Source organism: Oncorhynchus clarkii, chromosome 7, assembly GCF_045791955.1.
Source record: "Oncorhynchus clarkii lewisi isolate Uvic-CL-2024 chromosome 7, UVic_Ocla_1.0, whole genome shotgun sequence".
In the NCBI taxonomy this organism is placed as follows: Eukaryota; Metazoa; Chordata; class Actinopteri; order Salmoniformes; family Salmonidae; genus Oncorhynchus; species Oncorhynchus clarkii.
The window spans coordinates 5467060-5539148 of record NC_092153.1 but is presented as its reverse complement, the minus strand read 5'-3'; the positions used below and the strand labels follow the sequence as shown (position 1 = coordinate 5539148).

At 45.8% G+C, this 72089-nt stretch overlaps 1 protein-coding gene across 2 annotated transcripts; it reads left to right on the top strand.

The window, feature by feature from the left end:
- Positions 1-45453: 45453 nt before the first annotated feature.
- On the top strand, positions 45454-70022 carry LOC139412760 (receptor activity-modifying protein 1-like). 2 transcript variants are annotated; one of them, XM_071159448.1, is made up of 3 exons: positions 45454-45767; positions 48711-48891; positions 67217-70022. In XM_071159448.1, the coding sequence occupies exons 1-3, from the start codon at positions 45713-45715 to the stop codon at positions 67470-67472; spliced, it is 492 nt and encodes a 163-aa protein (XP_071015549.1). In that variant the 5' UTR covers positions 45454-45712; the 3' UTR covers positions 67473-70022. The 2 variants fall into 2 exon arrangements, with proteins under 2 accessions (XP_071015549.1, XP_071015550.1); XM_071159449.1 differs by having other exon boundaries at positions 45485-45767; positions 48714-48891; positions 67217-68546.
- Positions 70023-72089: the final 2067 nt, after the last annotated feature.

The window sequence follows — 72089 nt, the reverse complement described above, 5'->3', positions numbered from 1 at the left end:
TCTCTCTATCCTCCACTCTGTTTCTCTCTCTATCCTTCACTCTGTTTCTCTCTCTATCCTCCACTCTGTTTCTCTCTCTATCCTTCACTCTGTTTCTCTCTCTATCCTTCACTCTGTTTCTCTCTCTATCCTCCACTCTGTTTCTCTCTCTATCCTCCACTCTGTTTCTCTCTCTCTCCTCCACTCTGTTTCTCTCTATCCTCCACTCTGTTTCTCTCTCTCTTCTCCACTCTGTTTCTCTCTCTCTCTCTTCTCCACTCTCTCCTCCACTCTGTTTCTCTCTCTATCCTCCACTCTGTTTCTCTCTATCCTCCACTCTGTTTCTCTCTCTATCCTCCACTCTGTTTCCCTCTCTATCCTCCACTCTGTTTCCCTCTCTCTCCTCCACCCTGTTTCCCTCTCTCTCCTCCACTCTGTTTCTCTCTCTATCCTCCACTCTGTTTCTCTCTCTATCCTCCACTCTGTTTCTCTCTCTATCCTCCACTCTGTTTCTCTCTCTCCTCCACTCTGTTTTTCTCTCTATCCTCCACTCTGTTTCTCTCTCTCTCCTCCACTCTGTTTCTCTCTCTATCCTCCACTCTGTTTCTCTCTCTATCCTTCACTCTGTTTCTCTCTCTATCCTCCACTCTGTTTCTCTCTCTGTCCTCCACTCTGTTTCTCTTCCCCCCCCTTTTCCTCTTGTCTCCTCCTGTTCTACAATCTTCGGTGCCAGAGTATAAAACAGTGACATTTAACAACAAAAAATAAACATTTTATAAGCGCAAGCGAAGGTCACCTGAAGTCGTACAAATGTCTTCCCCTGTGCTGAAGTGAGAGAATGCTTGGTGTGGTAGTGATGATGAGCAGCTTTCAGCCAAACTGTCTTGGAGTTGAACAGCCAACAGTCTCCTCCTGTGGAAACCAGACCTACACCCTGATGGCGCACGCTGTGGGAGTACAGGCTTGCTATAGCCTAGCTAGCTGACACTGTGGGAGTACAGGCTTGCTATAGCCTAGCTAGCTGACACTGTGGGAGTACAGGCTTGCTATAGCCTAGCTTAGCTAGCTGACACTGTGGGAGTACAGGCTTTCTATAGCCTAGCTTAGCTAGCTGACACTGTGGGAGTACAGGCTTGCTATAGCCTAGCTTAGCTAAGTGAAACTGTGGGAGTACAGGCTTGCTATAGTCTAGCTAGCTGACGCGTGGGAGTACAGGCTTGCTATAGCCTAGCTAGCTGACACTGTGGGAGTACAGGCTTGCTATAGCCTAGCTAGCTGACACTGTGGGAGTACAGGCTTGTACATCAACTGGAAGAGTGAAGGTCCAGGATAGAGATGTAGACAACACGAAGGTCCAGGATAGAGATGTAGACAACACAAAGGTCCAGGATAGAGATGTAGAGAACATGAAGGTCAACACAAAGGTCCAGGATAGAGATGTAGACAACACGGAGGTCCAGGATAGAGATGTAGACAACACGAAGGTCTGGGATAGAGATGTAGACTAAACGAAGGTCCAGGATAGAGATGTAAACAACACGAAGGTCCAGGATAGAGATTTAGACAAAATGAAGGGCCAGGATAGAGATGTAGACAACACGAAGGTCCAGGATAGAGATGTAGACAACATGAAGGTCCTGGATAGAGATGTAGACAACATGAAGGTCCAGGATAGAGATGTAGGCAACACGAAGGTCCAGGATAGAGATGTGGACAACATAAAGGTCCAGGATAGAGATGTAAACATGAAGATCCAGGATAGAGATGTAAACATGAACATCCAGGATAGAGATGTAGACAACATGAAGGTCAACACAAAGGTCCAGGATAGAGATGTAGACTAAACGAAGGTCCAGGATAGAGATGTAAACAACACGAAGGTCCAGGATAGAGATTTAGACAAAATGAAGGTCCAGGATAGAGATTTAGACAACACGAAGGTTCAGGATAGAGATGTAGACAACACGAAGGTCCAGGATAGAGATGTAGACAACACGAAGGTACAGGATAGAGATGTAGACAACACGAAGGTCCAGGATAGAGATGTAGACAACACGAAGGTCCAGGATAGAGATGTAGACAACATGAAGGTCCTGGATAGAGATGTAGACAACATGAAGGTCCAGGATAGAGATGTAGACAATACGAAGGTCCAGGATAGAGATGTGGACAACACGAAGGTCCAGGATAGAGATGTAAACATGAAGATCCAGGTTAGAGACAAGCATTTCACTACACTCGCATTAACATCTGCTAACCATGTGTATGTGACAAAAAAATTTTGATTTGATTTGATTTATAGAGATGTAAACATGAACATCCAGGATAGAGATGTAGACAACATGAAGGTCCATGATAGAGATGTAGACAACATGAAGGTCCAGGATAGAGATGTAGACAACACAAAGGTCAACACAAAGGTCCAGGATAGAGATGTAGACAACACGGAGGTCCAGGATAGAGATGTAGACAACATAAAGGTCTAGGATAGAGATGTAGACTAAACAAAGGTCCAGGATAGAGATGTAAACAACACGAAGGTCCAGGATAGAGATGTAGACAACACGAAGGTCTAGGATAGAGATTTAGACAAAATGAAGGTCCAGGATAGAGATTTAGACAACATGAAGGTCCAGGATAGAGATGTAGACAACACGAAGGTCCAGGATAGAGATGTAGACAACATGAAGGTCCAGGATAGAGATGTAGACAACACGAAGGTCCAGGATAGAGATGTAGACAACACGAAGGTACAGGATAGAGATGTAGACAACACGAAGGTCCAGGATAGAGATGTAGACAACATGAAGGTCCAGGATAGAGATGTAGACAACATGAAGGTCCAGGATAGAGATGTAGACAACACGAAGGTCCAGGATAGCGATGTGGACAACACGAAGGTCCAGGATAGAGATGTAAACATGAAGATCCAGGATAGAGATGTAAACATGAAGGTCCAGGATAGAGATGTAGACAACATGAAGGTCAACACAAAGGTCCAGGATAGAGATGTAGACAACACGAAGGTACAGGATAGAGATGTAGACAACACAAAGGTCCAGGATAGAGATGTAGACAACACGAAGGTCCAGGATAGAGATGTAGACAACATGAAGGTCCAGGATAGAGATTTAGACAACATGAAGGTCCAGGATAGAGATGTAGACAACACGAAGGTCCAGGATAGAGATGTAGACAACATGAAGGTCCAGGATAGAGATGTAGACAACACGAAGGTCCAGGATAGAGATGTAGACAACACGAAGGTACAGGATAGAGATGTAGACAACACGAAGGTCCAGGATAGAGATGTAGACAACATGAAGGTCCAGGATAGAGATGTAGACAACATGAAGGTCCAGGATAGAGATGTAGACAACACGAAGGTCCAGGACAGCGATGTGGACAACACGAAGGTCCAGGATAGAGATGTAAACATGAAGATCCAGGATAGAGATGTAAACATGAAGGTCCAGGATAGAGATGTAGACAACATGAAGGTCCAGGATAGAGATGTAGACAACATGAAGGTCAACACAAAGGTCCAGGATAGAGATGTAGACAACACGAAGGTACAGGATAGAGATGTAGACAACACGAAGGTCCAGGATAGAGATGTAGACAACACGAAGGTCCAGGATAGAGATGTAGACAACATGAAGGTCCTGGATAGAGATGTAGACAACATGAAGGTCCAGGATAGAGATGTAGACAACACGAAGGTCCAGGATAGAGATGTAGACAACACGAAGGTCCAGGATAGAGATGTAAACATGAAGGTCCAGGATAGAGATGTAGACAACATGAAGGTCCAGGATAGAGATGTAGACAACATGAAGGTCAACACAAAGGTCCAGGATAGAGATGTAGACAAAACAAAGGTCCAGGATAGAGATGTAGACAACACGAAGGTCCAGGATAGAGATGTGGACAACACGAAGGTCCAGGATAGAGATGTAGACAACACGAAGGTCCAGGATAGAGATGTAGACAACACAAATGTCCAGGATAGAGCTGTAGACAACATTAAGGTCCACAATAGAGATGTATACAACATGAAGGCCCAGGATAGAGATGTAGACAACATTAAGGTCCACAATAGAGATGTATACAACATGAAGGCCCAGGATAGAGATGTAGAGAACATGAAGCTCCAGGATAGAGATGTAGACAACACGAAGGTCCAGGATAGAGATGTAGACAACACAAATGTCCAGGATAGAGCTGTAGACAACATGAAGGTCCACAATAGAGATGTAGACAACATGAAGGCACAGGATAGAGATGTAGAGAACATGAAGCTCCAGGATAGAGATGTAGACAACAAACACGTGTAAAATGAGAGACACATGTTCTATAGGAGGAGAGGCGGGGGCGATAGAGACAGAGATATATAGGGGTGTGTATGAGGAAGAGCAGGCTGTCCCAGGTGATTCCTCCAACAGCCAGGCTCCTCTGTGAGGCTGATGAATGGAGCCTAACAGTGCTGGGGACACTTTCATTTAGCACAGCAGAGGTCCACTGCTGCCCTCTTAGCAGACATCGGACTCACACACCACACATACTCACTCGTAATGACTACCTCACTCAAAAACACACATTACAAACTACATTAATCTACATAAGGAGAGGGGAGGGGCCAGGAAACTACAGTAATCTACATAAGGAGACGGGAGGGGCCAGGAAACTACAGTAATCTACATAAAGAGAGGGGAGGGGCCAGGAAACTACAGTAAGCTACATAAGGAGAGGGGAGGGGCCAGGAAACTACAGTAATCTACATAAAGAGAGGGGAGGGGCCAGGAAACTACAGTAAGCTACATAAGGAGAGGGGAGGGGCCAGGAAAGCACAGAGCTTTGACAAATTACAGTTCAGCACTATGATCATCCAGGAAATTGTATTTACAAAGTGTAACGGTTTTCTTCTGTTGAAGGAGAGGAGGACCAAAATGCAGCGTGGTTAGTTTTCAAAATGTTTAATATAGACGATAAATGAGAACACTACAAAATACAAAACAACAAATGTCAAAACCGAAACAGTCCTATCTGGTGCAATGACACAAAGACAGAAGACAACCACCCACTGCCTAAATATGGTTCCCAATCAGAGACAACGATAGACAGTTGCCTCTAATTGAGAACCAATCTTGGCAACCATAGACATACAAACTACCTAGAAAGGAAACAGCCCCATAAAAATATAAAAAAAACCTAGACCAGACAAAACACATAAATCCCCCATGTCACACCCTGACCTAACCAAAAATAATAAAGAAAACAAAGATAACTAAGGCCAGGGCGTGACACAAAGGTTGACATTTTAGAGACGGAAGTGATTTTAATTCTGTGGCACATAATGGATGCGTCCCAAATGGTAGCCTATTTCCTACACAGTACACTATGTTAGAGCCCTATGTGCCCTAGTCAAAATGTGGGCACTAGGGAATAGGGTGCTTTTTCCTACACAGTGCACTACGTTAGAGCCCTATGTGCCCTGGTCAAAATGTGGGCACTAGGGAATAGGGTGCTATTTCCTACACAGTGCACTACGTTAGAGCCCTATGTGCCCTGGCCAAAATGTGGGCACTAGGGAATAGGGTGCTATTTCCTACACAGTGCACTATGTTAGAGCCCTATGTGCCCTGGTCAAAATGTGGGCACTAGGGAATAGGGTGCTATTTGGGTTGCAACCGATGTGTTTTCCTTGATCGACTGGGGTGTCGTGACGTTGTATTAGTTAATGTGACGACTGTTGTTCATCGAATGATTAAAGTTTCTAATTGTGTGATTAACTGAATCAAGCAATTATTAACTCATTAACCTGGGACACCATGGGAAAACTCGTTTTTATTGAGTTTCTATTTCCCAAATTAACTCAAAGAATATCAGAATATCGATTTTACAACAGCCGCTAATTAACCAGTTACCTCTTACAATCTCGTTCTGAACGTCGTATAGCCCGTGAATCTGCACAGACCCGGGTCTCACCAATGAGTTCCTACCACACCAATCTTAGTTGAGTCTTTATTTACTAAAAAGTTAAAATGATGATAAAAGATACAGACAATAGACAAAACACATTATAGGCTATTGATTAGAACTATGGCGCGTGTTACCCAAAATGGGGATTTCAAAGAGAGAGAGAAAAAAGAAAGTACACGAGAGAAATATACATTTGGGTGAATCTTTCAGCTATGCTATTCTAACCCTTGCCCCAAACTGCCGCTCTTATGGGTCAGAATATAATGATGTAATTACGTGGGGATGATCTCCGAGGATTCTCTGCGTGGACTGTCCGAGCTGCTCGATGACGCACTACTCCGGCACACCTCTCTGACCGTCCTCCCGATGTCAGTGTCCTTTTGGCTTAGGAGTCTGTTCCCTCACCCTTTGCTCTGGAAGGGGTCAGGGGCTCTGTAGCTCAGAGCTCACAGCATGGAGGCGGAGGCTAGGTGGTTCAACTTGAATTCACCCCCGTAGACATAGCTACTCATCCGTAGCTTGGGTAGAAAAGGATTTTGTTGTCCTCAAACTTGCGTTGCGTTCTGGGTTCGTTGACTTTTTAGATCTTGCTGCAGGTGAGGTCACGTAGTCCTGCTGTAAATTCTATACTCACAGGTTTTATACCCTTGGGTCAGAAGTGGGCGTAACTGCTTTTAGGGCAATTCTCTGGGCGTACCAAGTTAATGAGGCAAGGTCTTTTATTCAAATCCAATTTTAGACAACTAACTAAACATTTCATCTTCCCCAAAACATTATCTTTGATTTGGATATTTTCCATACAACGTACGATGTATAAACATCAACCATCTACTAGGAAAACTAGGAAAACTCTTCACGTTACAGTGTTTTCAGAATATGGTCATCTATTAACCTTTAATAACAAAACAAAAGTGACATACATTTTCATATTCCATATATTATCATGACCACCATTGTGGCTGACGGAAACCATTGTTCCAACGTCCCTTTATTTAATGTTTAATGTTCTGAGGCTGGTTCTCCAATCTGTAGGGTTGTGGTTTCCTGTAACCTGACCTGGTCAGGACAGTCATGACAGGGGGCATAATGATATTTGTTTAACATGGTATTTGACTGCTAAATTAAAGCTGGTGTGTGATTCAGCTGTGCTGAGAGAGAGAGAGAGAGAGAGAGAGAGAGAGAGAGAGAGAGAGAGAGAGGGAGAGGGAGAGGGAGAGGGAGAGAGAGAGGGAGAGAGAGAGAGGGGGAGGGAGGGGAGGGGAGAGGGAGAGAGAAGAGAGCGAGAGATAGAGACAGAGAAATACAGAGAGAGAGAGAAAGAGAGAGAAAGATGCACACACAGATACACTTTTTAGCATGTCCATATTATGGCATCCCCCTGTATAATGCAGGGCCCTCCATATTATGGCATCCTCCTGTATAACGCAGGGCCCTCCATATTATGGCATCCCCCTGTATAACGCAGGGCCCTCCATATTATGGCATCCCCCTGTATAACGCAGGGCCCTCCATATTATGGCGTCCCCCTGTATAACGCAGGGCCCTCCATATTATGGCATCCCCCTGTATAACGCAGGTCCCTCCATATTATGGCATCCTCCTGTATAACGCAGGGCCCTCCATATTATGGCGTCCCCCTGTATAACGCAGGGCCCTCCATATTATGGCATCCCCATGTATAACGCAGGGCCCTCCATATTATGGCGTCCCCCTGTATAACGCAGGGCCCTCCATATTATGGCGTCCCCCTGTATAACGCAGGGCCCTCCATATTATGGCGTCCCCCTGTATAACGCAGGGCCCTCCATATTATGGCGTCCCCCTGTATAACGCAGGGCCCTCCATATTATGGCATCCCCCTGTATAACGCAGGGCCCTCCATATTATGGCATCCCCCTGTATAACGCAGGGCCCTCCATATTATGGCGTCCCCCTGTATAACGCAGGGCCCTCCATATTATGGCATCCCCCTGTATAACGCAGGGCCCTCCATATTATGGCATCCCCCTGTATAACGCAGGGCCCTCCATATTATGGCATCCCCCTGTATAACGCAGGGCCCTCCATATTATGGCATCCCCCTGTATAACGCAGGGCCCTCCATATTATGGCATCCCCCTGTATAACGCAGGGCCCCAGTCAATACTAACGTGTTGTGATGCAAATGAACTGGGCTCAACACTGCTTTTAATTGGACCTTTTGATCTCTGGCTAATCCCACTAATTGGCAGACTACTTTGCTGGACAGAATGTGTGTATGTGTGTCTGAAAAGAGTGTGTACTTGCTTGTGAGTGTTTGTTTGTGTGTGTGTGTGTGTGTGTGTGTGTGTGTGTGTGTGTGTGTGTGTGTGTGTGTGTGTGTGTGTGTGTGTGTGTGTGTGTGTGTGTGTGTGTGCGTGCGTGCGTGCGTGTGTGAACATAGTGTGTACTTGTTTGTGAGTGTTGTGTGTGTGTGTGTGTGAACATAGTGTGACCTTGTTTGTGAGTGTTTGTGTGTGTGTGTGTGCGTGCGTGTGTTTGTGTGCGTGCGTGTGTGTGTGTGTGTGAACATAGTTTGTGTGTATGTGGAGGAGTGTGTCTCCCTGACTAAGTATCCCCCGAGCCTCCAGCCGTCTGGCGTTTCACGGGAGTCCATAACAGGAAACTCTCTGGCAGTCATCCTCCACGGCAGGATATTGAACAGGTGCGCTGATAATAATGTTACATAAAAAACACAGATGCTCCCAGATTCACACAAACAGAAACACACAAGATAAATATCTGGATTACTGGGTTTAATGGTTGAAACTGACTAGGGACCAGTGGAGGCTGCTGAGGGGAGGACGGCTCATAATAATGGCTGAAACGGTATCATGTGGTTTCCATGTGGTTGATACCATTCCACTGACTCCATTCCAGCCATTATTATGAGCCGTCCTCCCCTCAGCAGCCTCCACTGCTAGGGACGGTGTGTGTGTGTGTGTGTGTGTGTGTGTGTGTGTGTGTGTGTGTGTGTGTGCGTGCGTGCGTGTGTGTGTGATGGTGCCTGCCAGCCGGCCTTCATTCAGACTTCTGTCTTCATACCAGTATGGGTTGTTAAATTAGGGACGTCCCGCTGTCTCCTTTATGCCAGCCTCCTCTGGATGGCATTACCAAGCTCCTGATTACAGCAGCCCTCCCACTGATAACAGCCTCATTAGTATGACATACCCCTTTAACTCTCTCTCTCTCTCTCTCTCTTACTATCTCTCATTCTCTCTCTCATTCTCTCTCTCTCCCTCTCTCTCTCTCTCCCTCTCTCCCTCTCTCTCTCTCTCTCTCTCTCTCTCTCTCTCTCTCTCTTACTATCTCTCTCTCTCTCTCTCTCTCTCTCTCTCTCTCTCTCTCTTACTATCTCTCATTCTCTCTCTCTCTCTCTCTCTCTCTCTCTCTCTCTCTCTCTCTCTCTCTCTCTCTCTCTCTCTCTCTCTCTCTCTCTCTCTCTCTCTCTCTCTCTCTCTCTCTCTCTCTCTCTCTCTCTCTCTCTCTCTCTCTCTCTCTCTCTCTCTCTCTCTCTCTCTCTCTCTCTCTCTCTCTCTCTCCTCCCCTCGCTCTGTTTCTTACTATCTACTTCCTCCCCCTCCTGTTCAGAGTCAGGGAGAGCAGAGTGATCACAGTGGTTTCTCTATCTAGGGTGGTACAGTATATAGACCTACTGTACATTTAGTACAGTTAATGGTTCCTAAAGGTCTGACAGCAGAGGCAACCTGCAGCCATGTTTCTGAAGTCACTCACATCAGCTTTCAACTTCTTCTCTGCCTGTCCAATCATTCAAAAGAAAAGGGGAGGGGGAGAAAAGACAGGGAAGAAACTGACACAGAGGGGTCGATACCCATCAGTAGGGAGAGATGGAGAGGGAGAGGAAGAGAAGGAGAGATGGAGAGGAAGAGAGGGAGAGGAAGAGAGGGAGAGATGGAGAGGAAGAGAGGGAGAGGAAGAGAGGAAGAGAGGGAGAGATGGAGAGATGGAGAGGAAGAGAGGGAGAGCTGGAAAGGAAGAGAGGGAGAGCTGGAGAGGAAGAGAGGGAGAGATGGAGAGGAAGAGAGGGAGAGATTGAGAGGAAGAGAGGGAGAGGAAGAGAGGAAGAGAGGGAGAGATGGAGAGGAAGAGAGGGAGAGATGGGGAGGAAGAGAGGGAGAGATGGAGAGGAAGAGAGGGAGAGATGGAGAGGAAGAGGGGAGAGATGGAGAGGAAGAGAGGAAGAGAGGGAGAGCTGGAGAGGAAGAGAGGGAGAGGAAGAGAGGAAGAGAGGGAGAGCTGGAGAGGAAGAGAGGAAGAGAGGGAGAGCTGGAGAGGAAGAGAGAGAGAGGAAGAGAGGGAGAGATGGAGAGGAAGAGAGGGAGAGCTGGAGAGGAAGAGAGGGAGAGATGGAGAGGAAGAGAGGGAGAGATGGAGAGGAAGAGAGGAAGAGAGGGAGAGATGGAGAGGAAGAGAGGGAGAGATGGAGAGGAAGAGGGGAGAGATGGAGAGGAAGAGAGGAAGAGAGGGAGAGCTGGAGAGGAAGAGAGGGAGAGGAAGAGAGGAAGAGAGGGAGAGATGGAGAGGAAGAGAGGGAGAGCTGGAGAGGAAGAGAGGGAGAGATGGAGAGGAAGAGAGGGAGAGGAAAAGAGGAAGAGAGGGAGAGATGGAGAGGAAGAGAGGGAGAGGAAAAGAGGAAGAGAGGGAGAGATGGAGAGGAAGAGAGGGAGAGCTGGAGAGGAAGAGAGGGAGAGATGGAGAGGAAGAGAGGGAGAGGAAGAGAGGAAGAGAGGGAGAGGAAAAGAGGAAGAGAGGGAGAGATGGAGAGGAAGAGAGGGAGAGCTGGAGAGGAAGAGAGGGAGAGATGGAGAGGAAGAGAGGGAGAGGAAGAGAGGAAGAGAGGGAGAGATGGAGAGGAAGAGAGGGAGAACTGGAGAGGAAGAGAGGGAGAGATTGAGAGGAAGAGAGGGAGAGCTGGAGAGGAAGAGAGGAAGAGAGGGAGAGCTGGAGAGGAAGAGAGGGAGAGCTGGAGAGGAAGAGAGGGAGAGCTGGAGAGGAAGAGAGGGAGAGCTGGAGAGGAAGAGAGGGAGAGATGGAGAGGAAGAGAGGGAGAGGAAAAGAGGAAGAGAGGGAGAGATGGAGAGGAAGAGAGTGAGAGATGGAGAGGAAGAGAGGGAGAGCTGGAGAGGAAGAGAGGGAGAGCTGGAGAGGAAGAGAGGGAGAGGAAGAGAGGAAGAGAGGGAGAGATGGAGAGGAAGAGAGGGAGAGATGGAGAGGAAGAGAGGGAGAGATGGAGAGGAAGAGAGGGAGAGGACAGAGGGAGAGATGGAGAGGAAGAGATGGAGAGGAAGAGTTTAGAGACCACCATAGGCGGGCTAACCACGTGCTGTCAATGACCGATTAAAACCAATTGGAGGTCTTTACCCAGCACGTCAAAGGAACCCCCATTGGGTGGAATCTATGGATGGCTGTTAGAATGGAGGAAGCACACCTAGTGTGGACTTTACCGGCCTCATTTCAGCCTTCAATACAGTTCATGTCTAACCATCACTCTGGGTTCCTTCAAGAGTCAGCTAGGAAACCAGTGGCAGAAAAATACTTAAGAATCTCCTTAAGAAACACCATAAGAAGTTCATAAGATAGTTACAGTAAGACGTTCATAAGATAGTTACAGTAAGAAGTTCATAAGATAGTTACAGTAAGAAGTTCATAAGATAGTTACAGTAAGACGTTCATAAGATAGTTACAGTAAGAAGTTAATAAGATAGTTACAGTAAGAAGTTCATAAGATAGTTACAGTAAGAAGTTCATAAGATAGTTACAGTAAGAAGTTCATAAGATAGTTACTGTAAGAAGTTCATAAGATAGTTACAGTAAGACGTTCATAAGATAGTTACAGTAAGAAGTTAATAAGATAGTTACAGTAAGACGTTCATAAGATAGTTACAGTAAGAAGTTCATAAGATAGTTACAGTAAGAAGTTCATAAGATAGTTACAGTAAGAAGTTCATAAGATAGTTACTGTAAGAAGTTCATAAGATAGTTACAGTAAGACAGTAAGACAGTAAGACAGTAAGATAGTTACAGTAAGAAGTTCATAAGATAGTTACAGTAAGAAGTTCAGAAGATAGTTACAGTAAGAAGTTCATAAGATAGTTACAGTAAGAGGTTCATAAGATAGTTACAGTAACAAGTTCAGAAGATAATTACGGTAAGTGTAACTCCTATAACGAGGCCCCAGCGTTTTCCTGACCAAGTCATTTATTTAAGGAAGTCCTTGCTTTACCTTTGACTCCCTATCATTATTAAAAATAGTAGTTGTTCTAGCCGGTTGCCTGGTCAAAAATCAAGAGTGATTTGTTCTACTGTAGCCTACTGTATGTCAAACCTGAGCTGGCCAGAAGGATGTCACCTGTATCATTCAGATTGAGCAGAGTGTGTGTCTGTGAAAGTGTGTATGAGTTGTGAGTCATTATCCTTACTGAGAAGTACACTTGGTCTACCTAGAGTTCCACAGTCAAAAGTAGAAGGTGAATATTACTGTAGGCTGGTTATACTAACAGGTCAATATGCACCTTCTCATGTAGATGTCCATTCATTACATCCAGTACCTATCACAACCACAATATAACCATTGTTACTGGAATGAAAAGGAATATTCATCCAGACAAAGTTGCTGAATTCGGCGACTAAACTCACAGGTTTGGGGTTTTAATCAAAGTGCACAATCATTTTTCAGTGGTAAATCTTAGTCTTAACTCTTTAAAACTAGTGTTCGCCTTAAAAACACTGTCTTCTATATGCTATTATTTTTACATATTCATTTGTGTCTGCTTTAATATAGGTCAGTGCCTTGATCTGTTGTGTTTGTTTGTGGGGGAGTAAGAATCACCTGGGCCTTCCCCCCCCAGTCCCTCCAACACCCCCCCGGCGGCCGGTAGGGTGGTGGTGTTGTTCTCATTAAGTAAATGAGAGAAATAGAGAAGCAGATGGTGTTGGAGAGAAAAGACAGATAAGAAACACTTCCTGTTCCACTCCTCTGAATACCCTGGAGGACCTGCAGCTGTCTCTATGACTCACTGTCTCTCTCTCTCTCAGACACTGTGTAGAGTTGATTGGTCTGTCAGACACTGTGTAGAGTTGATTGGTCTGTCAGACACTGTGTAGAGTTGATTGGTCTGTCAGACACTGTGTAGAATTGATTGGTCTGTCAGACACTGTGTAGAGTTGATTGGTCTGCCAGACACTGTGTAGAGTTGATTGGTCTGTCAGACACTGTGTAGAGTTGATTGGTCTGTCAGACACTGTGTAGAATTGATTGGTCTGTCAGACACTGTGTAGAATTGATTGGTCTGCCAGACACTGTGTAGAGTTGATTGGTCTGTCAGACACTGTGTAGAGTTGATTGGTCTGCCAGACACTGTGTAGAGTTGATTGGTCTGTCAGACACTGTGTAGAGTTAGATATCCTGCTTTTTCTTTCATGTTTCCTGTTCTTGGTGTTTCCTTCTTCCTATGCATGATTAAGGTTATCATTATTTTTATTTACTTGTTGTGGTAGAATGAACTATATTGTTGGCTTTGGCGGGGATGGCGAGCCACATGGGGACGCCGTCCCTGTCACTTCGGCACGGCTTTAGGTGTGTTACTGAGGCTACTGTCACTGTGGAGGAGTTCGGTTATGAGAATGTTGCTTATTCGTCACGGATGAATAAAACGATGCTGGTTTTTCTTATAGAAGAGTGTATTGTAGATCGGATGGTTGAGCATGGTGTACTTCTTAAAGAAGAGTGTCTTGTTGATCGTGTGGTTGAGCACGGTGTACTTCTTAAAGAAGAGTGTCTGGTTGATCGTATATTTGAGCATGGTGTACTTCTTAAAGAAGTGTGTCTTGTAGATCGGATGGTTGAGCATGGTGTACTTCTTAAAGAAGAGTGTCTTGTTGATCGGATGGTTGAGCATGGTGTACTTCTTAAAGAAGAGTGTCTGGTTGATCGTATGGTTGAGCATGGTGTACTTCTTAAAGAAGTGTGTCTTGTAGATCGGATGGTTGAGCATGGTGTACTTCTTAAAGAAGAGTGTCTTGTTGATCGGATGGTTGAGCATGGTGTACTTCTTAAAGAAGAGTGTCTGGTTGATCGTATGGTTGAGCATGGTGTACTTCTTATAGAAATGTTTATTCAAGTTACGCCACTTTTTTTCTCCGTCAACAAGGGTAACGATTTCAAATGTACCGCCATTTATTCCCAATGAGCTAATGTTGTTGAGGAACAAGTTGCCCACGTTGAGGGCACGGAGTTGCAACTTGTACCAGAGGGGAATGTTATGCAGCAGAAAAATATGGTTGTAGAAGGTAAGGATGTATCTGAAGAGTCATGTCCTCAGACTGGTGAGGAGTTGCCCAGAACAAGTGCTGGGGTACAGGGGGGGGCTTCATGTGGAGCTAGTCTCCCAGGTAGTGGAGGAGATGCCCACTACGAGTAATGGGGTACAGGAGGGGGTTCATGTGGAGCTAGTCTCCCAGGTAGTGGAGGAGATGCCCACTACGAGTAATGGGGTACAGGGGGGTTCATGTGGAGCTAATCTCCCAGGTAGTGGAGGAGATGCCCACTACGAGTAATGGGGTACAGGAGGGGGTTCATGTGGAGCTAATCTCCCAGGTAGTGGAGGAGATGCACACTACGAGTAATGGGGTACAGGAGGGGGTTCATGTGGAGCTAATCTCCCAGGTAGTGGAGGAGATGCCCACTATGAGTAATGGGGTACAGGGGGGGTTCATGTGGAGCTAATCTTCCAGGTAGTGGAGGAGATGCCTGGTACGAGTGATGGGGCGTTAGTGTGGAGTGTTGAGAGGGATGTGGTAGAAGGGAGTCAGGGGTCTGTGGCCTCAGTTGAGGAGGATCAGGAGAAGGATATGGATATCTCTATTGATAAGATAGCAGCTGGTGACGACTCAATTTACGATCTAGAGGAGGTAAATGCGTTCCTGGATCAGACTTTTGGGAAATCTGTCAAATTGGCAGATTTTTTTGATGTTTATAAGTTTGTGAGGTCAGCTGTGATGTTACAGAATATGGTGGGGTTAGACCAGCTGTGATGTTACAGAAGACGATGGGGTTAGACCAGCTGTGATGTTACAGAAGACAGGGGGGTTAGACCAGCTGAGTGAGAAGAAGTGTTGTTGCTTGAGGAAATGTGTTACTGTTATCACTGCAGCCAAAGGTAGTGGGAAACGTGGTCAGGTTCAGAGAAAAATAAAACAATGATTATGATCATGCCTCATAGGGTGTTTCTTTCTCTTTGTCTGGTTTCTCTGTGGTTTCTTCTGCTTTTCCTTTCTCTTTTCTACATGGAGGTACCAAGGGTCGGTTCTCTCAATATGAATGGGGGAAGGGACAGAAATAAGAGGGCTTGGGTATTAGAAGTAATAAAACAGAAAAGGCTTAATGTAGTTTTTCTACAGGAAACACATAGTGATGAGGTTAATGAGGTTGACTGGGGTATGTGGTGGGAGGGGCAGCATATGCTCAGTCATGGTACTAATTTCAGTGCTGGGGTGGCAATCTTGTTTTCCTCAGGCTGACACGGAACCCAAACCGGCGGAGCCATCGTGTATACATGTATTTTATCCCCCTACACCAAACGGGATCACGACACGCAGGTTACAATATCAAAACAAACTCTGAACCAATGACTTTAATTTGGGGACAGGTCGAAAAGCATTAAACATGTATGGCAATTCAGCTAGTTAGCTTGCACTTGCTAGCTAATTTGTCCTATTTAGCTAGTTTGCTGTTGCTAGCTAATTTGTCCTGGGATATAAACACTGAGTTGTTGTTTTAACTGAACTGCGCAAGGTCCTCTACTCTGACAAATGAATCCACATATAAAACGGCCAACCGAATCGTTTCTAGTCATCTCTCCTCCCAGGCTTTTTCATCTTTGAATTTATATGGTGATTGGCATCTACACTTTTTCCACGACAACCAGCAAACTTTTTGTCATTCAATCATCCACGTGGGTATAACCAATAAGGAAATGGCATGTGGGTACCTGCTTCTATAAACCAATGAGGAGATGGGAGAGGCAGAACTAGCAGCACGATCTGCGTCAGAAATAGGAACAACTTCTATTTTATCCCTTGGCGTAGCAGAAGCTCGTTGATGTGAGCGAGCAGTGTGGGGCAATAACTGTATAACAGAGATTGTATTGTATTTTGCGACGCTCACGCACACAACATGTCCAGTCTAGTCAGCATGTCCAGTCTAGTCAACATGTCCAGTCTAATCAGCATGTCCAGTCTAGTCAGCATGTCCAGTCTAGTCAGCATGTTCAGTCTGGTCAGCATGTCCAGTCTAGTCAGCATGTCCAGTCTAATCAGCATGTCCAGTCTGGTCAGCATGTCCAGTCTAGTCAGCATGTCCAGTCTCGTCAGCATGTCCAGTCTGGTCAGCATGTCCAGTCTGGTCAGCATGTCCAGTCTGGTCAGCATGTCCAGTCTAGTCAGCATGTCCAGTCTCGTCAGCATGTCCAGTCTGGTCAGCATGTCCAGTCTGGTCAGCATGTCCAGTCTAGTCAGCATGTCCAGTCTAGTCAGCATGTCCAGTCTGGTCTGCATGTCCAGTCTAATCAGCATGTCCAGTCTGGTCAGCATGTCCAGTCTAGTCAGCATGTCCAGTCTAGTCAGCATGTCCAGTCTGGTCTGCATGTCCAGTCTAATCAGCATGTCCAGTCTGGTCAGCATGTCCAGTCTAGTCAGCATGTCCAGTCTCGTCAGCATGTCCAGTCTCGTCAGCATGTCCAGTCTCGTCAGCATGTCCAGTCTAGTCAGCATGTCCAGTCTAGTCAGCATGTCCAGTCTAATCAGCATGTCCAGTCTGGTCAGCATGTCCAGTCTAGTCAGCATGTCCAGTCTCGTCAGCATGTCCAGTCTAGTCAGCATGTCCAGTCTGGTCAACATGTCCAGTCTAGTCAACATGTCCAGTCTGGTCAGCATGTCAGGGGTGACTGTGGTATCTACTACAGAGATGGTCAACGGTCAAGGTGATTGTTATGTTTTTTTAATGTTTATGCTCCTAATGAGGGTACAGAGGGTATTGCTGTATTTGATCAAATAAAGGAAACCTTAAGACAGTGTGACCAAGAGGGGTGTATGGTTTTAGGGGGGGACTGGAAGTGTACAGTAGACTTTACTGTTGATCGTACTGCTGAAGAACCTCACCTGCGGTCAGCCACTTGGCTGTCTGGTCTGTGGCTTTCTGATGTGTGGAGAGTAAGGAATGCACAAGTTAGGCAGTACACATTGCTAAACGTTAATGAAGGTCATGTCAGTGCAGCAAGGTTAGACAGGTTGTATGTATCTGATCACTACTGTAGTAGGGTTGGAAGGTTAGACAGGTTGTATGTATCTGATCACTACTGTAGTAGGGTTGGAAGGTTAGACAGGTTGTATGTATCTGATCACTACTGTAGTAGGGTTGGAAGGTTAGACAGGTTGTATGTATCTGATCACTACTGTAGTAGGGTTGGAAGGTTAGACAGGTTGTATGTATCTGATCACTACTGTAGTAGGGATGGAAGGTTAGACAGGTTGTTTGTATCTGATCACTACTGTAGTAGGGATGGAAGGTGTGATATTACTCCTGTGGGTTTCTCTGATCATCATAATGTGTCTGTTGATATTCACTTGTCCATGAAGGTCGTCACTTTACTGGTATTTTAATGTTAAGTTGTTACATGATGTCATGTTTTGTGAAAGGTTTTTTATTGTTTTGGGAAAAATTGAGGGGTATAAAAAGGGAATATTGAGTCCTTGAGACAACGGTGGGAGGTTGGGAAGAAACAAATACGATGGTTTTGTCAACAGTATACTGCTCTGTCTCGTATTGAAGTTAAAGAGACTATCAGGGCCCTTGAACAGGACATCAAATCTATTGAATTGAAGTTGCTCACTCAGAATGACCCCGGACTAGTCATGAACTTACATGACGAGAGACATGAACTGAGGTCGTTTCTGCATGAAAGAGTGAAGGGTGCCTTGATTAGGTCTCGTTTCGCTTCCCTCAAGGATATGGATGCTCCTAGCGCTTTAAAAAAAACCTAGGACAGTCGACATTGCAACGTAAACAGATGGTCTGCCTTCGTCTCCCTGATGGGAAGGTGACCACGGATGACAGTGAAATGCGCCAACATGCCGTGGATTTCTACTCTGCCCTCTATAAGGCGGAGGATTGTGATTCTCTGTGTACTGAACAGCTGTTACATGGACTTCCTCAATTGGGTCCTGAGCAGAGAGCTGCTTTGAACTCTGACGTTACCCTGCAGGAGATGTCCACAGCAGGTATGCAGCTCATGGTGTTCATACTTGCGTACTATTGTTTGTACAGATGAACGTGGTAAATTCAGGTGTTTGGAAATTGCTCCCAAGGATGAACCAGACTTGTGGAGGTCTACATTTTTTAACTATAGTTTGTTAACAAGACATTTGTGAAGTGGTTGAAAAACGAGTTTTAATGACTCCAACCTAAGTGTATGTAAACTTCCAACTTCAACTGTATTTTACGGCAGGCAGCAATGTAGTGCGCTGCCAACCCACAGCTCTCTGCGTCCTCCCCCAACAGGACGGGTAGCCTATCCTCATCAGAGAGGTCTTTCAAACCTTGAATAAGGGTTTCAAATTTGGGGAAATGACACTCTCTAATTGTTTTATATGTTTTACATTTTGTCAGGAAATGCAGCTCCGTCTCAGGTTCTGCTGTGGTGCAGTGGTTGTACAGCCTTTCCTCTACAGGGAGCCAGGTTCTGCTGTTGTGCAGTGGTTGCACAGCCTTTCCTCTACAGGGAGCCAGGTTCTGCTGTTGTGCAGTGGTTGCACAGCCTTTCCTCTACAGGGAGCCAGGTTCTGCTGTGGTGCAGTGGTTGCACAGCCTTTCCTCTACAGGGAGCCAGGTTCTGCTGTGGTGCAGTGGTTGCACAGCCTTTCCTCTACAGGGAGCCAGGTTCTGCTGTTGTGCAGTGGTTGCACAGCCTTTCCTCTACAGGGAGCCAGGTTCTGCTGTTGTGCAGTGGTTGCACAGCCTTTCCTCTACAGGGAGCCAGGTTCTGCTGTGGTGCAGTGGTTGCACAGCCTTTCCTCTACAGGGAGCCAGGTTCTGCTGTTGTGCAGTGGTTGCACAGCCTTTCCTCTACAGGGAGACAGGTTCTGCTGTTGTGCAGTGGTTGCACAGCCTTTCCTCTACAGGGAGCCAGGTTTTCCTGTGTCTACCCTTCTCCATGGCAAGGCTGTGCTCACTAAGCCTCTCTCTCTCATTAGTGTACGATGTTTCAAGTGCTGACATGGTTAGAAAGGGTATTTACATTCACTGATACTATTCACTGATACTATTCATTTCTCTCTCTCTCTCTCTCTCTCTCTCTCTCTCTCTCTCTCTCTCTCTGACTCACAGTATATACACGTTCAGACACACACAGAGACACACACACGCCAGAGGATGTGTGTGAGACATTGTCAGACTGATGGGCACAGGCAGCTATGCCAGCCGGGCTCCAGTACACCAGGATGTTCCAGGCTACCCTGGCACACAGCAGCATTACATCTGACCCCATTACTGAGGAGGAGGAGGAGGAGGGATGATTGAAGACGAATGCAGAGGGGTGGGGGGGGGGGGGGGGGGGGGGGGGTGCTGTGACAGAGATAGGGGCCGAGAGACAGGGGGAGGGGGGGGGGGGGGGGGTGACATAGATAGAGACCAAGAGACAGAGAGAGAGGGGGGTGAGGTGACAGAGAGAGGGGGGGAGAGGTAGAGACAGAGAGAGAGAGGGGGGTGAGGTAGAGACAGAGAGAGAGGGGGTTGAGGTAGAGACAGAGAGAGAGGGGGGGGTGAGGTAGAGAGAGAGAGGGGGGGTGAGGTAGAGACAGAGAGAGAGGGGGGTGAGGTAGAGAGAGAGAGAGAGAGGGGTGAGGTAGAGAGAGAGAGAGAGAGAGAGGGGGGGATTGGGGGGGAGAAGGGAGAGAGCGGGGGAGAAGGGAGAGAGGGGGGAGAAGGGAGAGAGGGGATAAGGGAGAGAGGGGGATAAGGGAGAGAGGGGGGGAGAAGGGAGAGAGGGGGGAGAAGGGAGAGAGGGGGACCGTGGTGAGGAGGCGATGAGACATAGAGACACAGAGATGAGAGAGGGGGTTGAGGTAGAGACAGAGAGAGAGGGGGTTGAGGTAGAGACAGAGAGAGAGGGGGGGGTGAGGTAGAGACAGAGAGACAGAGAGAGGGGGGGTGAGGTATAAACAGAGATGAGAGGGGGGGTGAGGTAGAGACAGAGAGAGAGGGGGTTGAGGTAGAGACAGAGAGAGGGGGGTGAGGTAGAGACAGAGAGACAGAGAGAGCGGGGTGAGGTAGAGACAGAGAGGGGGGGGTGAGGTAGAGAGAGAGGGGGGGGGGATAAGGGAAAGAGGGGGGGAGAAGGGAGAGAGGGGGATAAGGGAGAGAGGGGGGGAGAAGGGAGAGAGGGGGGACCGTGGTGAGGAGGCGATGAGACATAGAGACACAGAGATGAGAGGAGCAGTTGAACTATTAGCTCCTGTCTTTTCCTCATCATGCCATCATTACTTCATTGGTGTCCATATCATCACCTGTGTAGAAAGAGCTGGATGGATGAGCGCTGTTTAACTGTCTAGGACCACAACAGCACGCCAGAGAACACCATGCCTACCAGACATCAGTCAACTCCAAACACATGGCATGCCCATCAGCTGGCACAGTTATATTGTGAGAGGGAAATAATAACATACGTGTCCTGCATCACTGTGGATCACTAGGACAGTCACAGACATTAGTTGACACCCACCCCGTGGGGGGCTGGTGTGATTAATTGGGTGCTGATGGCTGGTAATAGTTCTACTGTAGTCACACTCTGAACAGGCTGACCCTGTCCTCCCTCTGTAAACACACACACACACTCTACGTCTATCCCTCTCTCTCATTCTCTCTCTCTCTCTCCCCCCTATCTCTCCCTCTATCCATCTCTCTCTCCTTACAAATGATCCAACATCAGCAGCCTAGTTTCACCTTGCCAGGAGGGATGATATGTGTGTGTGTGTGTGTGTGTGTGTGTGTGTGTGTGTGTGTGTGTGTGTGTGTGTGTGTGTGTGTGTGTGTGTGTGTGTGTGTGTGTGTGTGTGTGTGTGTGTGTGCAACCAGTAGGTACCTATTCCCCTAACCGTCTACATATGACCAGACATAAATCAGTTCTACAGTAGATGACAATGTGGGTGATGTGTCCTCAGGCCAACACAGCCACTGGGCCAGTGGTACTGTACATTGAACCAGTGTGGTCATTTATACACCACAACTGCCTAAAGGATATATATGGAACATACTGCTAACAATAGGAGCACCATAAAAGCCTTTCTCTCTCTGTCTCTATACCAGTCTGTCTCTCTCTCTCTTTCCCTCTCTTTCCCTCTCTCTCTCCCTCTCTCTCCCTCTCTCTCTCTCTTTCCCTCTCTCTCTCTCTCCCTCAGTCTCGCTCCATCTCTCTCTCAACATCAGATAGTCCTGTGTTCAGATCCAACTCTCCATTTCTAACTCACTAAGTACTCTGCAGCAGACCACCGCTGGTAATTGCTCCTTAGAGTGTTCCCACACACACGCACACACGCACGCACGCACACACACACACACACATCTAGGCACACACTCAAACACACACCTACACACATACACCTAGACACACACACAAAACGTAGCAGACAGTCACCTTGCAGTCCAGTAGAAATATGGCTGCTCCTTTTCAGGGTTTAATGTTACATAAAACTCTAAGCGAAAATATAGTCTGGGGGAAGAGGGGGAAGGAGGGAAGGAGTGGGGAGGAGGAGGGGAGGAGGGGGAAGAAGGGGGGAGGAAGGGGAAGGAGGGAAGGAGTGGGGAGGAGGAGGGGAGGAGGGAAGGAGTGGGGAGGAGGAGGGGAGGAGGGGGAAGAAGGGGAGGAGTGGGGAGGAGGAGGGGATGAGGGAAGGAGTGGGGAGGAGGGGGGAGGAGGGGGAAGAAGGGAATGAGTGGGGAGGAGGAGGGGAGGAGGGGGAAGAAGGGGGGAGGAAGGGGAAGGAGGGAAGGTGTGGGGAGGAGGAGGGGAGGAGGGAAGAAGTGGGGAGGAGGAGGGGAGGAGGGAAGGAGTGGGGTGGAGGAGGGGAGGAGGGAAGGAGTGGGGAGGAGGAGGGGAGGAGGGGGAAGAAGGGGGGAGGAATGGGAAGGAGGGGGAGGAAGGGGAAGGAGGGGAGGAGGGGGGGCATTAGGGGGAAGGAGGGGAAGAGGGGGGGGTAAAGAGGGGGAGGAGGGGAGGAGGGGGTAAAGAGGGGGGAGGAGGAGGAGGGGAGGAGGGGGTAAGGAGGGGAGGAGGTGGTGTGTGATGTGGTATAGTATGGTATGGTATGGTGTGGTATGGTGTGTTGGGTTGGGTAGGGTTGGGTTGTGGTGTGGTGTGGTGTGGTATGGTATGGTGTAATGTGGTGTAGTATGGTGTGGTATGGTGTGGTATGGTATGGTGTGGTGTGGTGTGGTGTGGTGTGGTATGGTATGGTGTGTTGTGATATGATGTGGTGTGTTGTGGTGTGGTGTGGTGTGGTGTAGTATGGTATGGTATGGTATGGTGTGGTGTGGTATGGTATGGTATGGTGTGGTGTGGTGTGGTATGGTGTGGTGTGGTGTAGTGTGGTGTGGTATGGTATGGTGTGTTGTGATATGATGTGGTATGGTATGGTGTGGTGTGGTGTGGTGTGGTGTGGTGTGGTATGGTGTGTTGGGTTGTGGTGTGGTGTGGTATGGTATGGTGTGGTATGGTGTGGTATGGTGTGTTGGGTTGTGGTGTAGTGTGGTGTGGTATGGTATGGTGTGTTATGGTATGGTATGGTGTGGTATGGTATGGTGTGGTATGGTGTTGTATGTTATGGTATGGTGTGGTGTGGTGTGGTATGGTGTGGTATGTTATGGTATTGTATGGTGTGGTATGGTATGGTGTGTTGGGTTGTGCCGTGGTGTGCCGTGGTGTGGTATGGTGTGGTATGGTGTGTTATGGTATGGTGTGGTATGTTATGGTATGGTATGTTGTGGTATGGTGTGGTATGGTGTGGTATGGTATGGTATGGTGTGGTAGGGTGTGGTGTGGTATGTTATGGTATGGTGTGGTATGGTATGGTGTGGTATGGTATGGTGTGGTATATTATGGTATGGTGTGTTGGGTTGTGGTGTGGTATGGTGTGGTATGGTGTGTTGGGTTGTGGTGTGGTGTAGTATGGTGTGTTGGGTTGTGGTGTGGTGTAGTATGGTGTGTTGGGTTGTGGTGTGGTGTGGTATGGTGGGTTGTGGTGTGGTGTGGTGTGGTGTGGTATGGTAGGGTGTGGTGTGGTGTGGTAGGGTGTGGTGTGGTGTGGTATGGTGTGGTAGGGTGTGGTGTGGTGTGGTAGGGTGTGGTGTGGTAGGGTGTGGTATGGTGTGGTAGGGTGTGGTGTAGTATGGTGTGGTGGGTTGTGGTGTGGTGTGGTATGGTGTGGTAGGGTGTGGTGTGGTGTAGTATGGTGTGGTGGGTTGTGGTGTGGTGTGGTATGGTATGGTGTGGTAGGGTGTGGTGTGGTGTAGTATGGTGTGGTGGGTTGTGGTGTGGTGTGGTGTAGTATGGTGTGGTGTGGTGTGGTGTGGTATGGTGTGTTGGGTTGTGGTGTGGTGTGGTAGGGTGTGGTGTGGTATGGTGTGGTAGGGTGTGGTGTGGTGTGGTAGGGTGTGGTGTGGTATGGTGTGGTAGGGTGTGGTGTGGTGTGGTAGGGTGTGGTAGGGTGTGGTATGGTGTGGTAGGGTGTGGTGGGTTGTGGTGTGGTATGGTATGGTATGGTGTGGTAGGGTGTGGTAGGGTGTGGTGGGTTGTGGTGTGGTATGGTATGGTATGGTGTGGTAGGGTGTGGTGTGGTGTAGTATGGTGTGGTGGGTTGTGGTGTGGTGTGGTATGGTGTGGTAGGGTATGGTGTGGTGTAGTATGGTGTGTTGGGTTGTGGTGTGTTATGGTATGGTGTGGTGTAGTATGGTGGGTTGTGGTGTGGTGTGGTATGGTGTGGTGTAGCATGGTGTGTTGGGTTGTGGTGTGTTATGGTATGGTGTGGTGTAGTATGGTGGGTTGTGGTGTCGTGTGGTACTATCATACACACTACATGGTTATTTTATCTCCCCTGCCTCTTTTCCTCTGCCTTTTATTACCTCTCACCCCCACATTACACAAATCTATTTTCTGTCCTACTCTCTATCTCTCTCTGCACCTTCCTGCGTGGGGGCTATCACACATCTCTCTCTACCCCTCTCTATCTCTCTCTCTAAATTCCCACACTCCCCACTCCCTTGTCACAGCTGCCACTTCCCCTCACACACTCATTTATTACAGGTCACCAGGGAGTTACAGGGAGGAGCCGTTAAAAAGGACACGCCCCCGGCACGTCCCACCTACACAGAGAAGCTGTCCCACACACAGACACTCTCTCTCTCAATTAAATTCAATTGGCATGGGAAACATGTGTTAACATTTACAAAGCAAGTGAGGTAGATAATATGCAAAAGTGAAATAAAAAATAAAAATGAACAGTAAACATTACACATACAGAAGTTTCAAAACAATAAAGACATTACAAATGTCATATTATGTTTGTATACAGTGTTGTAATGATGTACAAATGGTTAAAGTACAAAAGGGAAAATAAATAAACATAAATATGGGTTGTATTTACAGTGGTGTTTGTTCTTCACTGGTTGCTCTTTTCTCGTGGCAACAGGTCACACATCTTGCTGCTCTGATGTCACACTGTGGTATTTCACCCAGTAGATATGGGAGTTGATCAAAATCGGGTTTGTTTTCGAACTCTTTGTGGATCTGTGTAATCTGAGGGAAATATGTCTCTCTAATATGGTCATACATTGGGCAGGAGGTTAGGAAGTGCAGCTCAGTTTCCACCTCATTTTGTGGGCAGTGAGCACATAGCCTGTCTTCTCTTGAGAGCCAGGTCAGTCTACGGCGGCCTTTCTCAATAGCAAGGCTATGCTCACTGAGTCTGTACATAGTCAAAGCTTTCCTTAAGTTTGGGTCAGTCACAGTGGTCAGGTATTCTGCCACTGTGTACTCTCTGTTTAGGGCCAACTAGCATTCTAGTTTGCTCAGTTTTTTTGTTAATTCTTTCCAATGTGTCAAGTAATTATCTTTTTGTTCTCTCATGATTTGCATGGGTCTAATTGTGTTGCTGTCCTGGGGCTCTGTGGGGTCTGTTTGTGTTTGTGAACAGAGCCCCAGGACCAGCTTGCTTAGGGGACTCTTCTCCAGGTTCCTCTCTCTGTAGGTGATGGCTTTGTTATGGAAGGTTTGGGAATCGCTTCCTTTTAGGTGGTTGTAGAACTGAACGTCTCTTTTCTGGATTTTGATAATTAACGGGTATCGGCCTAATTCTGCTCTGCGTTCATTATTTGGTGTTCTACGTTGTACACGGAGGATTTTTTTGAAGAATTCTGCATGCAGAGTCTCAATTTGGTGTTTGTCCCATTTTGTGAAATCTTGGTTGGTGAGCGGACCCCAGACCTCACAACCATAAAGGGCAATGGGTTCTATGACTGATTCAAGTATTTTTAGCCAGATCCTAATTGGTATGTTGAATTTTATGTTCCTTTTGATGGCATAGAATGCCCTTCTTGCCTTGTCTCTCAGATCGTTCACAGCTTTGTGGAAGTTACCTGTGGCGCTGATGTTGAGGCCGAGGTCCATATAGTTTTTTGTGTGCTCAAGGGCAATGGTGTCTAGATGGAATGTGTATTTGTGGTCCTGGCGACTGGACCTTTTTTGGAACACCATTATTTTGGTCTTACTGAGATTTACTGTCAGGGCCCAGGTCTGACAGAATCTGTGCAGAATATCTAGGTGCTGCTGTAGGCCCTCCTTGGTTGGTGACAGAAGCACCAGATCATCAGCAAACAGTAGACATTAGACTTCAGATTCTAGTAGACTGAGGTCGGGTGCTGCAGACTTTTCTAGTGCCCGCGCCAATTCGTTGATATATATGTTGAAGAGGTTGGGGCTTAAGCTGCATCCATGTCTCACACCACGACCCTTGGGAAGAAATGTGTGTTTTTTTGCCTATTTTAACCGCACACTTGTTGTTTGTGTTGTTTGTGATCTTATAATGTCGTAGGTTTTACCCCCAACACCACTTTCCATCAATCTCTCTCTCTCTCTCACTCTCTCTCTCATTACTGTTTGGACTCAATGTCCTACTAAAGTAGTTACACACACAGGAAACAGTTGATAGATACAGACTAATATGTGTTTTCCGGCTTACATCAGAAGGCTAAAAGTTGACCTGTGAAATAACTATACTACCTTATAGTATAGTTAATTCAGCAAGTGGGGTTGTGTTATCCCTACTGTCCACAACATAACACAATCATCTGGGCTGTTTCATATTAAGCACACACACAGATACATAGACAGAGAGAGAGAAAGAGAGACACACACTCACATACCAAACCAAGATTAAAAGCAAGGTGTGGAATGTTGAAGCAGTCTATATCACTCAATGGGCCAGTAATTAAACAGATTAGCTGCTGTGAATATCTGAAAAGGGATTAGCAGGCAGATAATAACATGGGAGAGGACACAGAGTGCATTCCACTTTTGTTATTATCTATTTCACTTGTTTTGGCAATGTACACATATGTTTCCCATGCCAATAAAGCCCTTAAATTGAATATACAGTGCCTTGCGAAAGTATTCGGCCCCCTTGAACTTTGCGACCTTTTGCCACATTTCAGGCTTCAAACATAAAGATATAAAACTGTATTTTTTTGTGAAGAATCAACAACAAGTGGGACACAATCATGAAGTGGAACGACATTTATTGGATATTTTTTTAACAAATCAAAAACTGAAAAATTGGGCGTGCAAAATTATTCAGCCCCTTTACTTTCAGTGCAGCAAACTCTCTCCAGAAGTTCAGTGAGGATCTCTGAATGATCCAATGTTGACCTAAATGACTAATGATGATAAATACAATCCACCTGTGTGTAATCAAGTCTCCGTATAAATGCACCTGCACTGTGATAGTCTCAGAGGTCCGTTAAAAGCGCAGAGAGCATCATGAAGAACAAAGAACACACCAGGCAGGTCCGAGATACTGTTGTGAAGAAGTTTAAAGCCGGATTTGGATACAAAAAGATTTCCCAAGCTTTAAACATCCCAAGGAGCACTGTGCAAGCGATAATATTGAAATGGAAGGAGTATCAGACCACTGCAAATCTACCAAGACCTGGCCGTCCCTCTAAACTTTCAGCTCATACAAGGAGAAGACTGTTCAGAGATGCAGCCAAGAGGCCCATGATCACTCTGGATGAACTGCAGAGATCTACAGCTGAGGTGGGAGACTCTGTCCATAGGACAACAATCAGTCGTATATTGCACAAATCTGGCCTTTATAGAAGAGTGGCAAGCAAGAAAGCCATTTCTTAAAGATATCCATAAAAAGTGTTGTTTAAAGTTTGCCACAAGCCACCTGGGAGACACACCAAACATGTGGAAGAAGGTGCTCAGGTCAGATGAAACCAAAATTGAACTTTTTGGCAACAATGCAAAACGTTATGTTTGGCGTAAAAGCAACACAGCTGAACACACCATCCCCACTGTCAAACATGGTGGTGGCAGCATCATGGTTTGGGCCTGCTTTTCTTCAGCAGGTACAGGGAATATGGTTCAAATTGATGGGAAGATGGATGGAGCCAAATACAGGACCATTCTGGAAGAAAACCTGATGAACCTGAGACTGGGACGGAGATTTGTCTTCCAACAAGACAATGATCCAAAACACAAAGCAAAATCTACAATGGAATGGTTCAATAATAAACATATCCAGGTGTTAGAATGGCCAAGTCAAAGTCCAGACCTGAATCCAATCGAGAATCTGTGGAAAGAACTGAAAACTGCTGTTCACAAATGCTCTCCATCCAACCTCACTGAGCTCGAGCTGTTTTGCAAGGAGGAATGGGAAAAAATTTCAGTCTCTCGATGTGCAAAACTGATAGCGACATACCCCAAGCGACTTACAGCTGTAATCGCAGCAAAAGGTGGCGCTACAAAGTATTAACTTAAGGGGGCTGAATAATTTTGCACGCCCAATTTTTCAGTTTTTGATTTGTTAAAAAAGTTTGAAATATCCAATAAATGTCGTTCCACTTCATGATTGTGTCCCACTTGTTGTTGATTCTTCACAAAAAAATACAGTTTTATATCTTTATGTTTGAAGCCTGAAATGTGGCAAAAGGTCGCAAAGTTCAAGGGGGCTGTCACGACTTCCGCCGAAGTTGGCTCTCCTGCCTGTTCGGGCGGTGCTCGGCGGTCGTCGTCACCGTCCTACTAGCCACCATCGATCCCTTTTTCGTTTGTCTGTTGGTTTTGTCTTATTAGTTTCACCTGTGTGTATTTTAGTTTAATTGACGTCCCTATATGTAGTAGGTTGTCCCGCCCTTGTTTTGTGCGGGATTGTTTTGGGTTCATGTATTTTCGTTAGTACGTGGTGTGTTATTTGCTCCGATATATTTAATCCTGTGTTGGATTATTTCACCCTGTGTTTTTGGGTTGACCGTGTTTGGTTTTCGGAGAATAAACTATCGACTCACTATACCTGCTCTCTGCGCCTGATTCCACCCACCTTGTTTTACGTGACAGAATCCCGCACCCTAATGGAATCAGCAGGAGCAGCCGCGTCTCCTCTCCCATCAATGGAGGAGAGAGTCCTCCACCACACCAGCGTGCTTCATCGGATTGGTTCTGCGATGGACCAAATGATGGAGAGGATGGATCGATGGGAGAGGAGTGGTCTTCCCACATCATCACTAGCACCCCCTACTCCAGCACCTCCTGTTCCTGCGACCACATCTGGCTCCGGGGCTCTACGGTTGACACTCCCACGGGAGTATGACGGAACGGCGGCTGGGTGCCAGGGTTTCCTCCTTCAACTGGAACTATACCTGGCTACCGTGCGTCCTGCTCCCTCTGGAAAGGAGAGCGTGAGCGCCCTCGTCTCCTGCTTGACTGGGCGAGCCCTCGAGTGGGCCAACGCAGTATGGAATGGTCCGGACTCGGCGAGGGATAATTACCCAGAGTTCACCCGCCGATTCCGAGCTGTTTTTGACCATCCACCAGAGGGTCGGGCGGCGGGTGAACGGCTGTTCCACCTGCGGCAGGAGACGAGGAGCGCACAGGACTTTGCTCTGGAGTTCAGGACCTTGGCCGCAGGAGCAGGATGGAACGACAGGGCCTTGGTCGATCATTTCAGATGCAGTCTCAGGGAGGACGTCCGCAGGGAGCTGGCATGTCGGGACACCACCTGCACACTGGATGAGCTCATTGACTTGGCTATCCGTCTCGACAATCTGCTGGCTGCCCGCGGGCGTTCGGATCAGGCCCTGTCGTTTCCACTTCCCAGCCCTCCTGCCCCTATCCCTATGGAATTAGGGGGGGCAGCTTCGAGGGAGACCGGAGGAGGAGTGTCCTCCTGCACCAGTTGTGGTCGACGAGGGCACACGTCGGACCGGTGCTGGAGGAACTCGTCTGGGAGTCGGGAGGGCAGGCGGAGCACTGCTCGATCACCCCAGGTGAGTAAGCACCAGACTCACCCAGAGCCTCCTGTCGGTCATGTGTATGTTTTGACTTCTTTCCCTGGCTTTTTTCCCTCTCTACAGCATAAGGCGCTAGTCGATTCAGGCGCAGCTGGGAATTTCATGGATCGTGGGCTTGCGTTAAGGCTAGGGATTCCCCTGGTGTCGGTAGACCAACCTTTCCCCGTGCACTCCTTAGATAGCCGACCATTAGGGTCAGGAGTGATTAGGGAGGCTACGGTGCCACTGGACATGGTAACGCAGGGGGATCATAAGGAGCAGATTAGTCTGTTCCTTATATACTCACCTGCGTTTCCAGTGGTGTTGGGGGTTCCCTGGTTAGCTCAACACAACCCGGTGATTTCCTGGCGACAGGGGGCTCTTAAGGGGTGGTCAGAGGAGTGTTCAGGCAGGTGTAGAGGAGTTGCCGTTGGTGCGACTACGGTGGAGAGTCCAGACCAAGTTTCCACCGTGCGCATTCCCTCTGAATATGCCGATTTGGCTATCGCCTTCAGTAAAAGGAAGGCGACCCAATTACCACCTCATCGTCGAGAGGACTGCGTGATAAACCTTCTGGAGAACGCTGCACTTCCTAGGAGTCACGTGTATCCATTGTCCCAGGAGGAGACGGTAGCGATGGAAACATACGTTGCTGAATCGCTGAGACAGGGGTACATTCGGCCCTCCGCATCACCCGTCTCCTCAAGCTTCTTTTTTGTGAAGAAGAAGGATGGAGGTCTGCGTCCGTGCATTGATTATAGAGGTCTAAATTACATCACAGTGGGGTTTAGTTACCCACTACCTCTCATCGCTACGGCGGTGGAATCATTTCACGGGGCGCGCTTCTTCACAAAACTGGACCTGAGGAGCACGTATAATCTGGTGCGTATCCGGGGAGGAGATGAGTGGAAAACTGCATTTAGTACTACATCTGGTCATTATGAGTACCGCGTCATGCCATACGGGTTGAAGAATGCTCCAGCCGTCTTCCAATCCTTCGTAGACGAAATTCTCCGAGACCTGCTCGGGCAGGGAGTGGTAGTGTACATCGATGACATCTTGATCTATTCTGCCACACGCGCGGCGCATGTGTCTCTGGTGCGTAAGGCACTTGGGCGACTGCTGGAGCATGACCTGTATTGCAAGGCGGAGAAATGTGAGTTTTTCAAACAGTCCGTTTCCTTCCTGGGATATCGTATTTCCACCTCTGGGGTGGTGATGGAGGATGACCGCGTTACAGCCGTGCGTAATTGGCCGACTCCGACCACGGTGAAAGAGGTGCAGCGGTTTTTAGGGTTTGCCAATTACTACCGGAGGTTTATCCGGGGTTTTGGTCAGGTGGCTGCTCCCATCACCTCGCTGCTGAAGGGAGGACCGGTGCGCTTGCGCTGGTCAGCAGAGGCGGGCAGAGCATTCACTCGTTTGAAGGAGCTGTTCACCAATGCGCCCGTGTTGGCGCATCCGGACCCCTCTTTAGCGTTCATAGTGGAGGTGGATGCGTCCGAGGCTGGGGTCGGAGCCGTGCTGTCCCAACGCTCGGGCGTGCCACCCAAGCTTCGCCCTTGTGCTTTCTTTTCGAGCAAGCTCAGCTCAGCGGAGCGAAACTATGATGTGGGGGACCGGGAGTTGTTAGCTGTAGTCAAGGCTCTGAAGGTGTGGAGACATTGGCTTGAGGGGGCTAAACACCCCTTTCTCATCTGGACTGACCATCGTAATCTTGAGTATATCCGGGCAGCGAAGAGACTAAATCCACGTCAGTCTAGATGGGCCATGTTTTTTACCAGGTTCCGGTTTACCCTCTCATACCGGCCAGGCTCCCAAAACACCAAGGCCGACGCGCTGTCCCGCCTCTATGATACCGAGGAGCGGCCCGTTGAGCCAACTCCCATCATTTCACCGTCATGTCTCGTGGCACCGGATGTATGGGAGGTGGACGCGGAGATAGAGGAGGCCTCACGGTCAGAGCCGGCCCCCCCCAACTGTCCAGTGGGAACTCAGTACGTACCGAGGGGGGTCCGGGACAAGCTGATTCGGTGGGCTCATACTCTCCCCTCCTCGGGTCATCCTGGCATCGAGAGGACAGTGCGGAGTTTGAGAGTGAGATACTGGTGGCCCACGCTAGCTAAAGACGTGAGATTTTATGTCTCCTCCTGCTCAGTGTGTGCTCAGAGCAAGGCTCCTCGGCACCTACCTAGAGGGAAATTACAACCCCTCCCCGTTCCACAACGGCCGTGGACACACTTATCGGTGGACTTTCTTACCGACCTTCCCCCGTCCCAGGGAAGTACTACGATCCTGGTCGTTGTGGATCGGTTTTCTAAGTCCTGTCGTCTCATCCCGTTGCCCGGTCTCCCTACGGCCCTGCAGACTGCTGAGGCCTTGTTTACCCATGTCTTCCGGCACTATGGGGTGCCTGAGGACATCGTTTCTGATCGGGGTCCCCAATTCACGTCCAGAGTATGGAGGGCGTTTATGGAGAGACTGGGGGTCTCGGTCAGCTTAACCTCAGGAGTAATGGGCAGGTGGAGCGCGTAAACCAAGAGGTGGGCAGGTTTCTGCGGTCCTATTGCCGGGACCGGCCTGGTGAGTGGGCAAGGTATGTTCCCTGGGCGGAACTAGCTCAGAACGCCACTCCTCAACTAACTTGTCTCCTTTTGAGTGTGTGTTAGGTTACCAGCCGGTCCTGGCCCCATGGCATCAGAGCCAGACCGAGGCTCCTGCGGTGGAGGAATGGGTACAGCGCTCCAAGGACACATGGAAAGCCGTTCAGGACTCACTACGGGTGGCGGGTGAACGGCAGAAGAGGAGCGCTGACCGGCACCGCAGTGAGGCCCCCGTGTTTGCACCGGGGGACAGGGTCTGGCTCTCGACCCGGAACCTGTCCCTCCGCCTGCCCTGTCGGAAGCTGGGGCCGCAGTGTGTGGGGCCGTTCAAAGTCCTGAGGAGAATAAACGAGGTGTGTTACAGGTTACAACTTCCAAGGTATTACCGTATTAACCCCTCGTTTCATGTGTCTCTCCTCAGGCCGGTGGTGGCTGGTCCCCTGCAAGAAGGTGAGGTGCCTGAGGTCCCTCCGCCCCCCCTGGACATCGAGGGGTCCCCGGCGTACACAGTTCGGGGCATTCTGGATTCGAGACGCCGGGTGGGGGGCCTACAGTACCTTGTGGACTGGGAGGGGTACGGTCCGGAGGAGAGATGCTGGGTTCCGGTGAGGGACATTTTGGACCCTTCTCTCCTGAGAGATTTCCACCGCCTCCACCCGGATCGCCCAGCACCTCGTCCTCCGGGTCGTCCTCGAGGACGGTGGCGGCGCGCTGCGGGAGCCGCGCGTCAGGGGGGGGGTACTGTCACGACTTCCGCCGAAGTTGGCTCTCCTGCCTCTCCTCGGCGGTCGTCGTCACCGTCCTACTAGCCACCATCGATCCCTTTTTCGTTTGTCTGTTGGTTTTGTCTTATTAGTTTCACCTGTGTGTATTTTAGTTTAATTGACGTCCCTATATGTAGTAGGTTGTCCCGCCCTTGTTTTGTGCGGGATTGTTTTGGGTTCATGTATTTTCGTTAGTACGTGGTGTGTTATTTGCTCCGATATATTTAATCCTGTGTTGGATTATTTCACCCTGTGTTTTTGGGTTGACCGTGTTTGGTTTTCGGAGAATAAACTATCGACTCACTATACCTGCTCTCTGCGCCTGATTCCACCCACCTTGTTTTACGTGACAGGGGCTGAATACTTTCGCAAGGCACTGTATATATATATATATAGAATATATATATATAGAATATATATATATATATATATATATATATATATATATATATATATATATATAGAGAGAGAGAGAGAGAGAGAGAGAGAGAGAGAGAGAGAGAGAGAGAGAGAGAGAGAGAGAGAGAGAGAGAGAGAGAGAGAGAGAGAGAGAGAGAGAGAGAGAGAGAGAGACAAACTACTTGGAATTATCCTGGGAGACAAACACACAAGCCCCCTATGAGAAGGAGTTACAGGGAGTCACAGTGAGCCAGAAGGAGTTACAGGGAGTCAGAAGGAGTTACAGGGAGTCGGAAGGAGTTACAGGGAGTTACAGGGAGTCATAAGGAGTTACAGGGAGTCAGAAGGAGTTACAGGGAGTCTCATGGAGTCACAGGGGGTTACTGAGAGTTACAGGGATTTACTGGGAGTTACTGGGAGTTACATGGACTCACAGGGAGTCACAGGGAATTACAGGGAGTTATAGGGAGTTACAGGGAGTTACTGGGAATTACTGAGAGCTACTGAGAGTTACAGGGAGTTACAGAGAGTTACTGAGAGTTACAATGAGTTACTGAGAGCTACTGAGAGTTACAGGGAGTTACTGAGAGTTACTGAGAGCTACTGAGAGCTACTAAGAGTTACAGGGAGTTACTGAGAGCTACTGAGAGTCACAATTAGTTACTGAGAGCTACTGACAGCTACTGAGAGTTACAGGGAGTTACTGAGAGTTACTGAGAGTTACTGAGAGCTACTGATAGCTACTGAGAGTTACAGGGAGTTACTGAGAGTTACTGAGAGTTACTGAGAGATACTGAGAGTTACAGGGAGTTACTGAGAGTTACTGACAGTCACAATGAGTTACTGAGAGCTACTGAGAGTTACAGTGATTTACTGAGAGCTACTGAGAGTTACTGAGAGTTACTGACAGTCACAATGAGTTACTGAGAGCTACTGAGAGCTACTGAGAGTTACAGTGATTTACTGAGCGCTACTGAGAGTTACTGAGAGTTACTAAGAGCTACTGAGAGTTACAGGAATTACAGGGAGGTACAGGGAGTTACAGGGGCCAGAATGATCTCTATTTCCTCCATTGAGGTAATGAGGGAGACTTTGTGGAGATTAGCCTAATTGTATTGTTATTCTAATATCTCCCATTGTGCTGCTCTGAGAGGAGAGGAAAAGTGAGGGAGGAGAGTTGAATGAAAACAAGAAGGAGAAAAGGGAGAAAGCAGAGGGGACTCTGAGTCAGTGGTGGCAAAGCGTCTGAGCCTTGGGTTGTCCGGGCAACACTGTCAATCAAAGAGCTTAGAGTGCTTTTAAGAGGAGTTTTTCTTCAGAAAACCCAAGCACGCAAATGCACACATAGGTAGACACACACGCGCGCATGGATGCACACACACACACACACATACAGTGGGGCAAAAAAGTATTTAGTCAGCCACCAATTGTGCAAGTTCTCCCACTTAAAAAGATGAGAGAGGCCTGTAATTTTCATCATAGGTACACTTCAACTATGACAGACAAAATGAGGGGAAAAAATCCAGAAAATCACATTGTAGGATTTTTTATGAATTTATTTGCAAATTATGGTGGAAAATAAGTATTTGGTCACCTACAAACAAGCAAGATTTCTGGCTCTCACAGACCTGTAACTTCTTCTTTAAGAGGCTCCTCTGTCCTCCACTCGTTACCTGTATTAATGGCACCTGTTTGAACTTGTTATCAGTATAAAAGACACCTGTCCACAACCTCAAACAGTCACACTCCAAACTCCACTATGGCCAAGACTAAAGAGCTGTCAAAGGACACCAGAAACAAAATTGTAGACCTGCACCAGGCTGGGAAGACTGAATCTGCAATAGGTAAGCAGCTTGGTTTGAAGAAATCAACTGTGGGAGCAAGTATTAGGAAATGGAAGACATACAAGACCACTGATAATCTCCCTCGATCTGGGGCTCCACGCAAGATCTCACCCCGTGGGGTCAAAATGATCACAAGAACAGTGAGCAAAAATCCCAGAACTACACAGGAGGGCCTAGTGAATGACCCGCAGAGAGCTGGGACCAAAGTAACAAAGCCTACCATCAGTAACACACTACGCCACCAGGGACTCAAATCCTGCAGTGCCAGACGTGTCCCCCTGCTTAAGCCAGTACATGTCCAGGCCCGTCTGAAGTTTGCTAGAGAGCATTTGGATGATCCAGAAGAAGATTGGGAGAATGTCATATGGTCAGATGAAACCAAAATATAACTTTTTGGTAAAAACTCAACTCGTCGTGTTTGGAGGACAAAGAATGCTGAGTTGCATCCAAAGAACACCATACCTACTGTGGAGCATGGGGGTGGAAACATCATGCTTTGGGGCTGTTTTTCTGCAAAGGGACCAGGACGACTGATCCGTGTAAAGGAAAGAATGAATGGGGCCATGTATCGTGAGATTTTGAGTGAAAACCTCCTTCCATCAGCAAGGGCATTGAAGATGAAACAATCCTACAATGTGATTTTCCGGAGAAAAAAAATCTAATTTTGTCTGTCATAGTTGAAGTGTACCTATGATGACAGGCCTCTCTCATCTTTTTAAGTGGGAGAACTTGCACAATTGGTGGCTGACTAAATACTTTTTTGCCCCACTGTACATACACATGCACACACACGCCACTCCCATAAATGACAATATACACACACACACACTATAGGATGAGAGGCAGACCCATCCCTCAGAGTGGTCACTGACAGCTTATTGTCCGCGTGGCCAATTGGATGTTATAATTAAAGAGACACCAACCAGGCTGACGGAGAGAGAGAGAGCGAGAGAGGGAGAGAAAGTGAGAAAGTGAGAGGAAGAGGAAGAGAGAGAGAGAGAGAGAGAGAGTTATACGCAGATAAGAGTCCCAGGAGACACAAACATCTTGGCCTACACAGAAAGAGAGGCAAGAGGACAGAACGGAGAGAAAAGGGTACAGGGAACCCAGCATGAGGTTCTGCAGTGTGCTGCTGCTGGCAGCACCGTAAGGAGGAGAGGGGGAAGAAGAGAGGTGGACGGGGTCACCCCCTCTCCGCAACATAAAGGGGGACGTTTGTTTCTGAGTGGAATTACAAGTGGTGGAGAAAACAAACCCCTCCCTCAATGGCAGTGGATTCTAGCCCACTGTACTTCCCCCTCCCCTCTATCTCTCTTTCTGTGTTCTCCATTGTCTACAGAGGACAAGGGTCTAAAATTCTGTTTGGAGCTCTGGCATTTTAAACAGTCTAAACTATAGAAATCTGTGCCAGGCAAGGCTTCAACTGGCCAATCAAAATGCCCACCAGGAGTTGGCATGAGATGGTTCAGCCCAATTAAAGCCATTATTCTTGTCATTAAGCACAGAGAGACGCGGGTTAATGCTTCTCCTGTCCTGCCAAAGACTGAGCTATATATATGAGAGAGAGAGAGAGAGAGAGACACAGAGAGAGAGAGAGAGAGAAAGAGAGAGAGACACAGAGAGAGAGAGACACCGAGAGAGAGACACAGAGAGAGAGAGAGAGAGAGAAAGAAAGAAAGAAAGAAAGAAAGAAAGAAAGAAAGAAAGAAAGAAAGAAAGAAAGAGAGAAAGAAAGAAAGAGAGAGACAGAGGAGGCTGGTAGAAGGGGATGATTCCTACTCAGGCTGTTGAAACTACCGTTTCCCCATTCCTCCCTCTGAAAGACACAGTCTTGGATGTTTTCCTCTCACATGCTGTGCAGTTGTTCTAGCTCATGTAAATATTTTGGTTGGTTCACGAACTCATGAGACAGAAGCCTCTCTGTAGTGGAGCCAGGCAAACAAACGTCAAACCAACAACCGTCTGCCATCATATCACATTCAAGGCTTGAGAAATCTAAGCATGTGTTGCAGTAATACAAAGCACAGTGTGGAGCCGTGTTCATTCGGGTACGTTTGGAAATTTCTTGCAACCGAAAATGGAAATGAACGCTTCTTGTTGGACAAGTTCAGGTAGTCCCTCCATGTTTCAGTGTGTCTTCTTCCGTTTGGTGCCTAGTGAATATGACCCTGATTTTGAGAAGACTAGAGGACTGTGTCTCTCTCTTCCCTTGACAGTGTGCTTTGTCATGTGAAGCATCACAAACTCGTTTATTAAAAGGCTCTGCTTACAGTGGGCAGTATTGGGCAGCCATCGCTGGTTTTGATTAAAAGGCCAATGAACGAGCCACCGCTCACCGCCCCAATGTCACCCTGATTGAACTTATCTCAATCATTCTCTCTCTCTCTCTCTCTCTCTCTCTCTCTCTCTCCCTCTCTCCCTCTCACGCTCTCTATCTTTCTCTCTCCTCTTTCTCTCTCCCTCTCTCTCTCTCTCTCTCTCTCACTGCATCTCTCTCTGACACACACACACAAACAATACGTGTCTCTCTATCTAATAATGTAAACACACAGGATCACACTCATTTCCAGAAGGATAATAAATGCTAATCATGATGATGACAGCATAACGACAGAACAGACAAAGGTCTTTGTGGTAAAGCATAAATGATTGGCACCGGGCCATCTGATATCAACTCATTGTGCCAGAAGAGTAAACTAGATCCATGTCCCAAGGTCTCCAGTAGAGTTAAACAAAGAGATACAAGTTTAGACCGATGCTTTCTAAAGAGTATAATTAGCCTGCAATAAATTCTCATTTCCTCAAACCTCAGCTTTGGAGAAGAACCCCCCTCTACCCCCTCCCCCAATGAATAATTTGATATTGGTATTCACTTGGTCCTCCTCCAGACAATTGCCATGAGAACCCCCCAAAATGTCACACCAACTGACTGCAGTCTGATTAGGAAATAGTGCCATCTGCCTAGACAGACAGACAGACAGACAGACAGACAGACAGACAGACAGTACCCAGACATAGCCCTTGAGGAACACCAGAGTATAACACCAGAAAGAGATAAACCGAGATCTACACGCATGCAGACTAAACATTGCCCTCATAAAACATACAATGGGGAAAATGCTCATAAGAGCATAAACAAAGATTTCAGGTAACAACATATAGGCCATGATATAAGCCTAGATCAGAACTTGGGGAGGTGACTGAGGCAGATGAGATGAAGGGTTAGATGGGGGACGTGTGGAGGGAATGCAGAGCTATATCTGGGGAGGTGGTGGGAGTCAACAACCCATTTCTATCACACACACACACACATACACACACACACACAAGCGGGAGACATAGCTCAGATTCTTAGGGGAAATTTGCATCACAAACATGTCTCTTGGCTGGAAGACGACATGCCAAATAACCCCGTCCATCTGTATGGAGGCTGCTCTTCTCCCCACTCAATCCTCCCATCCCCCTCTCCTCTCCTTCTAGGCTCCTCCCCATTTCCTATTAATGTGTGTTACGTCTTATATAGTCCCTCTACTGTGGCCACACTTATGAAGTGCATTTCAGATTACGTCCATGTCCCAAATGGCACACTGTTCCCTATATAGTGCACTACTTCTGACCAGGGTCTCTAGGTCTCATAGGACTGTGCTCAGAAGTAGTGCACTGCGTAGTGAATAGGATGCCGATTGGGATGCAGCCTTTGAGGTGGTTAGTGTATAGACCAATCTGTGCACCACCAGCACCACCACTACCTCAGTCTAGAGGACCAAGACACAGCAGGGGTGTGCTGGGGAGCATCCCAGCCCTCATGCACCACCACTACCTCAGTCTAGAGAACCAAGACACAGCAGGGGTGTGCTGGGGAGCATCCCAGTCCTCATGCACCACCTCTACATCAGTCTAGAGAACCAAGACACAGCAGGGGTGTGCTGTGGAGAATCCCAGTCCTCATGCACCACCTCTACCTCAGTCTAGAGAACCAAGACACAGCAGGGGTGTGCTGGGGAACGTCCCAGTCCTCATGACATGTGTATATCAGTGATATTGCCTTCAGACAGATATGTTGCACATCCACCAAATCAAGACCAGCAGGTTGTCTCCTCACCTCAACACCGAGAGACCAGCGTTATGATGTTTAAACATGGTGACACCAATGTGCACCTCCACAATGTTACTATTGTCTTATACACTATATTAGAACCTAAGTCAAGTCCTAAAATAGAATAGTATAGACTAGTCTAGAATAGAGTAGTATAGAATAGAATGGTATAGAATACAATAGTATATAATAGAATGGTATAGTATAGTATAGAATAGTATTGAATATAATAGTATAGAATAGTCTAGAATAGAATAATATAGAATATAATAGAATGAATAGAATATAATGGTATAGAATAATATAGAATAGTCTAGAATGGAATGGTATAGAATAGAATAGAATAGAATATAAAACAATGGTATAGAATAGAATAGTATTGAATATAATAGTACAGAATAGTCTAGAATAGAATAGTATAGAATAGAATAGTATAGAATAAAACAGAATAGAATGGTATAGAATAGAATAATATAGAATAGTCTAGAATGGAATGGTATAGAAAATTATAATATAGAATAGTCTAGAATGGAATGGTATATAATAAATTAGAATAGTGTAGAATAGTACAGAATAGAATAGTCTAGAATAGAATAGTATATAATAGAATGTTATAGAATAGAATAGTAAATAATAGTATAGAATAGAATGGTATAAAATACCATAGAATAGTATAGAATATAGAATGAAATAGAATAGAATAATATAAAATAAAATAATATTGAATAGTGTAAAATAGAATAGTATAGAATAGAATGGTATAGAATAGTTTAAAATTGAATAGTATAGAATATAATAGCATATAATAGAATAGTATAGTATAAAATGGAATAGTATAAAATAGTATATAATAGAATAGTATCAAATAGAATTGTATAGAATAGAATAGAATGGTATAGAATAGAATAGTATAGAATATTATAGAATAGTATAGAATAGAATGGTATAGAATAGAATGGTGTAAATTAGAATAGTATAGAATAGAATAGTATAGAACAGAATAGAATAGTATAAAATAGAATATGATATAATAGTATAGAATAGAATAGTATAGAATATTATAGAATAGTATAGTATCGAATAGTATTGAACAGAATAGAATCAAATAGTATATAATATAATTTAATTTAATAGAATTGTATAGAGTAGTACAAAATTGTATAGAAAATAATAGAATAGGATAGACTAGAGTAGTATAGAATAGAACAGAATTGTATAGAATAGAATAATGTTGATTTCCCAGGGTGATCTTCAGTTGTGGCAAGTCTGCTAAGATATGTAACAGCAGCATTCAGACAAGCCAGATAGGATCCTGCAAAATGGATCTGAAAGAAACGCTGGATATTGTGTTTGAATGCAACACTGATGTACTGTTCTATAAGGGAATTAAACGTTTGAATTTCATTCTAAAGGACTATTAAAGGCCCAGTGCACTACTTTTGTGAGAAAAAAAAACATAAAAAAACAACAACATTTATATTGTTTTATTATTGTCATTTTTCAGGGGGTGCTGCAGCACCGTACTTCCCACGGCTGTGCTGATAGTTCAGGTCCTCATATTTTGCACTGCTAAAATGAACTCATCAAAGCCCATAAAAAATGAGAGGAGGGGTTGAGGTGAGACGCGGGAGTTCAATTAATCAACATAAAAAGTAGAAGGTATAGTAGAAAAGTTCAAAAGCCAACATCATTTGGTAATTAAAATGCCCCCCTCTTTATCAACGGTTGAATGGATATGACAATGAACATGGACGGTAGCCAGCTAAGTCCCATTCTCTGAAAACAATGATTTTAGCCATGGATTTGACATTCAATTGGATCGCTGACACAGCCAACCCCCACACATCAATGAGACGACAACAAACCCGATTCATAAACGGGCTCCATTTCAGTAGCAGGCCAAAATGCATAATGGACAAACAGGCTCGTAGGTTACGGTATGAGAACACCGAGGGACGAGCGTGGGACCCGCTCTGGACCGCGCGCTGGGAGGGAGGGAGAGGGGGGAGCGTGAGCTATTCGCTTGCCTCAGCGAGTGCCTGCCGATGTGAATGCCTCTCTACCATGCGCATTTGACCGAACAAGTGGCGGCTGCGGGACTGTTTCACCTGTCGCTTAAATTCTTTTCAGCTTGCAGGGAAACCACAGGGGGGAGGTGAACATCAAGGGGGAATTATTCGATTTGATTTGCTACATACGTTAAATATTGTAACATTATATGTTAATATAGAGGAAAGGAACCCCTCAACGATATTCAGCCGAAAGCATAAGACCAAAATCTACTATTCACATAGGTGATTCGCTGAAATAAATAGCTTAGGGTACATTATGATCTGATGAGACAATAGTCCACAGGACACTTAAACGAAAACTGTTGACGCAGTCAAGTTTGTTCGCAAACCAAATGTACAGGCTAAAGCATTGCTAAATAATCATTGCTAAAGACTCAAGGCTAGATATCATTAATAATTACAAGTAGCCTGTGTAATCACTGTGTTACGACAGAATCATGGCAATAACAACCAGCAAACGAAGAATTGCCTCTAACACTTCAGGCTATATAATTAAAATGACTAGCCCAACTCTCTCAAATACCGGAGAAAAGTCGTTTCATCCAGATACGACGCACCTGATAAGCAATAAATAATCAATGCCTGGAGCTTATCGTTAGAAACTACGATTTTTTAAATGAAATCCATGACCCTCTGTGTGTGGGGTAGGTAGCCTATTCGAGTTGTATGACAATATTAATTCAAGACTATTCCCTAAGGGAAAGGTTGCCATCGGATAGGATTCATTAATAGTGACAATCTTGAGTGAGTGGGCTTTATTGACATCCGGTGATGCACTTTGCGGAATGACATGCGTGTTTGTGAACTTCAGATTTGTTTACGAAGACGACTGCAGTAATGTCATGGACAATTACAACATGCCAGCTTGAAGTGTGTCAATGTACATACTGTTCTACTTCACAACAACATTTCATATCAGCAGCAACGTGGTCAGTTATTTGTATTTTAGATCAATTATTACGGGCAGTTTACAACGGCAAATACCATAGCCGAAGACCTTGCTCATGAGCGCGCTGTCTGTTGCTCTCACTCACCTGACTGTGCTGTGCTCGGCCTGAACACCACGAAGGAGATGAGGAGACATCGAAGACACAGGGGAAACTTCATTTTGCACGGTTGCTGACGATAACTCCGGTAACTCACATGTCCAATAAGGTATTCCGTTATTTAAAAGGAAATATCGGCTCTTGACAGTTTCAGAAACTGGGTCCCCACGCGCGCGTCATGACGTCCTCCGTTTGCCCAAATAGTTCAATGCACAAGTTAAACGCGACGAAAACAGTAGGTTCGTTTGTAGTTCTTATAGTGACCAATGTTTTGACCGGTTTTGACCACTGATACTCCATGCCATTACTCCTCACACTACGATCCAGCAGACGGCTGGGGGGGGTTTTGACACACCCCTTCAGTGCGGCTAACACCTCCTACAGTCCACTGATTGGTCGAGGGAAAGACTATGAGCTTAATAAACACGCCCATATCACTCATATCACTCTCTCATTGGCTCATTAGGATTGATATACAGTTGTTCTCTTGATGCACAGTGTACACCTGTCTCAGACCCTGGCCTATACACTTCCCTAAGTGTGCGTAAAATGCGCATAGCCAACAATTGCATCGGAATAACTGTATGCGAAAAGTATTGTGCGTTTCTATTTTACTTTCTCTTCAGAAATGGTATTTGTTGACAGAATAGGTGTTGACATTGACTAGACGTATTTGAATAGGCCTTGAGGCTATAGTACACGTAACCTTACATAGAGGAGAAGAATTGTGCCTACTGCGTCCATTGAGAGCATGATTGTGCCTACTGCGTCCATTGAGAGCATGACGTGCCCAAACCAAAGTAGGTTAACCACAGAACCCAGATAGGCCGTCTAGAGCAAAACGACTCATATCATTTTGTGAAAACAACTAGGCCTCGTTATTGTTTTTATATCGATGTCAATCAGAATACAATCTTTCCTCAAAGTCAACACATTGCTGTGAGAGAAATGGCCAAAACACTCTAATGAATTAATGATGTATATGTCCCTGCCTCTGGGTCTCTCTGTGTCTGTCAAAGTGCTATGTGGCATATAGATATTATATGGACTATGATACTTTTACAGTTACAGTCTCTGTAGGATTCTAACAACATACTGCCAATAACCACAAGAGGGCCAAACTATATAGGCTTACTATGCATTTCAACATGGGTCCAACTGTAATACAGTAGCATCATCCCCTGTAGTCCACACAGTGAATTGAATAACTGGTTATGCTTATAATCAGTAAGATGTAGGCCTACTCCCGTGTCTTACAGGGGAAAAGCATGGTAGTTCAACATCTTATTAAAGGTAGGTCTGTGGTTATACTTTTAAAAAATATATAATTATGATACAAATTAGGCTAATCTGCTAAAGTAGATAATGTGCATATATATATATGTGTGTGTGTGTGTGTGTGTGTGTGTGTGTGTGTGTGTGTGTGTGTGTGTGTGTGTGTGTGTGTGTGTGTGTGTGTGTGTGTGTGTGTGTGTGTGTGTGTGTGTGTGTGTGTATGGTAGTTGATGCCTTAGTAATGGTAAATGTGTATGTCTTCTAACCCACTACACTCTTAGAGAAAAAGGAATCCAAAAGGGTTATTTAGCGGTACCCATAGGAGAACCCTTTTTGGTTCCAGGTAGAACCTTTTTTGGTTTCAGGCAGAACCTTTTTTGGTTTCAGGCAGAACCCTTTTGGGTTCAATTTAGAGCCCTTTGTGGAATGTGTTCTACATGGAACCCAAAGGGGTTATTGAAAGGGTTCCCCTAGGGGACAGCCAAATAACCCTTTTAGGTTCTAGATAGCACTTTTATTCCTAAGAGAGACCCACTGTACACCAACAGGTCTAACTTATATGACAGGAGCCCCTCATACTGGTCATTGGCTATTATCTGCTGCCATCTAGGGGAACTACATAAGGTAGATCTACTTTTATTGGAGAGATTCAGGGGTGGTGGGAGAAACACAAGATCCATTCACACATCAAATCAAATGAAATGTATTAATAACGCCCTTTACATCAGCAGATGTCACCAAGTGCTTATACAGAATCCCAGCCTAAAACCCCAAACAGCAAGCAGTGAAGACATAGAAGCACTGTGGCCAGGAAAAACTCCCTAGAAAAAGCCAGGAACCTAGGAAGAAACCTAGAGAGGAACCAGGCCCTGAGGGTTGGCCAGTCCTCCATCACAAACCCTCAATCATATTGATCTCCAGCAGGACTTATAATAAATAGGAGTTTCTCATGGCCAAGATCAGAGCTGCAGCAGACATGCATACTAAAGACAAATCCAGACTCCAGTGCATTACATGAGAATGATTGATAGTGTGCCCACTGCCCACTTTATGAAATGAACAATGGAATAAAGATTTAACATGCATTATGGAATAAACCAACCGATGGATAAATTAGGGAGGTTGCACCACCTGTGGGAGAGAGCACAGGATATTGTATACAAGGTAATTACATGACAAATATGCAAAAAAAAAATATATATATATATAATTGAAAATCTCAGAACTTGGCAACAGGGCAATACAACATCTAAATCATACAGCCAAACCTGGCTGTGAGAGCCTACGATGTCTGTTGTGCTACCTCAACAGTCCTGCGCCGGTCTCTGTGATATTCTGGGCACTATAGACTACCTGGCTGTGAGAGCGATGTCTGTTGTGCTACCTCAACAGTCCTGCGCCGGTCTCTGTGATATTTTGGGCACTATAGGCTACCTGGCTGTGGCGGCCTACGATGTCCGTTGTGCTACCTCAACAGTCCTGCGCCGGTCTCTGTGATATTCTGGGCACTATAGGCTACTTACGTGTGGCATATAGATATTATATGGACTATGATACAGTGGTAGACTGTCCACCTCAACAGCAACATAGTAACTTTAACCAGACATTTCTTGTTTAAAAACTATGAACAAAGAAAATGTTTTATATACAGAAGCATAGCCGAGGGAAGTAGCAGGTGTTGTGCAATTTTTTATGAATACTTTTTCTTCTGATTTTTCAGGGGGCGCTGCAGAACCCTCAACACCCCTACTTCCCGCGGCTATGTATGGAAGTTAACCAACGATTTACCACTGATTTATGGATGGCTCCACGACTTGGGTGTCGCTCCTGTCCCCAGTTAAAATAGCCAACTGGCGTGAACAATGGCTTCAGTTGGAGCATGCATGTTCATTTGATGAATCAGTTATTGCAAAGGACAATGAGACGGAAGAATTAGCGCATCAATACACAGAAGAAGAGAACACGAGCGAGAAGTTAGGTTACTGCCGCGTCTCTTCGGTGCAGTCCATAATAAGAAGCTATGGCACTAGACTGTACATCGCTGACAAAACTAACCCTTGTTTTATGTGTGGCGGGTAAGTGTGATTTGATCAATTATATATAATAGCTATTTGTTCTTTTGCTTTTGTTTGCTGGTTGTTTTTCTGTTTTTTAATTGTATGCAATATGCCTCCCTGGCGCACTTCCTATTCTTACTAGATAGCCGAACCGTACCAAGTGATCTACAAATGACTTACATTGACCTTTTTCGTTTGATGTAGCCTATACAACTTATTGCGTGATCCAAACGTTTGACCATTGCGGAAACATAAATAACAATTTAAATGTGTGCTGTAGAATGAAGCTAAGGATGAAAATGTCATATTTTGACATTAAACCATTTTCAACTTCATCGATTGTTGACGCTATAAAAGGGAAGTGTCCAGTATTATGATTTTGTTCAGTATTCACATAGAGCATCTGGTCTCTAAGCTTTGGTCAGCAGCTTTCTCAGGAAGATGTCTTTCCAAGTATTTTCTCATTGGGAGTCTACACATGATCATGATGAATATGAAACATGTTCGCACAATACTAAACAAAACAGCTGACCAAGGTGAAGGATATCTGGGTCAACCTGAATGAATCAGCAGCATCAAATGTATGAAGATGCAGTCAAAGTCAATGCAACGCTTTCTATAAACTGGTCTCTCTATACATTTGACACAAAGCTTATTTATTCCGCTTCCCACTGGGCACACACTGGTTGAATCAACGTGATTTCAATTCATTTCAATGAAATGACGTTGAACCAAGGTGGAATAAACGTTTAATTGCACCCAGACTGTTCTCTCTGCACGGCAAGCGGTACCGGAGCGCCAAGTCTCGGTCAAAAAGGCTTCTTAATTAACAGCTTCTGCCCGGATAAGACTCCTGAACAGCCAATCAAATGGCTACCTGGACTATTTGCATTGACTCCCATTTTACACCTACATGTACATATGACCTCAATTACCTCGACTAACCGGTGCCCCGCACATTGACTCTGTACTGGTACCCAAGTATATAGCCTCACTACTGTTATTTTACTGCTCTTTAATTACTTGTTCTTTTTCTATTTTCTTCTGTTTTTTATTTTTTTATTTTTTTATTTTACTTCAGTTTATTTTAGTAAATATTTCCTTTACACTTATTTTTCTTAAAACTGCATTGTTAGTAAGAACTTTTCACTGTAAGGTCTACTACACCTGTTGTTTTCCGCGCATGTGACATATAAGATTTGATTTGATAATTGACATCTGTGCCCAGTGGGTTGTCCCCAATTCACCCACAGGAGGATATCATTACTAATAGTAGCCTAATTATAGATGGCTCTCGAATGACATTAGTCAGAGTACTCACATCAAAGGTTATTGCTGGGTAAACCTTGTGATTTTCAAGGCACCATCTGTATTCTGCTACTGTTCAATGGTCATTTAACTGCCTTTGGGCACTTTGCTGTTCCACCTTTCTGTCACCCCTGGTGACCCCTGGAGCTGGTCTCATTCTCAGTGTCAAAAGAAGTGTGAACTATTAGCTAGAGGAAGTCAGGAGAACCCGTACAGTAACCTGAGCGTCAGTCTGGTTGTGCTATCATGCCAACTTGGTGCTCATTGCCATGCCGACCATGTTTGACTTGACAAGGACAGCGATGGAGAAGGAAAGAGCAAAAACAGATCTGGGACACTGAGTTTCCCATAAAGTGCTTTGTGCTGTCTGTACAAAAACATCTAACTTTAATCATGAAACTCTCAGACATCAAACATTCAAACCCTCTCCATGGCTCTGGCACTTAAGAGACAACATTTGGGACTTCTTACAGCTGAGGTAGGCTACCAAGTACTGACCCCCGGCCTTAGTCTGACTTTTTCGTCCAGGCAGGGGGCACTTCACACCTCTATGTTAGGGACCAGGTTGTCAGGGTACCCAATCACAGGCCATAGCTGGTAGGGTTACAGACCCCCCCACACCTATCTGAACCATTTGGTTGCATTCCAGAGTTCTGGTTGAGAACACCACTGTAAACCCCTGGGGCTCCACACCAACTCACCAGCTGGACATTTATCCACATGGACAACCCTCCACCTTGGACTGCCTAACATTGTGTTAGTGCGTAGATGACCTTGTAAGTGGACATTGGGTGGCTTAGCGCTCATTTACAGACAGCAAGGAGACCTTCTACAGGGTGGAGGTTGGAGCCCTGGCAGAGTGGAACTTTGGACCCTCTCCACTGCAGCCCCATCAATGTCAATAGGTGGTGAACTGTAGTTGATGAACAGCATTCTCACAGCACGTCCAAGTGGGAAAGGGGCGTGTTCAGAACACTGGCGATTGCGTCATCCGTGGATCTGTTAGGTCGTTATGCACATCCTAATGGGCCAGGGTTTCAGGTAAGGTGGAGCTGATGTGGTCCTTGACTAGCCTCTCAAAACACTTCATGATGAAAAAACTGAGTGCTATTTGCAGAGCGATAGTCATTTAGGCAGGTTACCTTTGTTTGCTTGAGTACAGGGACAATGGTGGACACCTTGAAGCATGCATGGATGACAGACTGGGACAGTCTATTCTGGTGGTCCGTACTGGTCAGGTTAGGATGTTTCCTTCAAGACATGGGTTCAAAAAGTACTTGTTGTCTTTAAAAGACTTTAAGCTGCATTAGATTGAGCTTGCCTAGTGCAACGGAATGGTCCCAAAAGTGCAAACCTTGCCCATCCGGTACTCCAGGCAGGCTCAATCAAACGCTTATTAACGAAGGGTATTTGAATCAGGATCTTCGTCTGTATGCATCAAGCGTCTCAGAGTGAGACTGCTGATCTAGGATCTGGTGCCCCCTGTCCATATAATCTTATTGTTTATGTTCTTAAAGGCAAAACTGATCCTAAATCATCACTCCTACTCTTAGACGCTTGACACATTTAGCCCCTGTTTCATAAACTTGCTGCCTCCCTGATTGCTTCCAACAACTACACTACAATCTGATGACATGTTCCTTCCCTCTGAAGCAGCCCGTGGCTTTCCCCCAGTGAGCGGCTGCAGCGATGCCTACGGGAGGGCCATTCCACCACTTAGCAGCTGCAGCGGTGCCTACGGGAGGGCCATCTCTGACTTCTGTGTGACCAAGTTTACGCTGGACATGAAGGCCCTGGACCAGAGCCTGTGGTGCAGCTGGTCCGACACTTTTCAGTCAGTATAATCTATATTATTCACCTAAATCCATCCTACATTTTATTCATCCTAAATAAAAATAGAGTTGAGTTCAATGACATTTTCTTGAATTAGGTCACTGTATTATTTGTCAGTATTACTTGCAAATGATGCTCTGCCAGTTTAGCAGAGGTCCTTGTCTTTACAAGACCGTTCCATCTGGAGATGTTTACATGTCTATCACCATACCAGATACACAGATAGAAGGATTCCTCATAGGAATGTTCATGTGATGTGCAAGGAATGTTTCCAAGAGACCATTCCTTTAATGTGAAATAGAATTGACCCAGAAAGTGGTTACTATGTTCTCAGAACTTAAGCTGTGAATGTTCTAGACACATGTCATGGAAACAAACAGTCATGCGTCCAGGTTTCTGTGGTTTAGGAGAATATTCCATCAAACGTGGTTGCCATGTTCTCAGAACATAAGATATTCATGTTTTAGACATGTTTCATGGGAGAGTTGCCAGAGCATGTGACCCCAGAACATGTATTACTGTTGCAGAGCCAATCAAGGCCCTGATTGGTGAACATGTATTACTGTTGCAGAGCCAATCAAGGCCCTGATTGGTGAACATGTATTACTGTTGCAGAGCCAATCAAGGCCCTGATTGGTGAACATGTATTACTGTTGCAGAGCCAATCAAGGCCCTGATTGGTGAACATGTATTACTGTTGCAGAGCCAATCAAGGCCCTGATTGGTGAACATGTATTACTGTTGCAGAGCCAATCAAGGCCCTGATTGGTGAACATGTATTACTGTTGCAGAGCCAATCAAGGCCCTGATTGGTGAACATGTATTACTGTTGCAGAGCCAATCAAGGCCCTGATTGGTGAACATGTATTACTGTTGCAGAGCCAATCAAGGCCCTGATTGGTGAACATGTATTACTGTTGCAGAGCCAATCAAGGCCCTGATTGGTGAACATGTATTACTGTTGCAGAGCCAGTCAAGGCCCTGATTGGTGAACCACTGATCCGTTCATCGTTGTTTGTCTGTTGACAAAGTTAAGGATGCTCACACACAGAATGTTTTCAACTCAGATATCTGACACACTTTGACACACATGATTAAATGATTCATGTTATTTTATAGAGTAGTTATTATTCAACATGTCCTCAACTGGGATTTGAACTTACCACGTTTAGGTTCACAGTACTCAGATCTTCCTGCTACACCACCATCTTTCAGTTAATATGACTGTTCTTTAATCAGTGATTTGATTGACTTATTGCAGCAATTGAAGGACTTTCAGTATAGTTGTGTAATGTTGGTGGGGCATGTCAACCTGTTTTAATGATCCTCCTGAATCACTAGGATCAATAATAGTTTGTCTGGAGTGTACTTTTAACAGAGCTGAGATTTACTTCAAAGTGCATTCACCCTATTGCTTACACCTATCAAGTTGTCTCAGATCTAAACAATTGCCTAGGGAGAAGGGTTTAGTGTTTCTTCTGGACAGGGCCTAACTATACTGGCCCAATAAGCACATGCAAGAACAGTCCCGTGTCCAGTTTTCATTCAAACATTTTAATATGTTCCACCATCAATAGATAACTAACAAATTACTGATGAGAGAATAGTCAAATTAACTGACAACTATCCAATCACTGATGAGAGAATAGTCAAATTAACTGACAACTATCCAATCACTGATGAAGTGAAGAAGAGAGAGTGAAGGAGGGAGAGGGAGGGAGAGATTGGGAGAGGGAGAGGGAGAGAGAGAGAGAGAGAGAGAGAGGTGGGAGAGGAAGAGAGAGAGAGGGAGAGAGAGAGGTGGGAGAGGTGGGAGAGGGAGAGAGAGAGAGAGGTGGGAGAGGGAGAGAGAGAGAGAGGGAGAGAGAGAGGTGGGAGAGGTGGGAGAGAGAGAGAGGGAGAGAGAGAGAGAGGTGGGAGAGGTGGGAGAGGGAGAGAGAGAGCGAGGGAGAGAGAGAGGTGGGAGAGGTGGGAGAGGGAGAGAGAGAGAGAGAGAGAGGTGGGAGAGGGAGAGAGAGAGGTGGGAGAGGGAGAGAGAGAGAGAGAGAGAGAGGTGGGACAGGGAGAGAGAGAGAGAGAGGTGGGAGAGGGAGAGAGAGAGAGAGGGAGAGAGAGAGGTGGGAGAGGAGGGAGAGAGAGAGAGAGGGAGAGAGAGAGGTGGGAGAGGGAGAGAGAGAGAGGGAGAGAGAGAGGTGGGAGAGGTGGGAGAGGGAGAGAGAGAGAGAGAGAGAGGTGGGAGAGGGAGAGAGAGAGAGAGAGAGAGGTGGGAGAGGGAGAGAGAGAGAGAGAGAGGTGGGAGAGGGAGAGAGAGAGAGAGAGAGGTGGGAGAGGGAGAGAGAGAGAGAGAGGTGGGAGAGGGAGAGAGAGAGAGAGAGAGAGAGGTGGGAGAGAGAGAGAGAGAGGTGGGAGAGGGAGAGATAGAGAGAGAGATGAGCAGGTCAACTCTGTTTTGCGTGTGGAAAGAAAAAGCGAAGAGGAAGAGAAGGATTGAGAAAGAGACAGAACTTTGCATAAACAAATATTTGGCTAACCAGCCCCTCTGGACTTGTGTGTGTGTTCATGGCCAGGTCAGGACCACATGCCCTATTAGAAGTTGAACAGTAGTCACCTTTGGGGTTTCCAGTGTCAAAGAGAGTCAGAAATTACACTGAATTCATCTACGCTCTTTTAGAACAAAGTTTCCAATGAAGAAAACATTTAATCAACTTTATTCAGTCCAAACACCTCTGATATTACCAGGAGACCGGAGGCACTTCAGTGTGTCTTAGCTCTAATTATATTCACTCAGTCATGCTGCTCTGTAGCTCCCCTGGTATGATGTTGGGAGTTCCACTGCTGGTATGTCTCCTCTCTAACCCCTACCACCAGCTATGGTAGTTATATTTAGATGTGTGGTATGTCCCCTCTCTAACTCCTACCACCAGCTATGGTAGTTATATTTAGGTGTGTGGTATGTCCCCTCTCTAACCCCCTACCACCAGCTATGGTAGTTATATTTAGGTGTGTGGTATGTCCCCTCTCTAACTCCTACCACCAGCTATGGTAGTTATATTTAGGTGTGTGGTATGTCCCCTCTCTAACCCCTTACCACCAGCTATGGTAGTTATATTTAGGTGTGTGGTATGTCCCCTCTCTAACCCCTACCACCAGCTATGGTAGTTATATTTAGGTGTGTGGTATGTCCCCTCTCTAACCCCTACCACCAGCTATGGTAGTTATATTTAGGTGTGTGGTATGTCCCCTCTCTAATCCCTTACCACCAGCTATGGTAGTTATATGTAGGTGTGTGGTATGTCCCCTCTCTAACCCCTACCACCAGCTATGGTAGTTATATTTAGGTGTGTGGTATGTCCCCTCTCTAACTCCTACCACCAGCTATGGTAGTTATATTTAGGTGTGTGGTATTTCCCCTCTCTAACCCCTACCACCAGCTATGGTAGTTATATTTAGGTGTGTGGTATGTCCCCTCTCTAACCCCTTACCACCAGCTATGGTAGTTATATTTAGGTGTATGGTATGTCCCCTCTCTAACCCCCTACCACCAGCTATGGTAGTTATATTTAGGTGTATGGTATGTCTCCTCTCTAACTCCTACCACCAGCTATGGTAGTTATATTTAGGTGTATGGTATGTCTCCTCTCTAACTCCTACCACCAGCTATGGTAGTTATATTTAGGTGTATGGTATGTCTCCTCTCTACCACCAGCTATGGTAGTTATATTTAGGTGTATGGTATGTCTCTTCTCTAACTCCTACCACCAGCTATGGTAGTTATATTTAGGTGTGTGGTATGTCTCCTCTCTAACCCCTACCACCAGCTATGGTAGTTATATTTAGGTGTGTGGTATGTCTCCTCTCTAACCCCTACCACCAGCTATGGTAGTTATATTTAGGTGTGTGGTATGTCCCCTCTCTAACCCCTACCACCAGCTATGGTAGTTATATTTAGATGTGTGGTATGTCCCCTCTCTAACCCCTACCACCAGCTATGGTAGTTATATTTAGGTGTGTGGTATGTCCCCTCTCTAACCCCTTACCACCAGCTATGGTAGTTATATTTAGGTGTGTGGTATGTCCCCTCTCTAACCCCCTACCACCAGCTATGGTAGTTATATTTAGGTGTGCGGTATGTCCCCTCTCTAACTCCTACCACCAGCTATGGTAGTTATATTTAGGTGTGTGGTATGTCCCCTCTCTACCACCAGCTATGGTAGTTATATTTAGGTGTGTGGTATGTCCCCTCTCTAACTCCTACCACCAGCTATGGTAGTTATATTTAGGTGTGTGGTATGTCTCCTCTCTAACTCCTACCACCAGCTATGGTAGTTAAAATTTAGGTGTGTGGTATGTCCCCTCTCTAACCCCTACCACCAGCTATGGTAGTTATATTTAGGTGTGTGGTATGTCCCCTCTCTAACTCCTACCACCAGCTATGGTAGTTATATTTAGGTGTGTGGTATGTCCCCTCTCTAACCCCTTACCACCAGCTATGGTAGTTATATTTAGGTGTGTGGTATGTCCCCTCTCTAACCCCTACCAGCAGCTATGGTAGTTATATTTAGGTGTGTGGTATGTCCCCTCTCTAACCCCTACCACCAGCTATGGTAGTTATATTTAGGTGTGTGGTATGTCCCCTCTCTAACTCCTACCACCAGCTATGGTAGTTATATTTAGGTGTGTGGTATGTCTCCTCTCTAACCCCTACCACCAGCTATGGTAGTTATATTTAGGTGTGTGGTATGTCCCCTCTCTAACCCCTACCACCAGCTATGGTAGTTATATTTAGGTGTGTGGTATTTCCCCTCTCTAACCCCCTACCACCAGCTATAGTAGTTATATTTAGCTGTGTGGTATGTCCCCTCTCTAACTCCTACCACCAGCTATGGTAGTTATATTTAGGTGTGTGGTATGTCTCCTCTCTAACTCCTACCACCAGCTATGGTAGTTATATTTAGGTGTGTGTTATGTCTCCTCTCTAACTCCTACCACCAGCTATGGTAGTTATATTTAGGTGTGTGGTATGTCCCCTCTCTAACCCCTACCACCAGCTATGGTAGTTATATTTAGGTGTGTGGTATGTCTCCTCTCTAACCCCTACCACCAGCTATGGTAGTTATATTTAGGTGTGTGGTATGTCTCCTCTCTAACTCCTACCACCAGCTATGGTAGTTATATTTAGGTGTGTGGTATGTCCCCTCTCTAACCCCTTACCACCAGCTATGGTAGTTATATTTAGGTGTGTGGTATGTCTCCTCTCTAACTCCTACCACCAGCTATGGTAGTTATATTTAGGTGTGTGGTATGTCCCCTCTCTAACCCCTACCACCAGCTATGGTAGTTATATTTAGGTGTGTGGTATGTCCCCTCTCTAACCCCTACCACCAGCTATGGTAGTTATATTTAGGTGTGTGGTATGTCCCCTCTCTAACCCCTTACCACCAGCTATGGTAGTTATATTTAGGTGTGTGGTATGTCCCCTCTCTAACCCCTACCAGCAGCTATGGTAGTTATATTTAGGTGTGTGGTATGTCCCCTCTCTAACCCCTACCACCAGCTATGGTAGTTATATTTAGGTGTGTGGTATGTCCCCTCTCTAACCCCCTACCACCAGCTATGGTAGTTATATTTAGGTGTGTGGTATGTCCCCTCTCTAACCCCTACCACCAGCTATGGTAGTTATATTTAGGTGTGTGGTATGTCCCCTCTCTAACCCCTACCACCAGCTATGGTAGTTATATTTAGGTGTGTGGTATGTCCCCTCTCTAACCCCTACCACCAGCTATGGTAGTTATATTTAGGTGTGTGGTATGTCTCCTCTCTAACCCCTACCACCAGCTATGGTAGTTATATTTAGGTGTGTGTTATGTCTCCTCTCTAACCCCTACCACCAGCTATGGTAGTTATATTTAGGTGTGTGGTATTTCCCCTCTCTAACCCCCTACCACCAGCTATAGTAGTTATATTTAGCTGTGTGGTATGTCCCCTCTCTAACTCCTACCACCAGCTATGGTAGTTATATTTAGGTGTGTGGTATGTCTCCTCTCTAACTCCTACCACCAGCTATGGTAGTTATATTTAGGTGTGTGTTATGTCTCCTCTCTAACTCCTACCACCAGCTATGGTAGTTATATTTAGGTGTGTGGTATGTCCCCTCTCTAACCCCTACCACCAGCTATGGTAGTTATATTTAGGTGTGTGGTATGTCTCCTCTCTAACCCCTACCACCAGCTATGGTAGTTATATTTAGGTGTGTGGTATGTCTCCTCTCTAACTCCTACCACCAGCTATGGTAGTTATATTTAGGTGTGTGGTATGTCCCCTCTCTAACCCCTTACCACCAGCTATGGTAGTTATATTTAGGTGTGTGGTATGTCTCCTCTCTAACTCCTACCACCAGCTATGGTAGTTATATTTAGGTGTGTGGTATGTCCCCTCTCTAACCCCTACCACCAGCTATGGTAGTTATATTTAGGTGTGTGGTATGTCCCCTCTCTAACCCCTACCACCAGCTATGGTAGTTATATTTAGGTGTGTGGTATGTCCCCTCTCTAACCCCTTACCACCAGCTATGGTAGTTATATTTAGGTGTGTGGTATGTCCCCTCTCTAACCCCTACCAGCAGCTATGGTAGTTATATTTAGGTGTGTGGTATGTCCCCTCTCTAACCCCTACCACCAGCTATGGTAGTTATATTTAGGTGTGTGGTATGTCCCCTCTCTAACCCCCTACCACCAGCTATGGTAGTTATATTTAGGTGTGTGGTATGTCCCCTCTCTAACCCCTACCACCAGCTATGGTAGTTATATTTAGGTGTGTGGTATGTCCCCTCTCTAACCCCTACCACCAGCTATGGTAGTTATATTTAGGTGTGTGGTATGTCCCCTCTCTAACCCCTACCACCAGCTATGGTAGTTATATTTAGGTGTGTGGTATGTCTCCTCTCTAACCCCTACCACCAGCTATGGTAGTTATATTTAGGTGTGTGTTATGTCTCCTCTCTAACTCCTACCACCAGCTATGGTAGTTATATTTAGGTGTGTGGTATGTCCCCTCTCTAACCCCTTACCACCAGCTATGGTAGTTATATTTAGGTGTGTGGTATGTCTCCTCTCTAACTCCTACCACCAGCTATGGTAGTTATATTTAGGTGTGTGGTATGTCCCCTCTCTAACCCCTACCACCAGCTATGGTAGTTATATTTAGGTGTGTGGTATGTCCCCTCTCTAACTCCTACCACCAGCTATGGTAGTTATATTTAGGTGTGTGGTATGTCCCCTCTCTAACCCCTTACCACCAGCTATGGTAGTTATATTTAAGTGTGTGGTATGTCCCCTCTCTAACCCCTACCTGCAGCTATGGTAGTTATATTTAGGTGTGCGGTATGTCCCCTCTCTAACCCCTACCACCAGCTATGGTAGTTATATTTAGGTGTGTGGTATGTCCCCTCTCTAACCCCTACCACCAGCTATGGTTGTTGTATTTAGGTGTGTGGTATGTCCCCTCTCTAACCCCTACCACCAGCTATGGTAGTTATATTTAGGTGTGTGGTATGTCCCCTCTCTAACCCCCTACCACCAGCTATGGTAGTTATATTTAGGTGTATGGTATGTCCCCTCTCTAACTCCTACCACCAGCTATGGTAGTTATATTTAGGTGTATGGTATGTCCCCTCTCTACCACCAGCTATGGTAGTTATATTTAGGTGTATGGTATGTCCCCTCTCTACAACCAGCTATGGTAGTTATATTTAGGTGTATGGTATGTCCCCTCTCTAACTCCTACCACCAGCTATGGTAGTTATATTTAGGTGTGTGGTATGTCTCCTCTCTACCACCAGCTATGGTAGTTATATTTAGGTGTGTGGTATGTCCCCTCTCTAACCCCCTACCACCAGCTATGGTAGTTATATTTAGGTGTGTGGTATGTCCCCTCTCTAACCCCTTACCACCAGCTATGGTAGTTATATTTAGGTGTGTGGTATGTCCCCTCTCTAACTCCTACCACCAGCTATGGTAGTTATATTTAGGTGTGTGGAATGTCTCCTCTCTAACCCCTACCACCAGCTATGGTAGTTATATTTAGGTGTGTGGTATGTCCCCTCTCTAACCCCTACCACCAGCTATGGTAGTTATATTTAGGTGTGTGGTATTTCCCCTCTCTAACCCCCTACCACCAGCTATGGTAGTTATATTTAGCTGTGTGGTATGTCCCCTCTCTAACTCCTACCACCAGCTATGGTAGTTATATTTAGGTGTGTGGTATGTCTCCTCTCTAACTCCTACCACCAGCTATGGTAGTTATATTTAGGTGTGTGGTATGTCTCCTCTCTAACTCCTACCACCAGCTATGGTAGTTATATTTAGGTGTGTGGTATGTCCCCTCTCTAACCCCTACCACCAGCTATGGTAGTTATATTTAGGTGTGTGGTATGTCCCCTCTCTAACCCCCTACCACCAGCTATGGTAGTTATATTTAGGTGTGTGGTATGTCCCCTCTCTAACCCCTACCACCAGCTATGGTAGTTATATTTAGGTGTGTGGTATGTCCCCTCTCTAACCCCTACCACCAGCTATGGTAGTTATATTTAGGTGTGTGGTATGTCCCCTCTCTAACCCCTACCACCAGCTATGGTAGTTATATTTAGGTGTGTGGTATGTCTCCTCTCTAACCCCTACCACCAGCTATGGTAGTTATATTTAGGTGTGTGGTATGTCTCCTCTCTAACTCCTACCACCAGCTATGGTAGTTATATTTAGGTGTGTGGTATGTCCCCTCTCTAACCCCTTACCACCAGCTATGGTAGTTATATTTAGGTGTGTGGTATGTCTCCTCTCTAACTCCTACCACCAGCTATGGTAGTTATATTTAGGTGTGTGGTATGTCCCCTCTCTAACTCCTACCACCAGCTATGGTAGTTATATTTAGGTGTGTGGTATGTCTCCTCTCTACCACCAGCTATGGTAGTTATATTTAGGTGTGTGGTATGTCTCCTCTCTAACTCCTACCACCAGCTATGGTAGTTATATTTAGGTGTGTGGTATGTCTCCTCTCTAACTCCTACCACCAGCTATGGTAGTTATATTTAGGTGTGTGGTATGTCCCCTCTCTAAACCCTACCACCAGCTATGGTAGTTATATTTAGGTGTGTGGTATGTCCCCTCTCTAACTCCTACCACCAGCTATGGTAGTTATATTTAGGTGTGTGGTATGTCCCCTCTCTAACCCCTTACCACCAGCTATGGTAGTTATATTTAGGTGTGTGGTATGTCCCCTCTCTAACCCCTACCAGCAGCTATGGTAGTTATATTTAGGTGTGTGGTATGTCCCCTCTCTAACCCCTACCACCAGCTATGGTAGTTATATTTAGGTGTGTGGTATGTCCCCTCTCTAACCCCCTACCACCAGCTATGGTAGTTATATTTAGGTGTGTGGTATGTCCCCTCTCTAACCCCTACCACCAGCTATGGTAGTTATATTTAGGTGTGTGGTATGTCCCCTCTCTAACCCCTACCACCAGCTATGGTAGTTATATTTAGGTGTGTGGTATGTCCCCTCTCTAAACCCTACCACCAGCTATGGTAGTTATATTTAGGTGTGTGGTATGTCTCCTCTCTAACCCCTACCACCAGCTATGGTAGTTATATTTAGGTGTGTGGTATGTCTCCTCTCTAACTCCTACCACCAGCTATGGTAGTTATATTTAGGTGTGTGGTATGTCCCCTCTCTAACCCCTTACCACCAGCTATGGTAGTTATATTTAGGTGTGTGGTATGTCTCCTCTCTAACTCCTACCACCAGCTATGGTAGTTATATTTAGGTGTGTGGTATGTCCCCTCTCTAACTCCTACCACCAGCTATGGTAGTTATATTTAGGTGTGTGGTATGTCTCCTCTCTACCACCAGCTATGGTAGTTATATTTAGGTGTGTGGTATGTCTCCTCTCTAACTCCTACCACCAGCTATGGTAGTTATATTTAGGTGTGTGGTATGTCTCCTCTCTAACTCCTACCACCAGCTATGGTAGTTATATTTAGGTGTGTGGTATGTCCCCTCTCTAACCCCTACCACCAGCTATGGTAGTTATATTTAGGTGTGTGGTATGTCCCCTCTCTAACTCCTACCACCAGCTATGGTAGTTATATTTAGGTGTGTGGTATGTCCCCTCTCTAACCCCTTACCACCAGCTATGGTAGTTATATTTAGGTGTGTGGTATGTCCCCTCTCTAACCCCTACCAGCAGCTATGGTAGTTATATTTAGGTGTGTGGTATGTCCCCTCTCTAACCCCTACCACCAGCTATGGTAGTTATATTTAGGTGTGTGGTATGTCCCCTCTCTAACCCCCTACCACCAGCTATGGTAGTTATGTTTAGGTGTGTGGTATGTCCCCTCTCTAACCCCTACCACCAGCTATGGTAGTTATATTTAGGTGTGTGGTATGTCCCCTCTCTAACCCCTTACCACCAGCTATGGTAGTTATATTTAGGTGTGTGGTATGTCTCCTCTCTAACTCCTACCACCAGCTATGGTAGTTATATTTAGGTGTGTGGTATGTCCCCTCTCTAACCCCTACCACCAGCTATGGTAGTTATATTTAGGTGTGTGGTATGTCCCCTCTCTAACTCCTACCACCAGCTATGGTAGTTATATTTAGGTGTGTGGTATGTCCCCTCTCTAACCCCTTACCACCAGCTATGGTAGTTATATTTAGGTGTGTGGTATGTCCCCTCTCTAACCCCTACCAGCAGCTATGGTAGTTATATTTAGGTGTGTGGTATGTCTCCTCTCTAACTCCTACCACCAGCTATGGTAGTTATATTTAGGTGTGTGGTATGTCCCCTCTCTAACCCCTACCACCAGCTATGGTAGTTGTATTTAGGTGTGTGGTATGTCCCCTCTCTAACCCCTACCACCAGCTATGGTAGTTATATTTAGGTGTATGGTATGTCCCCTCTCTAACTCCTACCACCAGCTATGGTAGTTATATTTAGGTGTATGGTATGTCCCCTCTCTACCACCAGCTATGGTAGTTATATTTAGGTGTATGGTATGTCCCCTCTCTACAACCAGCTATGGTAGTTATATTTAGGTGTATGGTATGTCCCCTCTCTAACTCCTACCACCAGCTATGGTAGTTATATTTAGGTGTGTGGTATGTCTCCTCTCTACCACCAGCTATGGTAGTTATATTTAGGTGTGTGGTATGTCCCCTCTCTAACCCCCTACCACCAGCTATGGTAGTTATATTTAGGTGTGTGGTATGTCCCCTCTCTAATCCCTACCACCAGCTATGGTAGTTATATTTAGGTGTGTGGTATGTCCCCTCTCTAACCCCTACCACCAGCTATGGTAGTTATATTTAGGTGTGTGGTATGTCCCCTCTCTAACCCCCTACCACCAGCTATGGTAGTTATATTTAGGTGTATGGTATGTCCCCTCTCTAACCCCTACCACCAGCTATGGTAGTTATATTTAGGTGTGTGGTATGTCCCCTCTCTAATCCCTTACCACCAGCTATGGTAGTTATATTTAGGTGTGTGGTATGTCCCCTCTCTAACTCCTACCACCAGCTATGGTAGTTATATTTAGGTGTGTGGAATGTCTCCTCTCTAACCCCTACCACCAGCTATGGTAGTTATATTTAGGTGTGTGGTATGTCCCCTCTCTAACCCCTACCACCAGCTATGGTAGTTATATTTAGGTGTGTGGTATTTCCCCTCTCTAACCCCCTACCACCAGCTATGGTAGTTATATTTAGCTGTGTGGTATGTCCCCTCTCTAACTCCTACCACCAGCTATGGTAGTTATATTTAGGTGTGTGGTATGTCTCCTCTCTAACTCCTACCACCAGCTATGGTAGTTATATTTAGGTGTGTGGTATGTCTCCTCTCTAACTCCTACCACCAGCTATGGTAGTTATATTTAGGTGTGTGGTATGTCCCCTCTATAACCCCTACCACCAGCTATGGTAGTTATATTTAGGTGTGTGGTATGTCCCCTCTCTAACCCCCTACCACCAGCTATGGTAGTTATATTTAGGTGTGTGGTATGTCCCCTCTCTAACCCCTACCACCAGCTATGGTAGTTATATTTAGGTGTGTGGTATGTCCCCTCTCTAACCCCTACCACCAGCTATGGTAGTTATATTTAGGTGTGTGGTATGTCCCCTCTCTAACCCCTACCACCAGCTATGGTAGTTATATTTAGGTGTGTGGTATGTCTCCTCTCTAACCCCTACCACCAGCTATGGTAGTTATATTTAGGTGTGTGGTATGTCTCCTCTCTAACTCCTACCACCAGCTATGGTAGTTATATTTAGGTGTGTGGTATGTCCCCTCTCTAACCCCTTACCACCAGCTATGGTAGTTATATTTAGGTGTGTGGTATGTCTCCTCTCTAACTCCTACCACCAGCTATGGTAGTTATATTTAGGTGTGTGGTATGTCCCCTCTCTAACTCCTACCACCAGCTATGGTAGTTATATTTAGGTGTGTGGTATGTCTCCTCTCTACCACCAGCTATGGTAGTTATATTTAGGTGTGTGGTATGTCCCCTCTCTAACTCCTACCACCAGCTATGGTAGTTATATTTAGGTGTGTGGTATGTCTCCTCTCTAACTCCTACCACCAGCTATGGTAGTTATATTTAGGTGTGTGGTATGTCTCCTCTCTAACCCCTAACCACCAGCTATGGTAGTTATATTTAGGTGTGTGGTATGTCCCCTCTCTAACCCCTACCACCAGCTATGGTAGTTATATTTAGGTGTGTGGTATGTCCCCTCTCTAACCCCTACCACCAGCTATGGTAGTTATATTTAGGTGTGTGGTATGTCTCCTCTCTAACTCCTACCACCAGCTATGGTAGTTATATTTAGGTGTGTGGTATGTCTCCTCTCTACCACCAGCTATGGTAGTTATATTTAGGTGTGTGGTATGTCTCCTCTCTAACTCCTACCACCAGCTATGGTAGTTATATTTAGGTGTGTGGTATGTCTCCTCTCTAACTCCTACCACCAGCTATGGTAGTTATATTTAGGTGTGTGGTATGTCCCCTCTCTAACTCCTACCACCAGCTATGGTAGTTATATTTAGGTGTGTGGTATGTCTCCTCTCTAACTCCTACCACCAGCTATGGTAGTTATATTTAGGTGTGTGGTATGTCCCCGCTCTAACTCCTACCACCAGCTATGGTAGTTATATTTAGGTGTGTGGTATGTCCCCTCTCTCTAACCCCTACCACCAGCTATGGTAGTTATATTTAGGTGTGTGGTATGTCCCCTCTCTAACCCCTACCACCACCTATGGTAGTTATATTTAGGTGTGTGGTATGACCCCTCTCTAACCCCTACCACCAGCTATGGTAGTTATATTTAGGTGTGTGGTATGTCCCCTCTCTACCACCAGCTATGGTAGTTATATTTAGGTGTGTGGTATGTCCCCTCTCTAACCCCTACCACCAGCTATGGTAGTTATATTTAGGTGTGTGGTATGTCCCCTCTCTAACCCCCTACCACCAGCTATGGTAGTTATATTTAGGTGTGTGGTATGTCCCCTCTCTAACCCCCTACCACCAGCTATGGTAGTTATATTTAGGTGTGTGGTATGTCCCCTCTCTAACTCCTACCACCAGCTATGGTAGTTATATTTAGGTGTGTGGTATGTCCCCTCTCTAACCCCTACCACCAGCTATGGTAGTTATATTTAGGTGTGTGGTATGTCCCCTCTCTAACCCCCTACCACCAGCTATGGTAGTTATATTTAGGTGTATGGTATGTCCCCTCTCTAACTCCTACCACCAGCTATGGTAGTTATATTTAGGTGTGTGGTATGTCCCCTCTCTAACCCCTTACCACCAGCTATGGTAGTTATATTTAGGTGTGTGGTATGTCCCCTCTCTAACCCCTACCACCAGCTATGGTAGTTATATTTAGATGTGTGGTATGTCCCCTCTCTAACCCCCTACCACCAGCTATGGTAGTTATATTTAGGTGTATGGTATGTCCCCTCTCTAACCCCCTACCACCAGCTATGGTAGTTATATTTAGGTGTGTGGTATGTCCCCTCTCTAACCCCCTACCACCAGCTATGGTAGTTATATTTAGGTGTGTGGTATGTCCCCTCTCTAACTCCTACCACCAGCTATGGTAGTTATATTTAGGTGTGTGGTATGTCCCCTCTCTAACCCCTACCACCAGCTATGGTAGTTATATTTAGGTGTGTGGTATGTCCCCTCTCTAACCCCCTACCACCAGCTATGGTAGTTATATTTAGGTGTATGGTATGTCCCCTCTCTAACTCCTACCACCAGCTATGGTAGTTATATTTAGGTGTGTGGTATGTCCCCTCTCTAACCCCTTACCACCAGCTATGGTAGTTATATTTAGGTGTGTGGTATGTCCCCTCTCTAACCCCTACCACCAGCTATGGTAGTTATATTTAGATGTGTGGTATGTCCCCTCTCTAACCCCTTACCACCAGCTATGGTAGTTATATTTAGGTGTGTGGTATGTCCCCTCTCTAACCCCTACCACCAGCTATGGTAGTTATATTTAGGTGTGTGGTATGTCCCCTCTCTAACCCCTACCACCAGCTATGGTAGTTATATTTAGGTGTGTGGTATGTCTCCTCTCTAACTCCTACCACCAGCTATGGTAGTTATATTTAGGTGTGTGGTATGTCTCCTCTCTAACTCCTACCACCAGCTATGGTAGTTATATTTAGGTGTGTGGTATGTCTCCTCTCTAACTCCTACCACCAGCTATGGTAGTTATATTTAGGTGTGTGGTATGTCCCCTCTCTAACCCCTAACCACCAGCTATGGTAGTTATATTTAGGTGTGTGGTATGTCCCCTCTCTAACCCCTTACCACCAGCTATGGTAGTTATATTTAGGTGTGTGGTATGTCCCCTCTCTAACCCCCTACCACCAGCTATGGTAGTTATATTTAGGTGTGTGGTATGTCCCCTCTCTAACCCCTTACCACCAGCTATGGTAGTTATATTTAGGTGTGTGGTATGTCCCCTCTCTAACCCCTACCACCAGCTATGGTAGTTATATTTAGGTGTGTGGTATGTCCCCTCTCTAACCCCTACCACCAGCTATGGTAGTTATATTTAGGTGTATGGTATGTCTCCTCTCTAACCCCTACCACCAGCTATGGTAGTTATATTTAGGTGTGTGGTATGTCCCCTCTCTAACCCCTTACCACCAGCTATGGTAGTTATATTTAGGTGTGTGGTATGTCCCCTCTCTAACCCCTACCACCAGCTATGGTAGTTATATTTAGGTGTGTGGTATGTCTCCTCTCTAACTCCTACCACCAGCTATGGTAGTTATATTTAGGTGTGTGGTATGTCCCCTCTCTAACCCCTACCACCAGCTATGGTAGTTATATTTAGGTGTGTGGTATGTCCCCTCTCTAACTCCTACCACCAGCTATGGTAGTTATATTTAGGTGTGTGGTATGTCCCCTCTCTAACCCCCTACCACCAGCTATGGTAGTTATATTTAGGTGTATGGTATGTCTCCTCTCTAACCCCTACCACCAGCTATGGTAGTTATATTTAGGTGTGTGGTATGTCCCCTCTCTAACCCCTACCACCAGCTATGGTAGTTATATTTAGGTGTGTGGTATGTCCCCTCTCTAACCCCTTACCACCAGTATGGTATCTATATTTAGCTGTGCTAAGCCCTACCACCAGTATGGTATCTATATTTAGCTGTGCTAACCCCTACCACCAGTATGGTATCTATATTTAGCTGTGCTAAGCCCTACCACCAGTATGGTATCTATATTTAGCTGTGCTAAGCCCTACCACCAGTATGGTATCTATATTTAGCTGTGCTAAGCCCTACCACCAGTATGGTATCTATATTTAGCTGTGCTAAGCCCTACCACCAGTATGGTATCTATATTTAGCTGTGCTAACCCCTACCACCAGTATGGTATCTATATTTAGCTGTGCTAAGCCCTACCACCAGTATGGTATCTATATTTAGCTGTGCTAACCCCTACCACCAGTATGGTATCTATATTTAGCTGTGCTAACCCCTACCACCAGTATGGTATCTATATTTAGCTGTGCTAAGCCCTACCACCAGTATGGTATCTATATTTAGCTGTGCTAAGCCCTACCACCAGTATGGTATCTACATTTAGCTGTGCTAAGCCCTACCACCAGTATAGTATCTATATTTAGCTGTGCTAAGCCCTACCACCAGTATGGTATCTATATTTAGCTGTGCTAAGCCCTACCACCAGTATGGTATCTATATTTAGCTGTGCTAAGCCCTACCACCAGTATGGTATCTATATTTAGCTGTGCTAAGCCCTACCACCAGTATGGTATCTATATTTAGCTGTGCTAAGCCCTACCACCAGTATGGTATCTATATTTAGCTGTGCTAAGCCCTACCACCAGTATGGTATCTATATTTAGCTGTGCTAAGCCCTACCACCAGTATGGTATCTATATTTAGCTGTGCTAAACCCTACCACCAGTATGGTATCTATATTTAGCTGTGCTAAGCCCTACCACCAGTATGGTATCTATATTTAGCTGTGCTAAGCCCTACCACCAGTATGGTATATATATTTAGCTGTGCTAAGCCCTACCACCAGTATGGTATCTATATTTAGCTGTGCTAAGCCCGCTGGTAATTCAAGCTGTTAGTTTGCCTTTTCCCACTCCGTTGGTTGGAGACAGAAACAGACCTGATTTCAAAGAGTCACTTTTCAGACATGTTTTGAGGAATGGCTATTTTGATGCCAATTAATATCGAAAATAAACCTAACACATTTTTTTACATTACAGCCTAATTCTACAATGGATTAAATGTTTTTGTTTTCATCAATCTACACACAGTACGCCATAATGACAAAGAAAAAAATGGTTTGTAGAAATGTTTGCTAATTTATTAAAAAATAAAAACGGAAATATCACATTTATGTAACTATTCATACCCTTTACTCAGTACTTTGTTGAAGCAACTTTGGCTGAAAGTAAAGCATTGCGTCTTCCTGGGTATGACGTTACTAGCTGTATTTGGGGATTTTCTACTATTCTTCTCTGCAGAGCCTCTCAAGCTCTGTCAGGTTGGATGGGGAGCGTCGCTGCACAGCTATTTTCTGGTCTCTCCAGAGATGTTCGACCGGGTTCAAATCCGGGCTCTGGCTGGGCAACTCAAGAACATTCAGAGACTTGTCCTGAAGCCACTGCTGCGTTGTCTTGGCTGTGTGCTTAGGGTCATTGTCCAGTCTGAGGTCCCGAGAGCTCTGGAGCAGGTTTTCATCAAGGATCTCTCTGTACTTTGCTCCAATCATCTTTGCCTCGATCCTGACTAGTCTCCCAGTCCCTGCCGCTGAAAAACATCCAATCAGCATGATGCTGCCCCCACCATGCTTCACCGTCGGGATGGTGCCATGTTTCCTCCAGACATGACGCTTGGCATTCAGGACAAAGAGTTCAATATTGGTTTCATCAGACCAGACAATATTGTTTCCCATGGTCTGAGGGTCTTTAGGTGCCTTTTGGCAAACACCAAGCGGGCTGTCATGTGCCTTTTACTGAGGAGTAGCTTCCGTCTGGCCACTCTACCATAAAGGCCTGATTGGTGGAGTGCTGCAGAGATGGCTGTCCTTCTGGAAAGTTCTCCCATCTCCACAGAGGAACTCTGGAGCTCTGTCAGAGTGACCATCGGGTTCTTTGTCACCTAAGCCCATTCTCCCCTGATTGCTCAGTTTGGCCGGGCAGTCAGCTCTAGGAAGAGTCTTGGTGGATGCAAACTTTTTCCATTTAAGAATGATGGGGGCCACTGTGTTCTTGGGGATCTTCAATGCTGCAGAAATGTTTTGGTACCCTTCCCCAGATCTGTGCCTCGACATAATCCTGTCTCGGAGCTCTACGGCAATTCCTTCAAACTCATGGCTTGTTTTTTGCTCTGACATGCACTGTCAACTGTGTGACCTTATATAGACAGGTGTGTGCCTTTCCAAAACATGTCCAATCAACTGAATTCCACAGATTCCCCATCAACGGAAGCAGGATGCACATGAGCTCAATTTCGAGTCTCATAGCAAAGGGTCTGAATACTTATGTAAATAAGGTATTTCTCTTCTTTTTTTTAGACAGTTTTCTCTTTGTCATTATGGGGTATTGTGTGTAGATTGATGCTGATTATTATTATTTTAATCTATTTTAGAATAAGACTGTAATGTAACAACATTTTGGAAAAATGTCTGAATTCTTTCCGAATGCACTGTATTTAAAAGTTAGAGTTGGTTTTCTCATGCTGCCCCCTAGTTTCAATGTTTTATCCCCCCTTGCAGGCCTTACGAGGAACTGACCAACTGCACCTATTTTGTGGCACTCAAGATGCACTGCTTCTGGCCCAACCAGCAGATAGACGAACTCTTCATACGCCTCCACCGGGACTACTTTCACGACTGCGCTCTGACCGGCAGGCTGCTTCGGGACCCTCCTATACGTATCTTGGGGCCTTTCATTGGAGTGCCTGTGCTGGTCACTCTGCTCATGACTGCCCTAGTGGTGTGGAGCGGTAAATGCTGCCAGGGAATCGTGTAACTGTCTCATCCTGGGTGAAGGTGCCCCTGGGTACGGAATACAGATCTAGGATCAGTTTGCCCTGCCAAAATTCTAAACTGAATCATTAGCGGTGGAAATGCAAAACTGACCCAAGGCCAGCTTCTAGGGATCAACCTGACCTCTTGGAGAACGAACTCCAGCTTATCTGATAGGGGAGCCATGATGGAGGGGACACTGAACTGGGGCAAACGACAAGCAGAGATACCCAACAGCATACTAAGACTGTAATCTTTCTGTGATGTTTGTTGTTTGATGGACACTGGCGGTATGAGTGAAGGAACACTCAGAAGCCTACTACTGAAACAAAGCAAAGGCTATTTAAGATTGTACTGTGGCTCATCGATAACCCTAGAAATTCCAATTGAAAACACGCATTGTATTGTTGTAAACCACAAAGTGGCCAACCAAGAGAGGGCTAATGTTGTGTAGGGCACGGAGGACAGATAATAAATACCTCGTATGTCAAAATCAATGCAACAACATCTGTAATGTAGCTTTGGGCACCAGCCAAGTCTTTACATGAACTGAATAGATGGATATAAAGGGCTTCACAGAAAAGGCTGTATTTGATCTAGACAGCCATGCCCAGTAGCCACGCCCAGTAGCCATGCCCAGTAGCCACACCCAGTAGCCACGCCCAGTAGCCACGCCCAGTAGCCACGCCCAGTAGCCATGCCCAGTAGCCACGCCCAGTAGCCACGCCCAGTAGCCACACCCAGTAGCCACGCCCAGTAGCCACGCCCAGTAGCCACACCCAGTAGCCATGCCCAGTAGCCACGCCCAGTAGCCACGCCCAGTAGCCACACCCAGTAGCCACGCCCAATAGCCACGCCCAGTAGCCACGCCCAGTAGCCATGCCCAGTAGCCACGCCTTTTAAATCCAACAAAACAGGAATTATCTTCATCAGAATATGTTGTTTTATATTCTACTGTTTCACAATGGATTACAGAGCCATTACCACTGCATGTACCTACCTATGTGTCTGATTATTCATTCATTATTATCTATTCATGTGCATTCTAAACAGAGAAATAAACAACTACAAATACTAATATGATAAAAGTGAAATAAGAAATTGTTTTTGGTATCCATTTATTTTGATATCAATATGATATTTGTTTGATATCCAAACATGAATGAGAACAGAATTGAACTCCGACCTGAGGAGTGTAGAGATGCCCCTTCAGCCCACAGCCAGAACCAATATCTCTCTTCCCAGCACTGAGTGTCATACTACCATCCACCTACTACCATATCTATCAGATTCAGGAGTCAGAGTACTCCAACATCCCAATACACACACACCTGTGTAGAGAGGTATCAAAAATACATTACAATATGAACCATTCAAAAACAACCGGCTATTCTCATACTGTGGTGGGCAGAAGAAGAAGGCACACGCACGCACACACGCACGCACGCACACGCACGACACACACACACACACGCACGCACACACGCACGACACACACACACGCACGCACGACACACACACGCACGCACGCATGCACGCACACGACACACACACACACACGCACGCACACGCACGACACACACACACACGCACACGCACGCACACGCGCACACACACACGCACACGCACGCACGACACACACACGCACGACACACACACACACACACGCACGCACGACACACACACACACGCACGACACACACACACATACACACATTTTTCTTGTTTTATGAAAAGGCAGTCAGCACACCACACAATGAGTCAGCACACCAGAGGGCCCTGGGTCTCCCTGAAGGAGAATGGAAGAAACTAAAAGATTAAAAGCCACTTTGACTGACAGCTCGCCTTAGCACAAGTGGCAGAATATAGTCCCAAAGCCAGCTCGCCATAGCAACGGGGTTATTCATCTCATTGTGACTGCAGTAAAAAGGCCTCAGTCCCCCCTATCTGAGATATCTACTGCAGCCCTCATCCTCCGCATACAACACCCGTTCTGCCAGTCACATTCTGTTAAAGGTCCCCAAAGCACACACATCCCTGGGTCGCTCCTCTTTTCAGTATGCTGCAGCTAGTGACTGGAACGAGATGCAAAAAAACACTCAAACTGGACAGTTTTATCTCCATCTCTTCATTCAAAGACTCAATCATGGACACTATTACTGACAGTTGTGGCTGCTTTGTGTGATGTATTGTTGTCTCTATCTTCTTGCCCTCTGTGCTGTTGTCTGTGCCCAATAATGTTTGTACCATGTTTTGTGCTGCTAACATGCTGTGCAGCTGCCATGTTGTGTTGCTACCATGTTGTTGTCATGTGGTTTTGCTACCATGCTGTGCTGTCATGTGTTGCTGCCTTGCTATGCTGTTGTCTTAGGTCTCTCTTTATGTAGTGTTGTGTCTCTCTTGTCGTGATGTGTGTTTTGTCCTATATTTATTTATGTATATTTTTAATCCCAGCCCCCGTCCCCACAGGAGGCTTTTTACCTTCTGGTAGGCCGTCATTGTAAATAAGAATTTGTTCTTAACTGACTTGTCTAGTTAAATTAAGGTTCCATTTTTTAAAAATATTTTTAAATGAATTAAAGCCTGGGCCAAGAGCTATAGCAATACGGCCGCTGTCCACTCCCTGTGGAGAAGGTGTGATCTATTCTGTACCCAGCTGAACTGTTCACATGGCGTGTGTGTGTGTGTGTGTGTGTGTGTGTGTGTGTGTGTGTGTGTGTGTGTGTGTGTGTGTGTGTGTGTGTGTGTGTGTGTGTGTGTGTGTGTGTGTGTGTGTGTGTGTGTGTGTGTAAAACAGGAAAACAGGCCAGATGGACTTGATAAGTGAAACCTCACAGTAACATCTCACCTACAGTGGTATTGCCTTAAGGAATGTACAGAGATGAAGCCTAAATGAGTACACAGCCTAAAATAGCCTTATAACACCTTACTGTTAAGGGAATTTTTTATCTAAAATGACTAATTATGTATACATTTCAATCAGGATGTACTAATCAGAATACTATTATGCTACTGTACATGTATGAATTGTCTCTCTTGATCCCAGTATTGAATATAATGTAGTGAATGTGGTCAAGAGTTTAGAACAATGATGGTCTGTTCCTTGGTACAAATGAATGAACGATATCTCCAGACTGTCTAGAATGCTTATCTACACTGACTGACCTTGGCTCTAGGCGAGGAGGGAAGGCTTGAGAGCTATAGGGCCTTTCTACCAGTGTCAAGAAGAGACGGAACATTTTGAAAACGCTGACGTCATTTTCAGTTTATAACCTGTGGTAAAATGTGTATGTACTCAGTACTCTCTTGAAATAAACGCTGTTACTTGACTTTTAAGACCGGGCTCTGTCCATTCGTATAAAATAAGGGTCTTACAAATTCTTATGAATTGACAGAGTGTTTAATTTGAATTGGGAATTAAAACAGAGGAATTAAATTCCTTCAACACTTACAAACACTGTCACCTATTGAGCCAAATCTAATAGAGCGGTAAGTGATTGTAATTAGTTATAGGAATGCAATCAGAAAACATTAGCCGGTGAGTTCGCAATGTTTGATTGAATCATTAGGAATGTAATGGATGTGTGATGACCACCTGTGGAGTGCACATGCATTGGTCCTTATCAGTATCGTCATGGTGACTGACCGACCTTGTTGTTATGCATTTGGGGATCAGCATTCTATGTATTAGCTGTCATGAGTAAGATCATTACTTCTGAGATTGGTATGGAAAGCAGACCATGGTGACTTAGGGAGAGAGGAAGAAAGTGAATACATTGTAAAGTGATAGTGAAAACATCCCGAGACCTGACCCCAATGAATCAGGAGAACCACTCGCAAGTAGCTGATTCAGAGCTATTTATAAGTCCTCTCCTCTTCCACACTAAGCCACTCACCATCTCAAACCCACATCATCACCCAGAAAGCCCTCTGGCGCCCTATTACCCCTGTCTCAGCTGGCCTGCTGTCAGCTTGGCTATATGATCATTAAGGTGGTCCCAGACACTAGTCCCAGACACTAGTCCCAGACACTAGTCCCAGACACTAGTCCCAGACAGCCACAGGCAGAGACTAATAGCCCGGTAATACTAAGTACTAGGGTACGGTGGGCATCTGATATTACATCTGAAGAGGAGAAACAGAACTGAGATAAAGGACCTGGGGTGTATTCAATAGGATTGAGCAAACAGGCCCAAACTGGGAGGGAAAAACCTGAACTAAAAGTTTTTCTACGGTGTGCACTAATGAATACACCCCTGTAGTCTCAGGAAAGCTTCTTCAGAGAAGGCTTGATGAACGCTTCCATGTTGAGGCCTGGAGTCAGAGTTTAGTGGGTCAGGTATACCCAGGTGGCTATGAGTTGGGGCTAAGAGTTGGGTCTATGTGGTGGGACTATGAGGTGGAGCTATGAGTTGGGGCTATGAGTTGGGGCTATGTTGTGGCTATGAGTTGGGGCTATGTTGTGGCTATGAGATGGGGTTATGTTGTGGCTATGAGATGGGGTTATGTTGTGGCTAAGAGTTGGTGCTATGAGTTGGGCCTATAAAGGGTGGCTATGAGTTGGGGCTATGAGTTGGGTCTATGTTGTGGCTAAGAGTTGGGTCTATGTTGTGGCTAAGAG

What these genes read in the sequence shown, in the direction of transcription:
- LOC139412760 (XM_071159448.1), top strand. Translation starts at nt 45,713, where the DNA reads ATGGCACTAGACTGTACATCGCTGACAAAACTAACCCTTGTTTTATGT. An exon ending in CCTTGTTTTATGTGTGGCGG is followed by an intron (nt 45,768 to 48,710) that starts GTAAGTGTGATT and finishes TTCCCTCTGAAG; the next exon opens with CAGCCCGTGGCTTTCCCCCA. An exon ending in AGCTGGTCCGACACTTTTCA is followed by an intron (nt 48,892 to 67,216) that starts GTCAGTATAATC and finishes CCCCCCTTGCAG; the next exon opens with GCCTTACGAGGAACTGACCA.